At 40.1% G+C, this 54,180-nt stretch overlaps 2 protein-coding genes across 8 annotated transcripts; one reads left to right on the top strand and one right to left on the bottom strand.

Annotated features, from left to right (window-relative positions):
- The first annotated feature begins 8,854 nt into the window (after positions 1-8,854).
- On the top strand, positions 8,855-27,417 carry USP44 (ubiquitin specific peptidase 44). 7 transcript variants are annotated; one of them, XM_021527967.3, is made up of 7 exons: positions 8,878-9,003; positions 14,411-15,352; positions 15,659-15,916; positions 23,837-24,035; positions 24,507-24,615; positions 25,415-25,620; positions 26,008-27,417. In XM_021527967.3, exons 1-7 carry the CDS (start codon positions 8,935-8,937, stop codon positions 26,205-26,207), a joined length of 1,983 nt encoding a protein of 660 aa, XP_021383642.2. In that variant the 5' UTR covers positions 8,878-8,934; the 3' UTR covers positions 26,208-27,417. The 7 variants fall into 7 exon arrangements, with proteins under 7 accessions (XP_021383640.2, XP_021383642.2, XP_085425202.1 ...); XM_085569076.1 differs by lacking the exon at positions 8,878-9,003 and adding exons at positions 9,213-9,241; positions 10,692-10,822 and having other exon boundaries at positions 14,411-15,916; XM_021527965.3 differs by having other exon boundaries at positions 8,855-9,003; positions 14,411-15,916.
- Positions 27,418-31,759: 4,342 nt separating this feature from the next.
- Positions 31,760-49,128, bottom strand: METAP2 (methionyl aminopeptidase 2). The gene is made up of 11 exons (XM_021527968.3): positions 48,892-49,128; positions 47,980-48,081; positions 44,643-44,708; positions 44,187-44,289; positions 38,811-38,972; positions 37,000-37,181; positions 36,825-36,919; positions 36,643-36,739; positions 36,023-36,126; positions 33,703-33,818; positions 31,760-32,556 (listed from the first exon to the last, which is right to left on the bottom strand). The coding sequence occupies exons 1-11, from the start codon at positions 49,046-49,048 to the stop codon at positions 32,304-32,306; spliced, it is 1,437 nt and encodes a 478-aa protein (XP_021383643.1). The 5' UTR covers positions 49,049-49,128; the 3' UTR covers positions 31,760-32,303.
- Positions 49,129-54,180: the final 5,052 nt, after the last annotated feature.

Raw genomic sequence — 54,180 nt, 5'->3', positions numbered from 1 at the left:
GCACGCACTGATCTTCCATCCAAACCTGTGAAGGTTTCCAAATACACAAATACCATGGGAAAATAAATATATGAAGCATAAATCATCCTTCAAGACCAGGTTTGTAGTTCTTGCAGATCCTCAAGCTCCCACTGGAGTCAAGGGAAATTTTGTAAGCACAAAGAGTGCATACTGCATTCTTTGCTGTGTGATGGGCAGCTGCTGGCTCTCCACCCCCAATGTTAGGCAGTAACAGAAGGGAAATGAAACAAAATTCAGTCTAAGCCCCGAGAAATGCACGAGTAGATATAAAGACCTGGGGTGGAAGAAGCAATTCTTTTTCTGTGCCTCTGTAATGTTTTATGATCTTTATTTCTCCCACAGATGGGTTTCTAGGTAAGAGTTATCTCAACCATGACACATTTGAATTATTTGAAAGTCTAGTGACATTTGTATACAAAACTGTTTAATTGTTGCGACTAGGAAGCTGAAACTTTCCTGGGCTACTTTTTTTCTTCCTTCTTTTTTTTTTTTCCTTCTTTTTCCTTTTTTTTTTCTCTCTTTTTCTTTTTTTCTTTCTTTCTTCTACTGCAACTGCTTTTTCCTGCCCCAAAGTCCTCGTTTAAACATGCATAAGGAACAATGTCTGGCAGAGAATTGACTGATCACACTGCAAACACGTCACCGGGCTTCCATTGGTTTATTTGGGGGGACTGTAGCTGCGTCAATGGCAGATTTCTTGCTGTCTCATACGGGCAGGGATTTTGTATGATGCTACTGTGGGCAGGGGACCAGGGGAACCAGAGGGCCTCCATTTACACTCTAATCTACCCCGACGACAAATTTGTTATTTCCCAGTCTCTCATCATCTCCAACGTCCTCTTCATATGCTTGTCTCAGCATCTCTGAATTGTGGATAAGTAAAAGCAACCACTTAAACTGTTCTGTCAGGAAAATGACAGGCAGGAAACAGGCAGGGAAATGACAACAAATTTTGGGTTTACAGGTAGTTATCAAAAAGCAACTGCTTTTACAGCAAAACTGCCCTTATTTTATGTGCGACTTTCACATTCTGGTTTTGCTTCCTCTCTGTAATTTGGTCAGCAGGGGAGAGACATATAAATTTCCTGTGCATGCTGCCAGAAGTTTTTGCCCTCGAAAGTTCAGGTCAGCAGGTAGCAAGCTGGAGGCTACTCGGGATCCACACGAGAGCAGCAAAATCAGCGCTGGGATCTGTAGGAAGCAATGAAATAGTATTAACTTGACAGAGGTGTAATTTAGGAAATCTCTCGTTGTCACATACCTGAGAAGATAACAGCCATAAGACTGACAATAAAAAACGTGATAACAGTAATAGTGTTATCTTTACATTTCAAGTTTTAAAAAAATTTAAAAGCCCAAAACAATCTTTCATTGTTTCGCAGGACTGGTCTCTCGCAAGTTGAAATAAAGTACTGGAGCAATATACTGTTCTCTAGGGGTTAATGTTACATTAATCAGAACTGACAAGCATGAAAATCATTCTTTGTTGTCTTTAAATTGCTAATTTAAGATTGAAATCTAAAACGCTTGAGCACTGATCGTTAACACTGACGCTCAAACAAAACCCAAGTAAAATCTTCTCTCCTATGGGCCACTAAACAATTGTTTTACATTTGGTTGAGAAAGCAAATGCAAAGTCTGTAACTAAATCCTAATGTATCGTTTAAGTGTTTCAATTCACAGGCTTTCTTTGGCTAAACTTCAACGAATTGTACTACAGTTTAATTGAAAAGCAGCATTTGCACAGGCATTTACATCTGAAGGCAGAAATAGTGGCATTGTACCATGTGGTGCAGTGGCAGCAAGAATCCCCCCAAATCCAAAATTTTTACAGGTATTTTTTTTCCACTTGCAGAGGTATTGCAAAGAGCTGTTTCTCAATTGAGATACTGATCAAAGTCTGAGACATTTAGTAACAAGAAGCTTATTTAATAAGCTCATTAAAGTTTTAAAAATGTATCAAAGGGTGCAGTCCGACCTCTGTGCAATGCAGGAGGACACCAGATAAAATCAAGGGGAATAACACGCCATCAATTCAGCAGCTACAAAACTAACCAAAAAAAGAATCTAGCAGCAAAACAAATAGACAGGAATGTCATTCTTCTGTTTCTTTAATGGAATGGCTGTGTTTGGCCCTTAACAGGCTGTGTGAGGGGCCAAATCAAGTCCAGTTTCTTTTGCCAGTTTGAATATTTGTAGGTTCAGATCTATTTACAGCCACAGCTCCCACCAAAGTCCTTGGACATACACATTTGCTGCTGAAATAAGCTGAAGCTGAATCTGCAGGTTGGTTGAAGCAAATTCTCTGGCTGAAACCATTTAAGTCCAAACTCATCACGGCATCCATTTTGACCTGTTCCCTTGTGATGAGGAGGGCGGAATAAAGACATCTGTGATAGAGTCACCCTCTGTGTGACTACGGATGCTCCAGTGGGAGGATGAGAGTAGAAGAAGGGCTGGGAGGAAAAGCAAGCTATGCCCTCAGTCTCTCTGAGGAGCAGTGTGCTACAGTAGCTGTGATAGCCAGCATCCAGAGTGAAGAATGCCACATTTATCACATCTGAGCACTTCGCCTTTCTTTGCAATTACAGTAAAGCAGGCTTGAGCTATGCAGACATACTTCCCACATCCATTGACCTCGATGGGAGATCCATAGCAAATCTTAGGGCAGAACCTGCTACACAAAAGACGTGTTAAAGACAGAAGCACTGTCATGCAGAACAAGCTCTTAGAGTAGAAGAAAAGGACTCAGCATTTGGCCAAGGAGAGGGGTCATGCACTGAGGGTGCTTTGTATTCTGGGAAGGACGTGGGACGATGACTCTCCAGGCTCATGGGGAGCAAAGGCAGAGGAATATAGGATTTAGGGAAAGTGAAAATGCAGGAGATTCTGAGCACTGTCTCATCTGGCAGCCAAACCCACAATATGAAGATTTCTGCAGAGGAGAACACTTATCTTTCCTTCTGATTGATAGGAATGTAACATTGTCCTAGAACTAAGAATTAATTGGAGCAGCATTTATTTGTTTGTTAACCTCATCATCACTAAGAAATCTCCTTCTGCTGTCTAGATTCAGAGTCTATAACTAAATGAGCTATCCATCATGTGGTATGCTACTAGAGCACTGAGCAGGTGAAGAATATATTGACAAAGTTGTGTTCACCAGTATATTTTGGATTTGTAGTCATAAGGGATAACTTCTAAGTCTGAAAATTAAAAATATTTTACCCTGTACACTTGTTTTTACAAGAAGTAGTGGGAAGACTTGATTAATATAATTCTGTCTCATTAAATTCTACCTCTTGACACTTCCAGGGCCTTTTAAACTGTTTTCTATAAAAGACTGGCAGAAACAGGACCTGTTTGATTACTTTTAGTAACAATATTTGTGTTAGAGTTGGAACGCAGAAGTTCACCAGCAGCACAAGGAGAACAAGCCAAATTGTTAATAATGAAAAGGAACCTTAGAGACTCAGACCTTTAAATTAAAATCAACAGCACATGCCTAAACAACTGTTTGTTAAATGCTCATTTCTATTTCAAGCTCTTTAAAAATGAAAAATACTAGGGGAAAAAAAACAAAAAAACCACACGCACACACACAAAAAAAACCCACCAAAAAACCCAAACAAACAAACAAACAAAAACTACCCTAAAACGTAATTAAGTATCTTCTTGTACTTAATATTGTTAACAGGTCTTCAAAGCCCTGGGATACTTTTATACTGTTTAACCATTTCACCCATGGTGATAGGTTTAACTGCATTTGTCTGGCAAAACCAATCTGAAGAAGTAAAGGGAACTCAAATGGGAGAAAGAAGGATGAAATAAGCATGACATTAACCTTGATAATTACAATTTTCACTCAAATGAGTATTAAAGTTAGTATTTTCTGTTTTCTTTATACTTTTGAAGGAAAGTATGAAAAGTCTTGGAAAAATTTCTAGTGATTTGTAATGTCATATGTACACTTTACAACTTTTGTTTCACTTTTATATCTGAAGATTATTTGAAAACTCAGGAATCATCACAAATTTTCACCCCATTTTTGAAAAATGCATATTTGAAAAATACATCTGTGCTTGGACCCAATTGAAGTTTGATGAAATGAGTAGAGGTGGGATCCAGTACATAGGCAGACACCCAAACACAGGTGTCCCTACACAGACTAAGTGCAGGGCTCAATTGCCTAAGGATAATAAGGCACCCGTCACCCCTGAGGCATCTGGGTTGGGGAGGTGCCCAGGTCCACAGGCAGCTCCAGGAAGATTTGGTTCTTCTCAGACTCTCCCTTATGCCAGTCAGCCTCCAAGAATGCCTCTGATGCTCAGAGGCATCTATAGAGCCCATATTTAAGCAACTAAGCATGTCTAAATTCCTGCTACAGGCAGTGGAGATCCAAGGCTTTATTCAGTTGCCTACATGATAGTATCTAAAGCAGTGTGAGAACCCCTAAGGTTCTGAGACACCTGCCCAGAGCCAGCAGATATGGCACAGGACATATGGGAACTGATGCATTTCCAGAATAATACCCACACACCAGGAAGGACATTCCACAGCCTCTGAAGTGGCACTTGATTTAACAGAATTAAATGAGCTCTTTGTGACTGGATTCAAAGGAGATTGCATTCTAGAGATTCATGGAATCAGCTCTCTGCTTAGGGTCTGCCTAAGCAGAGCTGCAGTGCTCAGTTCAGCAGCAGTACCATTTGAGAAGTCACAAGTTAGTCCCTCTTGTCTCCAGCAGCTGCTCCAGAAGGGCATTGCAGTCCTGCAGGTTACGTGCTAGGTGGGCCAGCCCTGGCTGAACATCTCACTCTGCAGAAGTACCTCAGGTGTATCTTACACAAGTTCCCTCACTCCTCACCCCTAGCCCTACTGGGAATTAAAACATTTAGTCCATATGTAGACACCAACATGTACAAGACTTCATCTTGAACTGAACTGCAGCACAAAAGCTTCACAGGTGCTGGAGAAAATTCTGTTATTTTCAGGGTTACATGCAGAATTTCTCTTTGAGCCCTGAATCTGTTTATAGATAAACTGAAGGGGTTTTTTTGTATCAATCAACATGGCAACACACTAAACTCCCACTGCAGGTGTTGCATGAAGGTAAGCATGCAAATGTTCCCCAAAGAGGCAAATACTGGTGCATATTTTTAGATATACTTTCCAAGATTCACCTTCTTTTGCACTGTTTTAAAATGTTCCCACTGTTTTGGAAAAAAAAAAAAAAAGTTTTCTATTTATCATCTAGGGCTGAACTAGAAAGCATTAAGCTGCTATTATTAACATATGTAAACTTGTGATTTATTGTCGTTTTCCTATAGTCATCTATTTTCTGTGCCTCAGATGCACAATTAACTCCACGTAGTGAAGCCCATCTGCCAACATCTACACAGGACATGACTGTACTGTTGTAAAAGCAACAGAACAAATTTCCTGATCACCAAGATTGCCTTGAGCTTCAGGGAAGCCGGCTGAGAGGCGTACAAGAGGAGAAATTTCATATAGAAGCAGCTTGACCTCAAGACAGCTCCTGATGCAAGCAGTGAGGGTGCAGGCAGAGTGAAACCAGAGCAGTGACCTCACATCCGAGCACTGTGGCTGCCAGGAGGACATTATACCCTGCAAGCATGGGGACATCTTGTTTTCCTTTCTTTGGCTTAAGTAAGATTTTATCTCTTTCCCTTTTCACCAGTTTTGAGCAATCAAGCCCTAAAAACAGACCCAAACCTAGTGGAGAAAAAGACACCTGGTATCACATCAACTCTCTTTTCAAATAGACCCAGAAGACTTGGTGAGCCTACCACTTAGCTGTTCTTGAGTACCAAAAGCTATTACTATTTTATAATTACTTTTGTATTTGCCAGAAATTCAAAATTTTATACATTAGCAAAAGTTTAGATGCCTCACTTGGAATAATAGCTTGTTATGCTTCTTTCTGTCAAATGCACTAAGTAAATTTTTTTCAAATGTATTAATGTACTTGTATATAATTCTAGCAACCATTTAAAAACACATTAAAACTATTTGCCTTATTGGAACATTTTAACATTCAGTTCAGAGGTGGAGTTTCAGTTAGAGGTGGTTTTCCCCTCAAGGGAATGTTTTCACACATCATAGGAGGTTACTTACTCCTTATAGGAATTTATTACATTTGCTTGCTTCTTGACAATATATTCTGTATCTGTCATCCATTTTTATAAATGCCCAATGAATTTTAAATTAAACTACATTTGGGAAATCTATTTCAGTCTGTCTCAATAAATCACAACATTCTAGTTGTAATGTATGGATGGTGGAAATTACTTGAGTGTTATTATGTGTCCCTAAGGCTCAAGAATTCTCTGATCAGTCTTGAATGTTTTTAAGGTGGATGTTACTTAGAAGAATAAATACATGACTCAGAGAAAAGGTTAAAGGAAGGTGAAGAATTTTAAGCGGGATGTCACTAAAGGCACACAGGAAGCAGAGCAGATACGGTAAGAGCAGCATATAGTAATTCAGTGATTTATTTGTTATGCCAAAGCCAAATCCCAGCTCCAAATCAGTGTTTTGCAACAGATTAGCCAACAGGGCAGGAAGACTGAAGTCTGCCTTAACCCAGTAAGGATATGAAACGTGCTAGGTGAAGGTCAGCAGAAATGTTGTCCATTAACACAGAGAAGCCACACACGAACATGAAAAAAAAAAATACTAACTTTATTCTGTGTTAAATCAGATACTTGCAGAGACAGCATAGACATGGGAAATCTCTGTTATTACTGGAACAGGCTTTGGATTTTATTTAAATTGCCATAAATAAAAATGATTTATTGAGGATCATAATCACTTTGGGAATAGCTGCTTAAAGTGGCCATCTAGGATATAAAGGGAGTTGGTGACAAGGCCTCAGGCTGTGTCTGAGTGAGCCAGGGCTGGGAGTGGGGGTAAGTATGTGCATGGCTGAGGGCCACTATTTCTCATTTGCATTGCCGGCCTCAGCCTTCCTGTGAGCATCGCAGATCAAAGTCTCCTCAGGAAGCCTAGGAAAAACAGGATTTCGGATTCTTTCTCAGACATGCCCTGGATGGTAATACCCTGAGCCTCACCTATACTTCATCACCCGAAAAACGTGGACAAGGCCTCCAAGGTGTGCGGGAGCATCAGGAACTTGGACTCCCCCTCTAGAGGCTCCCGGAGCTGCGGAGCCTGGGTGAGAGCAGCCTGCAAAGGCAGCTGAAGAGGTCGCAGTAGGGATGGAGAGCCAGTCTGGTCCTGAGAGCAGATCCAGCATCCACTTAACCAACGCACAGGCATGCACACAAAACTGGGCTGAGATCCTGACAGTGAGAAGAGTGTAATCGGATTCCAGCAAGAAAAAGCATGGAAGTGTTAGTCTGCCAACCATGACTCAAGAAGAAACTGCTGGTGTTAAAGATGAAGATAGGAACTTGATAAAACAATTATTTGAAAATTGTTAAAATTATCTTAAAACACCTAATAGGGATATGCAGATGCATGGAATTACTAAGCATGAACAATTCCAATAAATATTTTTATTAGAAAGCAGTATTTCTTACTTTAAAGTTAGAAGTTTGAGATAGACTTGAAACCTGGTGGCTTTATCTGTATACATTTTTTATGAATTTCTGAAAGCACCACGATAAAGTGACCCTGCAGACAAATGGAATTATACCTCTTCCGCTAATACCATCTCAGCAGCCTCATCAGAAACAGAAAGAATGGGAATGCACTACTGGAGCAGAGCTGAGGCAACCAGGGCCTATAGATTTAAACATTTAAACTGAAACACATTTTCTCTGATGACACAACTAGAAACACAGAAACAGATGTGCGAGATTTTGATGCTGTCATGAAAACAACCTAATGCATGAAAGATCCAAAACAAGAAGGGGGGTGGGTCTGAAATGATCACACCACTCACAAGCAGCATCAAACCACTGCTTGTTTATTGAGACTAAGCAACAACTCACACATCACAGCTACGTTTTACAATGGCCAGCACAGCACAACACAGTGATTTTCTGAGCAGGTTTGCATAAATCACAATCCTGCTTCAGCATGGATGCAGAAAGTGATGCTGCCCAGTCGGGGGGTGGAGGGGGGTTTCACCAGATTCTTGTCCCAAACACAGCCTGCCTGTACACAGGGCAGAGCAGAAGGCACGCAAAAGTGTAAATTAATTCAGAGCTGGCAGAACTGCAAAACAGCTAAAAACAGTTGGCTACACTTCAGAAACTTTAGTTCTAAAAGTATCAGTGTAAAGAAGTATCAGATTTAAAAACCAGGACATCTGCAGGACGTGAGCTTACCAATCTTTTGCGTATTTAAGTTCCTGTAATGAAACCTGAGACTGAAAAATTACTCAATGCATGGGCAGCAAGGACCTGATAAGAGACTGGGGTTTTTTATCACGTGAGCTGTCTTGCAGAAGTTTCCACAAACAACATGCACAAAGATATGATATGAAGGAGTTTCATGGGCTGAGGTCTCTGGTACGGTGTGTGACTGTCGCGTCCAGGCCAGAGATGGCTCCTGGTGGCACCTGCCAGCCGGGGAGCCACCGGGCGAGGCCTGGGGCGCAGGGCAGCGCTCAGCCCACGGAGCTCTCGTTGTGCTCGGGCAAGGACGACGCCACCCAAGACAAATCACGGGTGAAAACGTAGGAAGTACATCTGGACACCCACTCCGGGGGAGCCTAAGGCCCCGCTTCTCCCGGCTGGTACAGACCCACCTCGGGGCAAACAGGTGCCCCGCGGGCACGGCCCGCGGCAGCGGCAGCGGCAGCTCCTCGGCGCCTCGGGAACCGGCCCCCCGGCGCTTCCCACCGGGCTTCCCGCATCCGGCCCCGAGGGACCGGCCCGCGGGACCGGCGGGTGGGGGAGGCCGGGGGAGGTGGGAGGAGACATGGGAAGGACTTCGGTTGCCACTACAAATCTGGTGACAGACGCGCCGCCGGCACATGGCGATGGGCAGGTGGGTGCGGGGCGGCGGCGGGGCCCGGGGCGGCGGCGGGGGTGCGGCCGCTGGGCGAGTGCGGGACGGTGGCGGCGCCGCCCCGCCGCCGCCGCGCGCTCTCCGCGGGCCGCCCGCCGCGCCGCCGCCCGCGCGGCGTGTGGGGCGGGCGGGGCGGCCCCGCGCGGCACTGACGTCGCGGAGGGGCCGCTCCGAGGCGGCGGCGGCTCGGGGCGCCCAAGATGGCGGCGGGCGAAGGGTGCGTGCGGGACCGGCGGGCGGGAGCGGCGGCGGCGCGGCGGCGCTGCCAGCCCGCCCGGGGCCGGCCTGCGCGGAGCAGGTGCCCGGCGGAGGGGAACGTGAGGCGGGAGGCACCGGCGCCTTTTCCTCGGGGAGGGACGGTAGCGGTGGCGCGGTGTTTGCGGAGGGCCACCTGAGGAGGAGGTGCTCGCTGTCGCGGGGGCGAGACGGGCAGGGTACGGCGTGGGGCCGGGGGAGCGGGAGCCCGGGACCGGGCAGCCCCGCCGGGCAGCGGAGGTTCTGCCGCCTCCCCGCCGCGCTCGGTGTGTGGCGGGGAGCCCTGCATGGGGCCCGCTGCCTTACGCGTCCCCGCGGGCCGGGAGGACGTCGAGGTGAGGGGAGCGGGGCAGGAGCGGAGGGCGGCGGTGAGCGGGGCCCGCTGCCCGCGGCTCCCCTGCTGCGGCCAGAGGCGGAGGCGCGCCGTGTCGCGGGGCGCCGGGGCCGCCGGACCTTCTGCGGAGCGGCCCCGAGCCCCGGGCCGGCCTTGCGGGCTGTCTGTGCTAGCAGGGGCGGTCAGAGCACGAGCTGTCAGAGCAGTCGGAAATGCTCGATTTTCTGAACGAGATGAACTGTCAAGTGTCACTTCAGATCGATAAGAAGCGCTGTGTTTTTCGTGCCGTGTGAAAGTGCTTCAATCCGTGTTGTTTGTTTATCGTCAAGTCCCCGCTGCAGGAAACGCGCGGTTATTTGCAGTAGTAGACATCGAATGTAAAGCTGTACCGCTGTCTGTGGTGTCCTGGGGTAAATGGCCACTTCTAGGCAGCACGCTGGATGTACATTCTTTAGCTGGTAAAAAAAGAAAATAGAGCAAAAAAGTTAAATGGCACGGCTCCAAAGAAGGGAGACTGGGGGGTTTATTGTCAAAGGCTGCTCTGTTAGAAATCAGAAACAATTCACAAAATTTCTTTTTGAAGTGCTGCTTTAATTTCAAGTCTAAATTGTTACGCCTGCAGGACTGTACTGCAGCTGGAAGTTATGTGCATAAGTGTTTCGCTGAGTTGTTTTCTTAAAGAAAACTCGTTTAAACAAGCGGTAAAGCAGTACATCTGCCATCTAGTTACTGTATTTGTTATCTAAAACTTTGAGTTTTTTAAGTATCCATGATTCCTATGTTTTCAGATATTCAGCAGGTACTCTGAACCTGATGAGAATCAATTGGTAAACAGTCATCTGATTTAAAAGCCAGAATAGACACACGTGTGTATATAATTGTAAAATAATGTATTGCATTTCTAGTCTAGTGTTGGAGATTTCTCATTTATGTGTCAGGCAATTAATTACAGAATTAGTGACTAAGGGTGAAATACAGTCTTTTGTTTATATTTATAGTTATGTTTTATAAATTTAGCTGTAAAAATCACCCTTAAATTGTTAAAATCTTGATGTTTTTTTTTTTTTGTATGGAACAGAAATGGAAGAAAACCATCAATTTTCATGACTTCTAAGTTGGTTTTGGCATCAAGTGCTTTTCCAGCTCATTAATTACCCAAAAATGTACATTTTGACAGCCTTTCTTGAGTGGAACAAAAGGAATGAACATGTCAGTAAGATTGAAATATGGTACAATAAATAAATCCATTTCTATATATCTTGGTTTCTAGCTTATGAAACTTTGGTGCAAGAAAAAACTTTTGTGTATCTCTCTGTTTCCAGACAACTTAATGCTTCAATAGTACTATATGCTAGTAGTTGTTATTTTGCTTACTGCTTCAGCTCAGGTCTGTAGTAAGGACACAGAGGGGGGCTTGATCTCTGAAGTGCTGGTCAACTAATTCAAAGTTTCTTTGTGTGTGTGCACAGAACTGAACCTCAGGAGAGAGGAATGCAGAAACTAGGGCTGAATAACTTCCTTTAGGGAATTTCAACATTGGAACATTAGATTGTACTATTTTATTCCAGCTGCAGTTTTCAGGTGTGGGAATGAGTATGCAGTATTTTTCCTGTTTCTTCCATCATTGTTACTTCCCTCTTGTTTTTTATCCTGAGATCTTTTGCCAAGTTTTGGTTCTAAGGTACAGCTTTTAAATGTTGTGGGCTGATGCAGTCTCAGTACTTCAAATATTCATTATGTCAATGTGCTGCTTGACGTTCATCTGAAGTTTTCTTGGTCTCATTTTTGTAGTCTGAGCTTTTTTACAGTGTTTTCAGATATTGCTGTCTTTTTGACCAAACTGCATTTTGATTTCTTCACTATTTTTTCAAAGAAAGACTTTTCCCATGCTAAGATGTTTCCTCCCCCCTCCCCCCCTCCACTGTTTCTTTTCTCCACACATCGATGTAGGTGGGAAAATGTCATGCTGGCTTGGTTGCTGGTGGGGGAGCTGGGGCTTTAGCTTTTTCCCTTCGAGGTGATAATCTTGTGCTTTCGTAGAATTGTGCTGCTTTTGCATGAAGAGCTTGAATGTGCAGTCCTGATTCACACAGTGGCTGTCCAGAAATCAGTGGACTGTTTTTGTCCTCAGTCTGATATCTGCTTACACTGAGGCATGTAAGCAGTTTTAGTCTTGAGAATGTTTTTAAACGTGTGGAAAAAAAGAATCTGCTCATATAGTATTAAAAAGAAGGAAAAATAAGGCACAGGGTTTGTGCAGTGACTTTAATGAATCCAGAAAGAGTTGACCCATCAGATTGCTCTGACTGACAGCATTGCTGTGTGTGATAGCCCTGTGGAAAGGTAGGGTTTAGTGTTCTTTTCTGGTCTGCTGGAAAGGACTGTTACTAATATGTGATGCGATAGAATCTATATATTTTAGCCCAAACCCACAAAGATAAGTCTTGTCCCTTAAAATTCTCTATTCCACATTTAATTATTGCAGCAGGCTTTACATACATATTATTATCCTGAATTTTATCAGTGTTACAAAAGTTCCAAAAGTTTTGCTGTGGAAAAGAGGTTGTCAGACTAGGAGAGATGAGATAATGCTGATGATCTTATTTATAAAGACAATATAAAAAGCAGACTTACTGTTTGTAAAAGAATCTAATTAGCAGCCTGCAGGTAAGATTGCCTTTTAGAAGAAATTAATGTTATGGGTGCAAGCAAGATGAAAGAGTTAAGCAAGTGTTACTTTTGTGATCTGCTGACCATAGCACACAAGAGATCTTGACCTCCCTTAATACACTGTGGCTGGTACTTGGTCTGGGAGCTGCTGGATGGTTCCCCAGAGGTCGTGGTGCCTGAAATTCTTTGGTGCAGTCAGTATGGACTGGAAACAACTCTTAGCCAGAATGAATGAGAGATGAATAGGGGCATGTAAAACTGTGTACAGATTTTACTTTCTCTACAGCTGGTTCAAGCTTTTTTTCATTACAGAATAAATTCTATACAACACATGCAATTCTGAGTGCTGATTATGTGCTCAGAGGCTTATTACAGCTCTTATGTTGGTATCTGTATTGTAACATTTTAAAAGGCACTAGCCATGGGCCAGTTAACCAAACTAAGCCATTTTTGGTTGAATATTTTAATGATAGTTTTTATCAAAGTACCAAATGAAAATTAGAGCTTCTTTTCTGGCCACCAGCAACCTTTTACCTGTTTTCCTTCCTTAGTGGTATCATAGCATTGTACATTAGGATTCCCTCTAGCTAATGTTTATTTTACACTAAACATCTACTCTATATTCAGTAACCTATTCAGTGATTCGCAACTGTAGAAATTGATAAATATTAGCATATAGGCTAATAGCTGGAATACAGTTTTTGTGTTCTATCCAGAGGTGTGTAAATCACTCAGTACTGTTGTAGTATGGCTTATTTACCTGTAGAGCATAGAATCCAGGGCCTTTATACTGTACAGCCTAAGCCAGGTGCAGAGCATGTATTTGAAATGGCAAACTTGGCTCACTTGGTATGGACTGAACATTTGACAAAGCCTTGAACTCCTCAGGTGAATTAATTGATTCATCTGGCAAGCACTGTGCATAATGGTACTGGTGCTGTGTGCTCTTTGGCCCTCCTGGTCAATGATGTGGTAGGCACAAATGCCCCAGATCAAATGTAATCACTTCCTGATGCATCATAGCACTGTTATCATTTATCTCTAGGTGTTGTATCTTAACAAGATAGTCAAAATGGTAAAAACAAGAATGAATCACTGTCTCTTTAATTTTTTGCTAAACCGAGGCTGTCTCTTTTGGGTAAATGCACCTTATAGGAAGAAGCAAAAACAGCAGCTTTGGACAAATAAATGTAACCATACAAACTTAGTAAAGGATGTAAGACAGTGGTAGTCAGATTTTTAAATTAACTTTTGAAGACCTGGATTAGAAAGTTTTAATAAAGTGTGTGGTAACTGATGTAGCTCCTGCTATTTCTGTCTTAAGAAATCATGTTCTGTTTTGCTAAGTTACTCTTTCAGAGGTGTTAGGATGACATGTTAAAATGTAGATATTTAAGATACATTATTGTAGAAATAGTATAATGGGGTTGACTGAGCACAGAGAGGCAGTGATTTAATTGAAGGTATGGATTAATTAAGGGTTTGAGTTGTATAAAGCCTCATTTGTCTGAACTGTTGGCTCTGTGTAAACATAATAAATTTAAGTGAACTTTGCACTTCTGCACCTGTATGCTTAGGGGTAGAATTAATAGGGGAATTTTGGAATCTCAGAATGGTTTGAGTTGCGAGAGACCATAAAGATCCTGTAGTTCAGTCCCCTGCTGTGTGGAGGGACACCACCAATTAGCTCCAGTTGTTTAAAGTCCAATCCCACCTGGCCCTGAACAGTTCTAGGGATGGGGGCATCCACAGTTTCTCTGAACAGCCTTTCCCACTCTAAGTTGCTTTTGTATCCAATCTCTGTAACAGCATCTTTTAACAAAATCATTGCCCCTTAATTAAAAAACCAAACCAGGCCTAAAGTGTAGCTAGTATGCTTCAGTCCAGAGCCACAAAGCACTGGGAATATAAACAGTGGTATGCAGGCAATTTGGTGTGAACATGGAACTGCTGTTGAAGGTGTTGAGTGTGTGTGTGGCTCCACATGACTGATTTCTTTCATATGTTTGGTGGGACTCAGCTGGATGATGATAGTGATCTTCATCTTAATATGAATTTGGTACACTGACTCCTGTAAAAGGGATACGGTTGGGTATTTATTAACTATAACTTCCTTTTATTTTTTAGTTGCTGGTTGAATTATGGACAGAAGATAGTTTGGATGATGTGTTTTGCCAGCATATCTCTGCAATTTCAGTTTTAACAATGGATAAGTGTAAGCACGTAGGACGTCTGCGACTGGCCCAAGATCACTCCATTCTCAATCCTCAGAAATGGCATTGCATGGACTGCAATACTACGGAATCTGTGTGGGCGTGCCTCAGCTGCTCACATGTGGCGTGTGGAAGATACATCGAAGAGCATGCACTAAAGCACTTTCAGGAGAGCAGCCACCCAGTGGCGTTGGAAGTTAATGAGCTGTATGTTTTCTGCTATCTCTGCGATGATTATGTTCTCAATGACAACGCAACTGGTGACTTAAAACTCTTGCGGAGTACATTAAGTGCAATCAAGAGTCAAAACTATGACTGCACTACTCGAAGTGGGAGGACTTTGCGTTCTATGGGTACCAGTGATGATTCCTACCTTGCACACGGTGGTGCCCAAGCCATGCTTCGGAATGAAGACAGGATGTTCACAGCTCTCTGGCACCGACGGCGTGCAGTCCTTGGCAAAGTATTCAGATCGTGGCTTGAGTTGACACCTGCTGGGAAAAGGATTTTGGAAGAAGAAAGACGTCAAGAAGAAGCAGAGCTAAAAAAGGACAAAGCTAGGAAGAGAAGACAAGAAAGAAAACGTGAGTTGAAAGCAGAGATGGAAAAGATGCCTCCAAGAAAGAGCAGTCGTTTACAAAATCAGGTTAGAATGTCCTCAAAACTAGAACCCTGCCCTCAAAAAACCTCACAGAACATGGAATTTTTGGCAGAGTTGAAAGAAACATATACCTCAGAAGAACTGAGATTGAAAAAAATAAGTGACTCTCCAATTAAACGAAGGCCTACAGTGACTCCTGGAGTAACAGGACTGAGAAACCTGGGGAACACATGCTATATGAATTCTGTCCTGCAGGTATTAAGTCACTTACTTATTTTTCGAGAATGCTTTTTAAAGCTTGATCTCAACCAAACTCAGGAACTGCTGGCAACAGCAACCAATGGTAAAACAAGATCTTCATCTAAACACCTGTCGATAGCTGCCTCAACATTACACATGAATGAGAGCCAAGAGAAAGTAAAGGGATCATATTCTGTAAGGCGGCCTAGTTTGTCCTCTGGATTAAGTGGAGGAGCATCAAAAAGTATGGAACTTATTCAGCCCAGGGAGCCCAGTTCAAAGCATATTTCTCTCTGTCATGAATTGCATACTCTATTCCAGGTTATGTGGTCTGGCAAATGGGCACTGGTGTCTCCTTTTGCTATGCTTCATTCTGTGTGGAGACTAATTCCAGCCTTCAGAGGGTATGCCCAACAAGATGCTCAGGAATTTCTCTGTGAACTTTTGGATAAAGTACAGCAGGAACTGGAGACTACAGGGACCAGATACCCAGCTCTCATCCCTGCTTCTCAAAGAAAACTTATAAAGCAGGTTTTGAATGTGGTTAACAACATTTTTCATGGACAGCTATTAAGTCAGGTATGTTTTATGATTTTTTTTTTTTAAGGTGTTTAATGATTTATAGTTCTGGATTTACTCTAGTCAGTCAGGGATGGATATACTTCAAAGGTTTATACGTTTATAACTGTTATGGGGGAATGGTGAGGATTTATTACACCATTTCAGAAGAAATACTACTCAGTTTCAATAGAAGCCACCCTGTAGCCCTCCCACTACCAAAAACTAGGCCATTCAAACCCAGTACACCTGTTAATCATTTGGTATCGTAAAACACACCTTTCCACATGCTGAGAAATACTTGTATTTGCTGTTAAGCACCAACTCATTTGAAGGAATGAAGAATCTACAATTTCAAGTATCTGGCTTATCACTGTAGTGCTGCTAGATAAAAGGTGTTAAGGAAGGTTAATCTAGTGTAAGTAGAAACCGATTAGGTAATGGATGTCAAACAGGATATTATTTCACTAAATAGCTTGAATTTGAGATTGTTTACCAGTGAGTAATTGCATGTCATGATTTTATGTACAAAATTGCTAATACGTCTTTTCTATTGCAACACAAAGATACAGAAAGCTCTGTCAACACAGGAACCAAATTTGTGGGGTGGAGGCAATGGTGGTTTTCCTTCTTTCTGCATGACTCCTTTTTTTTTCCCTACTTCTCAGCTCCTTGTTAAGTATTTCAGTGTGTTTACTGTTATTATACATATCCCAACAGTGTGTATAAATGTCTCAATACTGACTGAACAAACAAATGCTTGTATCTGTTGATTTAATCTAAAAGCTAACCACATTGCAGCAGGAACAGAAGTTGGGAAGTTCCTGGCTCCTGGAATGGATCTGTAGTATACATGAATATGTTTACTGAGGGAGTGTGGAAGCATTTGATGAATATTGTGTGTAAAGAAAAAGCTTAACACAAAAATGTCAGTTCTTGGTATTCTGACTATTTGAATGATGGTTTAATGTTTTGATATGTAAAATTGGAAATCCAAGTGGTTTTTGACCAAGGTAGGATTGCTTACTGCTATGATCCCTGTAAACTTTATAGGAAGGTAACAAGGCTGTTTGCAGCATATGTCAGCCCTCATTCATTTTAGATTTTGTGAAACTACTGGAAACCATTAGATCTATACACAAATCTGGAACACCAGCTACCTTCTGTCTGGGACAGACTGCAAGCACTTCTGTGGCATACTTCCTTTCCTTGGGTACTATATATCTTGTATCAGTGTTGCACAACTGAAAATGTTTAGTATACTATGTCAATAAAGAGTTTTTTGTTTGAAAATTCCATTCCTCTCCAAAATAGCAATTTTGCCAGCAAAATAAGGTTATTTTTTTAGGAATAATGACAAGGTTTTCTTGTGTTGCAAACCTCCTTATAGGATTCATTCCTTTAGTAAGAATTTTCAAGGCTCTAAAGACATAGCATAATTTCATCAGTAACTACTCTCATATATTGTTAGCTTTATATGGAAAGGTTTTTGACTAGAAACCCTCCCACCTTCCTGAGACCAGGAGAGGAGTAATGAGAATTCACTAGTGAGTAAGCTAAAACAAACAAAACAAAACCAAAACGAAAAGTCCTCACTTCCAGACTATTGAGTAAATCAGAAAGGGAATTAAGCAGTTTTGAAGTAATCTGTGACTTCTGTTACTACATACAGCTTTTACTGCAGCTGCTCCATGTCTGTGTGCAGAATACAGCCTTGATCAACTCAAGAATGCCTGAAGTGAGAGGAGCAAGAAAAAGAGTATTGAAGCTGTTATCTAGTAATTTTTCCCTGGTTCATTAGGCAGTTCCCATGGACTGTTCAACACTTTACCTGTCCCAGTGTTCCCTTTGTCTTCTGCCACTCCTTTTTTTTGTTTTAGTTTTCACTTCTGGTTTTGAACATGATAAATATTATAAAGAAAAGGTAAGCCCGGAAGATTTAAATTCCTTTCTTGTAAAATATATTCATGTCATCTTAATGATTTAGTCCCTGGTGTTTGCACATGGAAAGATGAACTTTAAAGACTCTTTTAGGCAATTATTTTTCTTTCCTCAGTAAGATTCCTACACCATGATTTCACTAGGCATTTGTCAGAACTGCTTTAATGAAGTTAACAAAAAAGATGAGAAAACACCCATGCAGGGCTGGGAAAAGCCCCAAACTTCATGCTATGTCATTGCCTCTTGGGCAACGTTAGCTCTTAAAAGCAATGAGTGTGCGTTTAGTCCTTGCAGGCTTAACTTTATCTACCTACAAGTAGAAAGTAATACTGTGATAAACATAGTAATAAAATAAATATGCACTCCTGTAACAGTATTATAGTTTCTCTCTAGAAGATAACTGGAGCGTTCCCCGCTGCCCTTATTAAAAATAAGACAGGATTTTATTCTAGCATGTTAAGTTACATCTTACTTCATTGAAAAAGGGGAACTGGGAAGTGTGTTTCTGTGTGCAGTTGCCCTCCGTTTTAGACCCCCTGAAACATTACCATACTTACTGGCCTTTTGTACAGAAAATATATGTTGAAGATACATGATTCTGTGAGAGACTCAAGTGCCCTGAAGCAATCTTCCTGACCTTCAAACCTCAGAAATACTATGAACTACTCTTGATAAAGTACACAGAGGATCCCTTACAGTGCTGTGTGTTTACTTAGGTATCACATTACTTTCACATGTGCAGCTCAACTTTTTCCCCCTTTGTCTAGTTCTAATTTAATTTGAAGGGAAGTCATAATCCTGAGTTGCCATCCATTTGTTGTTATTGAAGTGCTGCCTGGTTCAGCACTAACTGAATTTAGGATCTAAGATTAAGAAAGCAAAAAATTGAGTGTTTGCAAATCTTATGCAGATTACTCTTTGATAACTAGAAGAAGTTTTGGATGATGTCAAAACAATTGAACATTTTATATGAGGTAGTTGTTTTTCTTTTGCCATTTTCTCAGCTGATTTAAAGTAAGTTTTCTTCATCTACTGCTTGAAATATTTTACTATTTTATGGAGTACTAGACTAGACTAGGTAATGGGACAGCATGAGCAAATTGCCTCTGTTTTTTTATTTTATGTTTATTCTAATACCTGTTTTAGGATTTCAGCTTTTTACTTTACAGGACTGTGAAACTGTAGTATCTGGTACATCTAAGAGAAGTAAAGATCTGCATTGTAGGTGCAAAACCCTTCCCCTCTGCTCTGTCTTCACTGCTAGTCTTCCTGCAGTGATTGGAGAAAGTGGCTCATATCTCTCAAACCTACTGGGCCTCTGAGGAGATCTCAGTATGTGTATTAAAATCCTAGTTGTTTTCAATCCCTCAGTGCTGGTACTCTTGTGGAAGGTACTTACTGTCTCCTGTCCTCAGTCCTTCAATGGGAAAGGAGAAACTACTGTGCTGTGAACTAATGTGGCAATGGTAAACTGACCCACACTAGCTCACAGATCTCTAAAGTACACTTCAAGAGATCAAGTATGTTAGCTGTTGTCTCAAGATTTTTTTGGCTTGTGTTTTTTTAAATGGCACCAACCAAATACCACAGTATGCAACAATTTTTAAAGTATCTTTATTTAAACTTTTTCCATATTAAGCAAGCAACTTTTTCCATATTAAACAGGTGTGTTTCTAAAAATCCAGAAATTGAAATAACAAATTTATTGTGTGCTACATGTACTCAGAAATTCTTGTACAAGGATAAAATCCACCTTGAGCTTCCTTCTCTGGGCTAAACAGTCCCAGCTCTCTCAGTGTTTCTTCATATGTCAGATATGTCCAAGGCCTTTCATCATCTTCCTGGTCCTTTAGTGGACTCAGTCCAGCATATCCATGTCTCCCTTTTTTCTGAGCACTTGACCCAGCACTTCAGCTGTGTGGGAGCTGAGAAGAGGGATCACCTGCCTGGACCTGCTGGTGGTGCTCTGCTGAATGCAGCTCCAGAGGTTGTTGGCCGTCTTTGCCTTATATAAGGGCACATTACTGGCTCCTGGACAGCTTGTCCCCTAGGTCCTTCTCTTCCCACTCAACCTGTACTGGTGCCTGGGTGATTCCTGCACAGGAGCAGAAAATTGTGTTTCCTTTTTTAGAGCTGCATAATGGCCCTGTCCCATTCCCACTGGGTGGGAGTGCCCCCAGCCAGCCACTCCTCCTGCTTTGTGTCTTCTGCAGACTTCTCAGAGTTCAGAAAAATTGGCTCAAATATTTTTTATAGCAATGCCTGATAGGAACTAGCTTCTGATACCTATAGGCATGCTTAAAACTTCCTAAGCAGTTTGATTGCTTCCTGATCATTTTTAAGGTGGAATCTAAGTAAGATGCTTCCCCCTGCTTCTGCTCAGCGCAGCAGAATAAAAGCATGCAGTGATCAGAGAAACAGATATGCCAGGTCTCAAGGAGTGAAGTAGGTTCTAACCAGTGTAGTATGTAAACTATTCTTAAAGCATATTTCAGGACAGATTGTCTGAGAAAAGGGGAAATGTGATTTTTTGAGTTGTTTGAAAGCCTTCAGTTTGGGGTAGTATGCTGTGAGTTAAGAGTTTGGGGGAGAATGCTGAGGGTGATCCGTGTAGTGCTGAGTGTTAAGTCTCCCACGGAATGGACAATGTTAGAAAGACGGAACTTCAGGCAGGTAACGGGATGATTTGCACCTAAACCAGTTGATGTCATGTATACTGATTTCTATATTTTGGTGTTAGTCTTTGTGCTTTTATGTTTAGCCTGACCTACAAAATGCTTGTCAAGTTGTTTTCCAACCAGATGAAAGTAACATTTTAAATTAATCTATAAGAGGCCATTGATTCACAGACTGCAATTACCTGTGGTTACACTTTATGTTATTCTGCTAAACAGATAATTTTGAGTATACTGTATGCTTATCACTACAAAGTTCAGTTGGTTTTTTTTATGCTGACAGTCATATGAATTCTGCATTTTAGCTGTATTCCAGAGATCCCCTTCAATTACTTTCCTGTACGAAAATTGAGTTACTAGTCATTATATATAGGTCTCATCTAGTGAAAGCACAAAAATGGGACTGGCTATTTTACTCTTCTTAAAAGCGACAAAGGAAAAAAAAGAGTTGGGGCAGAGGTGGTTAAGAGTTTTCTTTCTTCCATGCAAGTGCATGGCACATAGGCAAAACAGTTGACGATGAAGTTGGCTTTTTCTGCAGCAATATGTTAACTATTTTCTTTGGCTGCATTTACACTGAATGCCATCCAGGGCAGTAGCTGTCCATCATGTTATTGAGGCCACAATGATGCTTGTCTGCGTAGTCTCCTGCTTAGCTTGAATCAAGCAATTTGATCCAGCTCTTTTCAGTCTGGCCTTTGGCCCATGATTGAATACTAAGCTTTAACCAAACAATTGTATTTAGTACCCGTGTTTCAAGGCATGAGAGGGTGGTCAGAGCAGAACATAAGGTAGAGATTTCAGACTAGTTAAAATCTGTAATTTACTTTGCTCTAATGTGAACTTTTCATTTGCTTTGCTATAAATGACAGTATTAAAGCTTCTTATAATAGCAATTCTGAATTATAATGGGAAGGTGGACTAAAACACTGAATTTATGAAGTATAATCACAGAGATAGACATCTCAGATTGTTAGAGTACACTCACTTCCCTATTACTGTTGTGCATACTTATACTATACAAAGTTGCACTGGATAAAGTTTTTGCCATTTGAGTTCAAGTTTGGGGCTCATTTTGTGTTTTATAAAATCTCATCTCAACCAACTTTTGAACAGTTTTTACAATTTCTGCCCCTCTCATGGAGAAAATAAATCTGGATTGCACTGTGTGAATGATAATGGAGTCTGAGATAAAGGAGTCACATTTAGGACAGAAAGAAGAGTGATGGGAATGTTATGAAGCCAATGCCAGTGGACAGGCCAGTGCAGATGAATTCCACAGAAGACTGGGAATCCTCCTGCTTTTTGAGTAAGCCAGTTGGTAATCACAGGCCTGGCTCAGAAAAACACTTCCACCCCGTTGCAGCCGTGCTTGGCTGTCCTTTACCACCACGTCCATGAGCAGCAAGTGCACAGGGGCTGATGGGGTTGCCCGGGTGTGTCAGGTTACCATGCTGTTGGCAGCTACAGAAATCCCTGAGTTTTACTCTGCTGCAGTGAGGACTGGCTTGGATTTGAGGAAATAAGTGCAGCTGTGTATGAGTATAGGGATTTGTCCCCACAAATCAGCTTTGCTCACAGTTGCATGACGAGATGAGAAGCAGATTTATTTTATCTGTTTGTGTTCTTCAGGTTTTTTGACTAGCAAAAATTGCAAGCTGGGTCTATTATTCATGTCTTTTTCTCTGGGATAGTACTCATTAGCTAGTTGGGAAAGAAGAACTTGACCTAAATTTAAAACCTCAGAATGTGTTAAAATTATCTGTATTAAAGTCACATGTGTTCTATGTCCTGAGCTCCTTAATCTTAAGTGTGCATTTATGCACAACAAATTCTTACATAATTCATCAATTAAATAAACTTTTGGAGAAACAAAATTACCGATATGTAAAGCAGAAATTTATTAGTCATTCTGGATTTAAGCTGGAGTGTGATTGAACTGTGGCCAAACATACTATTTTGTCTCCCATGTCTAGATTTCAGCTCTGAATTGTTAATAATTTGTGGCTTTGAAACATTGCCAGATGTTAGCACTTGCAAAAGATGCTCCTGACAGTGTAAATTAAAATAGAAGAATCTTTGCTTTTCTGCCATGTAAGTTTGAAGTTTTGTTTTCTAAAACAAGGCAGTGGTATTTTCATCCTAGAACTTAAAGCAGTTACAGCTTTCCTAACTGCACTGTGTTCATGCTGGGACACAAATCCACATGTGCACTAGGTGGCTAGTGCAGAGATGGAGTATAAGCTGTTGCAGCTACTGAGTGCAGCTACAAGAACACCTAGGGGGAAGATACCATGAGGTGACAGATAGGTCCTTATATAAATGATCGTGAAATACCGAAGCAGGGTGAATAGTTACCTAACAGCAAACCTTCAGAGGAAAACAAAGGCACATCTGAACAAAACTGAGTGTGCTTTCACACTTGTGTTGGCTTACTGAAGGGAATAACAAACTGAAGGGAATAACACTGAATTTATGTAGAACAGCAGCAGTATAAAGGGGTCTCTGTGAAGTAACAATCTTTGGATGTCAAATGAATTTTCATTCCTTTATTACTGTGTCTTTGCATTAGTTGTTCTGAACAAAGAAGCATGCTACACCTGATGTGTTGTCTTTCCAGCTTAGACAAGCTACTGCTTTTAACTTATTTTCCTATGTATTGAATGTTAAAATAAATTAATTGTCTCCTGCTGTAGTATCTGCATTTTCCAGGTTGACTCACTTCACTTCTTTACATTTTATTCATGTTGTTTTACTGCTTGTCCTTTCCCTAGTGTGACGATGGATCCACTTACTGAAAGAAGAAATAAATTCTTTTTACCTGTTAATTTTTCTTTGAAGAAGTGTGCTCCCTAATCCAGGCTTCCCTGGAAGACTTACAAAGTAAGAAGGATATGACTTTAAAATCCCCAGCTGTTCGGGTTTTTTTTGCTTTTGTGTGTATGTGTGTGGTTTTGATTTATTTTTATTTATTTTTTAATTAACCTATATTATAATTTCTCATGTAAATTTTCCTTTTGGAGAAAAGACTGCTGAGACTTCACCAGCTGCTTTCTTTTGGACAGTCCCAGACCATTTTGACATTGTTTTTGTTTCTCAGTAAAACATAAGAACACTTACTTGTTGTTGATAACAGTTTTGAACATGCTGCTTCAGTGAAAAGAAATTAGGTATATCATCTCTGTTGTTAAATTACTTTGTCTTGTCTTTGGTTACATTTGGTTATCTCTAGGAAAAAGAATCTCTTTTTAGAGCTGTGTTACGGTACATGTTTAGCAAAGTACATTTTTGAGTATATGCAGCTAGTGAAATATCTTTTTTACAGGTTACATGTCTCGCCTGTGACAATAAATCAAATACCATAGAACCTTTCTGGGACCTGTCCCTGGAGTTTCCCGAGAGGTATCACTGCAATGGCAAGGAGATGTCGTCTCAGTATCCATGTCTGCTGACAGAAATGCTGGCCAAGTTTACAGAAACTGAAGCTTTGGAAGGAAAGATATATGCATGTGATCAGTGCAACAGTGAGTAAAGGCAGTATGTACTCATGCATATGTTCTCTGTGTAAAATATAAACTGACAGTGCAAGTATAGAAGTCTTAAAAGTATACTGCAAACAAAGATCTTTTCTTATGTTCTGGTGTGGTCATTTGACAGCTGTTACTTGCTCCTAGAAGATTAAATTGGTCAAAAGATGTTTTGAAGTGTGATGTTTCATTTAGATACAATCTCATGACACACTAATGGGGTTTCTGGTACTCCCAGCTGAAGAAACCATCACCTTTTTAAATTAAGGTGATTAATGTAAGTGACCACAAGTATTTTTTACTTGCACTGTAGGGTAATCATTGCAAAATGGATCTCAGAGCATATCCTTTTTAAGGAGGCACGTACCACAAATATTTAGGTCCATACAAATTCTCTGGATAAATCTTAGACTGAAATACAAGGCTGTTACCAAGATTTGTTTTGTGTAACTGTGTGTTTGACTTCAGCAAAACGAAGGAAGTTTTCTTCTAAACCAGTTATACTCACAGAAGCTCAGAAGCAGCTTATGGTGTGTCGACTACCTCAGGTTCTCAGATTACACCTTAAACGGTTTAGGTAAGTAGTACCACAACAAAAAGCGTTGCAAACTGACAGATTCAGTCTTGCTCTACCATTGCTTTAGGATAAATGATTTTCAGCATCAGTTTCATTTCCCTTTACTAGTATGGTGAGAAATAGTTACTAGAAACTTATTTGTCTTGTTCACTTGAAACATCAGTAAGATATGTTACAATTTTAAGCTTTAACTTTTAACTTTTTGGATTTCAGATACTTGCTACTTCAGTACCAAAATTATTTTATCCTTGTTTTCAGTCAAAACCTACTAACCTTGCTCTGAACTCTATTGGTAAAAATTAATCTTGTGGTACAGTAGGATGCTCATAATCACTAATGCACAAAGCTAGACTGTATTCAGAGGAAGTCTCAGATAACCTTCCTATATCCAAATACATAAATACATTTGGCCTCAGAGAAGGGAAGTGGACACTGCATCTCTGAACTCGTAGCCCAACATCAGTACTGTCTGTCCCTCATACAAAGGAAACTGAAAATGAGATAGAATAAATGAGAAATACCAAAGCGGTATAACAGGTGGGAAATATTTCCTACTCACCACTGCACAGATCTTAAGGTAGATGTTTCAGAAGAGGAGAACAGTAGGGTACCATAGACACATTTAAAAGGCCTTGAAATAAAGAAGTAAAAGAGGAAGTTTAGAAAAAAAAAAACAAACCCTAGCATTTATTTGTGCACAGAATAATAGTGAAAATATTATGTTAGTTCAAACATAATTCAGAATGCTGTGCTCTTTCCTTGAAAAAAACGCAAGTTTTCATTTAATTTAATTTTCCAGGTGGTCAGGACGCAATCACCGTGAGAAGATTGGTGTACATGTTAGTTTTGATCAAATGCTAAACATGGAGCCTTATTGCTGCAGGGAATCCCTCAAGTCTCTCCTGCCTGACTGCTTCATCTACGACTTGTCCGCTGTGGTAATGCATCACGGGAAAGGATTTGGCTCAGGGCACTACACTGCCTACTGCTACAATTCTGAAGGAGGTAGGAACCAGCTGGGAAATGAGCGGTGAGGGAGAAAGGAGAAAGGGGTGTTCCTAATTCTCAACTGATACAAAGAGCGTCTTTTCTCAAAAGCAAAAGGGAATCAATTGTAGCTGATCTGCCTGAAGTGAGAAGTGCAGCTCTGTAGACCAACAGTTCAGTTTTTGCATTGCCTTGTTAAATGTGTTCTAGCTATAAACTCTCTTGTAAATCTGAGGAAGCTAAGCTAGGCTTTTAAAACATTGAGGTAATAAACCAGATCAACTGAAACAGTTTACTGTTTCTACAGAACTCATTAAATGGGACCAAACACGAATTAATTATTAAATATGATGCAAAATCAGTGTCCTGATGACTTTTTTGTTCTGGTGTATTTCCTTATTGTAGGATTTTGGGTACACTGCAATGATTCGAAACTCAACATGTGCACTATGGAAGAAGTATGCAAGGCTCAAGCCTACATTTTGTTTTACAGCCAACGACTTACTCAGGCAAATGGACATGGTAGAGTCCCTTGTCCTAGCACAGCTGAAAGTCAGCAGCAGACAGAATTAGCTGGCTGTTCCATGGACAACAGTAGCAGCTAATCCAAAGCCAGTTATCTGTGTGTATGGTAAAGGTTTAAATTGTCGTAACTATGTATTTTTAAAAGAAAGTACAGTATTTTAAAAGAAAGTACAGTACTTTCTCAATGTTTATATAGTTTTGTATTAGTTGAAGTACTCTTTACAATGGTTAGCAAAAGTTTTTATTGACAATAAGTAACTTTCAAAGTACCTAGAATTTCAATACAGCTATTTTTTTAAGGAAGAAATTGCTATGTGCATTTAACTTTTACCTCAGGCTATTTTTTAAGCTGGTTTTGTATTTTGATAATATTTTTGAATTGGTTTAGAAAATTTACTTCAATGGGCAACTGATAATTGTCTGGTTAATTTTCTGTATATGCTTGTGTACATTTTATAGTATAGTTCTAATGATACCGTGATTCTTACTGTCTTGCAGGAATTGCTACTAGGTCTTAGAATATTGACATTCACCAGCCAGGAATGTTAAAACATGTCAGATAGTAAATGAATTGTTTGTAGGCAACTTTCTGTGAAATTATTTTGCAAGCTTGAATGGCTATACTGAAGATACATTGATAGAATTTCTAAAAATCTGAACTTGAGGAAATAGAGCATGAAGTTATTTTCATATAAGTATATAAGAGGAGTGTTTAATGTTACAAGAATGTATCTTTATCAAGACTTGCATGTTTTAGCCTTAACAAACATGACAATTTAAAGCTCAAGTGCCAAATTCAAAGTAATTTAACAACCAGGGGCTTTTTTATTCCAAAAAACTTAAAAGTTTTCTTAAACAAACAAGTTAAAAACTCCGTATCGCCCCAACAATAAAACCACACTCACTCACCCACTGTCATTGCTACAAGAACATTAGCCTCCCTTTTCTTGAATTGGACCAGCTTACTTTAAGCTGCAGCAAACATTGTCTGTCTCAGTCATCCCTGAACAGCTGATGAAAAGCAGCTGCAATGTTTGCATGAAAGCATTCTCAGTCTGGTTTCATTACCCACAACTGCTGTACCTTATACTACATGGTCCTACCACTAGCATTAACAGAACTGTGCAGTGAGGAGAATTTAACAAGCAGGAATTATCAATCCTCCACATACAGTAGTTAATGCCAATTAAATTTTAGTAGTGAAGTTATTTTGTGTAAGTCCTATGCAAATTGTTACCTCATCTTCTGTGAAGTTATACCTCAATAAAATGCCTTGATATGGACAGAAAAGCGTGTGTGTACTGGAATAAATTCCTACATTATCATTACATTTTCAAAAAATTTTAGATTTTGTCTAACAGGACTTAAGGTATTAACTATACTACTGCTTTGGCCATCTGTCAGTGATTTAACAGCTGGTTTTGCTATCATTTCTGTTTCTGAAAGATGCCATATTATAACAAGCACATAGCAGCCTCAGATCTCAAACTTCTTGGTCTCCTGCTCATCCTAATTAAGTGTGCAAAACAGTTCATGTATCGGTTTGGGGAAATTTTTGGTTGATTGGGTTTTTTGTGATTTTGTTATTGGGTTTTATTCCTGTTTTCTTTTTTAGCCAAAAGCCACGTGCTGAAGTGAGTGATCTGACAAATGTACTTGTTACGGCTGTTCAGTCTTTCAAATACTTTCCTCTGCTGTCCTGGCTGGTGAGGAAATGCATGTAATTTAAACACCGTTTTCTACTTACAGGTAGTTCAGAAAATTTGCCTTTTAGGCTTCTGATACTTTTTCTTCCTCCAAGCGTATCTCTTAGGAGATCCATAGGGGTCTTCAGAGACTCAATCGTTGACACAAGAGTCTGTCTTAGGACATGTAGAGAGCAACTTGGGTGTGAGAGTTAATTAGTCTCAATCGTCACTATTAAGCACATACTCAAGTCCCTTAGAAGGAGTCTTACCCTGCCATCTTTACTAGAAAGATTGCCTAAGCTGTGCTTCCAGCTATTCCCCTGCATTGCAGCTAAGATTGCTATGTCTCAAGTCTTTCTCTGAAAGACATCTTCAGCTCTGCAAAAGCAAATCCAGCTTTCTTCCATTGCTCCTCTTGGGTAGAACAAGAGAAGAGGAGGAGAAAGAGTCCTAGTCCTCCTAGTCACAGCAGTGGGGAGGGTAGCAATGATTAGTGCAGTCCACCACAAAGATGAGCTAATTCAGGTGCTCTTCACGGCTTCTACTTCAGTTATTAATACTTAACTAGTTCAGGTAGTAGCTCTCTGCACCCTTTAACCAGATTAAGGCTCTTGGCCTCCCTTGCCATAAGGGCACATTACTTGCTCCTCAGGGCAGCTGCTTCCCACCCAGCCTGTGATTCCTGCCCAGGAGCAGGAGTGGTGATTCCCTTCGTAGAGCTGCATGAGGTTCTTGTCTCATTTCCTGGGCCTGTCCTGCTCCCCTTGCGTGGCAGTGCCCCCAGCTGGCCTTCCAGCTACCCCTCTGGCTTTGTACCATCTGCAAACTTGCTGAGATCACAGGGATGCAGCACACAGGCCAAAGCAGCCTCACTTTAAACTGAAAAATAGTACTGTTTCCAGTCCCAGGTGGTAATTGATTTATGCATCCTGACAGCACATGCCTTCACTTTTCTCCTCGAGTAGTAGAGAAGGCTTCTACAGAGCCCTGTCTTATTTAAGGGATTCAGAGATTTTTGCCTTACTGAAACAAAAACAAATGTAGTTACAAAAACTGGGGATATAGGCACTTCCAAAACAACTAGGTAAAAAATTTATTGTTCATCTGAACTGCTGACTAGCCTACACAGATTTTGGGTTTTTACCTAGAGCCCTGTACCTTTGTAAAAGAAGGGAGATGTAAGCATCAGTAGAAATGCAAAGCAAAGCTAAAATGAGTATGACTTTAAGTTATAAGAGTTGGGTGCCTGTTATGGCAAAAACAAGTCAAAAATGATAAAATAATCACTCTTTTCCTTTAAAAAACACTGAAACATTCAAAATTATGAAAACAGAAAATCCTCTTGAATCCTTGTAGAAAAAATAACTATGCATAAGTCCTAGAAAATATAACCTGCTTAAAGCATACCATGCTTTTCTCAAGCTACATAAGATGGTCTTTATCTCTAAACACACCTTTGTGAAAGCGTTTGGACTGAGGAAAATATACTGCCCACCTCCCATTCTGGACAGCTGACTGATGTTTCACAGGAGGCTGAGTACCAACAGTGCATAACCCTGGGAAATGACTAACAATGAAAATTCTTTTTTGGGAAGAAAGAAGGATTTGGCAAAATTCCTCTATCTCCACAAAACACCAGCTGTAAAAATCAAATTAACAAATTCCAGTTATGTTTGCACATCTCATCATTAAGTTTGCATACCACCTGTGTTTTTGTACTGTTCTGAAATACAAATAGTATTTTGATACACTGAAAGGAACATGGCAAAACCACACAGAAAGACACAGCAGCAGTTTCCTTGCTAGAACAGGAATTCCACTTGCCTCCCCACATACCCTAGTTAAGCCTCCTCTTTGAAATGTTGTGGTTATACTCACCTGGCTGTGTTTGCTATACCCTCTAGCCCTGTCATACCCACATCTAAGAGAAGCATGGTAGTTGAGTCTAAAATTAGGAAAATCTTAGGCCATGCCTTCGTCAAAAGGACACATCACTCAAGATCAACTGTACATACGCTAATGTATGTACAAGAAACAAGATGACCCCATCTTCTGGGTATTTGAAAACAGACTTCATCATCTTGCTCAGAAGTCTTTTGGTAAACTTGATTTTGTCAAGTGACGAGAGCATGGTTCACTTACTAGTCAGCGTGGCCAGGACTTTTAACAGTTACAGCAGCAGGAAATGGCAGCCCGAAGAGCATGAGAGCAGTAGGAAAACTGTTTATTTTAAGAAGGTAGAAATAGGTTTTGCCTTTTATACTGCCAGGCAGGAAGATGCAGGAGGGCCAGCAGCACAGGACGCTTGTATGCAGATACACCCAGTTAAATTCATGGGCACTAATCTTCACGCTCTGCCAGTATTTTTCTGAGTCATTTCTACTTCAGCTTGTTACACGTGATTGTCAGCCTCTACATGTCAGCTAACAAACAGCCAACAAATTAATATTTAAAAGAGGCCATAGTCCAAACTAGCTCTGCTAGTCTGGGTCTGCTATATCCAGGTAAAAAACCCAAAACACAAAGGGAAGTAAACACACCATTGATCTGTAAAACCAAGTGTTTTTGAAGCTACTATCAGTGAAGTTAAGAAAGCATTAAGCTGTAGAAACAATACCAAGTCCCACTGAGCTACTACTGAACAGGCACCTTCTAGAGTGAAGTCTGGAAATTGCCAGTAAGCAGGCAAGAACTAAAACACATTTGTCTTGTTTCTAGCAGACTTTGTACAAAAATAGGTGAGCTGGAAGCCAGACAGGCTATAAGAACCTGCTTGTGTCACATCGAGAAGTGCAGAATAGTCTTGTTGGCATAAATAAAAATAGCAAGAGTAATGTACCCAGCAACTCCACTCACCAGATTCTTTCAAGTGCCAGCTTTCACTCTGCAATGCACAAGCACCCGCACTAGCTACTGTTTCTTAGGAAGCTGAGACACACATAACCACACAGCTGCATAAATTGAAATTCATTGCTGCGTTGCCAAGATTTGCCAACAGCCACAGCAGAAATACACACTTCAGTATCCCATTTCATCTATTTCTGCAAGTTTAAACAGTATTGAGTTTGAACAATACTTGTAATTGGGGTAAAAACCCCACCAGTGTCTATTATTTGTAAAGTGTAGGCAGTACATGACACTGCTCCCCTCTAAATTGAGGAGAAAATAACTGATATTTTTAAGTTAATATGAACTCTTCTAGAGACAGGCTGTGACTCTTACTATAGAAGAGCAGGTGAAGTGTCTGTTTTCTAAACACTTATGTTTAAGGCACTGTTACTGACCTATTAACAGACCTGTCATTTTTATCACCAGTAACTACTGAAAATTTTAATATGCAAGTAATGAGGTAAAGATACAGCATTGGAAGACATATTGCATACAGGCTGCAGAGCCATGGGATTTAGTTTACCTTTACAGAGATTCAACAGTCAGATTTCACTGCAGCAAGAAGTCTGATAATGACTTTTTACATCAAGAAAACATCAAATACTTCAGATATTTTGCCTTCATGAAGTAACTTTTAACACTCAAAAAGAGTTTTCCTTGTCCCCACCACTTGTGCACTCAAATGTGGACTTTAAAAAGACATGAAATCACATGAAATTTGACTCTGTGCAAGATGGTATGCCAATGGCAAAGATTAGGTAGGCACATACACTAAAACCGAGTTCAGCCCAAAGCTGCATGTTGCTGCAAACAGCAGCAGAGACCACCAGCTGCATCTGACATGCTCTAATACAGCTGAAGTCTACACCAAAGACCAGCACACTCAAAACCTTTACCACACACCTTTACTGTAGTTGTCACATTTTGTTCTGTGAAGTGTTGATGACTTCTTGCCTCGTATCCCAGCACTGACAAGATTCTTTAAACAAGCATGAAAGGGCAAGTTTCATATGAAGGGTGAGAAAAGGTCCGGTTTCAAGACAAGAAATGGCAAATCAAGTTTGCAAAATATTTAATAGAGCAGTTTCCCAGTGGACTCCTGACCAGAATCATAACCAGACTTCTAAAAAGTATATATATATTCAGATTTGAAAATTTATCTTTATTTTTTACAAAATGGATTCCAGGAAGTTTAAAAGGCAATATCATAGAGGACTGGGGCGCAGAAATCAGGTGTAGTCATTCAAAGCATTCAAGTAGGAATATGGTCATATAAATATTTGAAAAGCATCTTTTATCATAAATGTTCAGAACAAAATGTATAACTCATTCCAAACTAAAAATTGAGCTTTATAGCACATATTTCCCTGAACAGAAAAAATAAGTAACTTTTGAAATATTTCTAAAGGCCTGAAAGCTTTTTCCATGGTTAGTTACAATTAGAAGACTTGCCTTAGATTAAATTCCTCCCTTTCCAAATATGGAAAGTATTAACATCAGTCCACTGTTAAAACAGACAACGTGTTGCGAATTATTTCTGGTATAGTATGTTCCAAGAAAGCCCGGAGTATAAAGGTGCTGAGGTGGCTCTGAGTTGAGTTAGTAGTCGTCTCCCCTGCTGACGACCTCCTTGCAGGTGGGGCGCAGCAGGATGGTGTGCTCGAACTGCGCCGTGTAGGAGCCCTTGATGTCGCACAGGGGCGGGTACGGATCCACGATGCCCAGGTCGCACAGGTTCTTCAGCGCCATCAGGTATTTGCTCTCCCCCAGGCGATCCAGCCACCGGCGGCAGAAGGCAAGAGTACCAAAATTTTCATTGATAACATTTAGCAAGTGTTTCGCTCTTGGAAGCCTTGGAGGGAAAAAAAACGAACAAGAATGTTGGAGAAGAAAGAAGGATCACCAGCATGTATTCACTACAGAAATAAACCACACCAACTAAGAATAAGGTTATATAGCACAGTCTTTTCAGACTGCCTAGACTTGGGATGTCTTCCTACATAAATCACATGTTCTCTTTAGAAAATAAAGTGCACTTTCCTTCTGCAAATAGATATCCTTCAAAATGGATTGTGAACCTATCTGCAAGCTAAACTAAACATAAGGACACATATTTCTCATAAAAAATAAAGGCTATTTCATTTTATAAAGAAAAACAGAATTCTTTCTGATCCAGAGTTGTCAGTAATCTGAACTAATTTTGGCAGAAGCTCGGTGGTTTAAAATGCTAAGTTTTCACTTCTGAAGTCAAATACTCAGTAAGCTTTTTATTCCTAATTTTTACAATATACAGGCATAAAAATATATATTTATAGATCTTCTAAGAATTCAGCTTAGTTGCAGTCAAGCAGTTCCTTTGTGATCTTTAGTCTAATTCATCCCATCCTCTCTCACATTCCTAATATGTGCTGTGGAAAAGCATGTCTGCCTGCTATGTTTCTGACCAGAGTAGTCTTTGTTTCAGAAAATATGTTGTACTCCTAGAAATGCCAAAATGCAAACTCAGTGAACCTAAAAATGAGGATTTTTTCGTTTTACAGCAATGCATGAAAACAAAACCTCAAAACTCTCAAAACATCCATAAAATGAAACAGACGGCACAAATAGCTTAATAGATTCTGAGAATAGCAGTAAGACAAAGATTGTGACACACAACCACAGTACAGGTATTGACTAAAAAACCCACTATACATTTAATACAAAGGTGGATACACAACTATAATCTATGTATTAGTAATAATGAAAAAAATAATGGTAGGAAGATCGTTAAAAAATCAATACACAATTCTGAAAACGTATTTTCTACATTTTCAGTTTCTTGGGAATAATTCTGTGTTGTTCCACATTACCAACCAGAGTGTATTTTTGTAACAATATTGCTAGTACTGCCCTTTGAGTCCTCTGGACAGCCTTATTATTTAGTGAAGAACAAGCATAGTATCATATTTGAATCTCAAGAGGGTGGTAGCTTTATCAAAATACACCAACAAAATCCAACCTTATTGGCACGTGCCCGACATCAAAGTTCTTCATATAATGAGAACACTCCATATCATCATGAACAACACCTTTTCCTGTGCTACCAAAGGTTTCTATAGCATACACTTCACCTTCCTAAGGAGAGAAAAAAGGAACATGTTGCAATATGTGACACTGTGTCATTATGATACAACATCTCAGTATTACACTTCTGAATACAAGTAATTAAATGTGAACACATTCAATTGTCAAATTAATGTAGAAAAAAAATCAACATGGAGATTTTACACATTTGAGGTATCTCCAAATCATCAACTATTTACCTTAGTAGGATTTTATTTCAAGCCAGAAGCTTGAAATATGTTTCTAGTTACAATTTCTCAAAGTCCTTGCAATTAAAACATTGTCAAGGCATACATCTAACATAGCTAAGAAACTACATTTGCTAACTGGAAGTACTTCTTTCTGTCCTAGTCAGATATAAGTCCTAGGAAATGTATAGTTTAGACATAGCAAATAGATGTTGATTACAGACACTTACTGCACTGATGAACTTTCTGCCCAATTTCTGCAAGAATTTTCTGGTAACAGGTGCTAGTATATACCCTTAACCTGCTCATTTCCATTCCATAAGATGAATTTCTTCAAGAAATGAAGGTGATAGATCTGCAAGGGTATTATTAAAATTCTAGCCAAGAACATACTGAAATGCCATTATACAAACTCATTTCTGCTAAGTCCATTCACACATCCTTAATAGCAGGACTGTGACAGGGACTTAACAAGCCTGGGCATCAAATACTAATGGACACTATGAGCTGCATTGTTTGTTTTATTAAGCTCCTTTTAAAGTCACCAGCCCAAAATAAGAAGCTATATGAAAAGCAGTAACACAGGTTTCAAATTCAAGACAAACCCTTGAAGATGTCCCTGAATATTCAACTGACTCATTAAAAAAACTACTAACCCTCAAAAAGCCCCATACAATGCTGCCACAAGATTCACTTAAAACCCACTTTTTCTGAATAAGGATAATCAGAGGCTCTGTTAGTCACAAAAAACTCCCTGGATTGCAGTTTGATACTATAATTAGCACAGTACAGCAAGACCTTGGCTATGCTCCACATTCTTCACTGTCGAACTCACTGTATTTAATAATGTAGGATTGTGTCCTAAGTAACTTACAGAGGCTGAAGAAATTAAAAAAGGTGTTCTCCTCAAAACCAAGCCACTAAGTCAAACACACAAGTTTTTCTATCCTTTTCCAATACTCATAATCCCTTTGCACAGTCTTTTAGATAACATAGTTAAAACTTTTGTCTTTTTTGTGAACATCATAGGTCAACATCTATGATACAAGTTTTGGGCAATGAGAATGAGCCTACCTCAAAAAACAATCCTGTCCAGACCACACCTATGTCTATTCAGCTCTTACAAGTCTTATCTATGCTGGTAGACTTAATGGTGATCATTAGTGATGAGGCTTAGAATAAAATTAAAAGCTTCTTGTCTCATCACTCATCTTTTAAATCTTATCTCATTAGAACAAGAGCTTCAGTGAAAATGATGGCTAAATCTCAGGTTCCATGTTTGAATACTGCTTTCCCAACTGGTACTTGGTCACAATCATGTACAGCCATTGATTGCCCTTCCCCTGCTCCAGAACACTATCCAAACAACATCTTTTAACTAGCCTCTCACATTAACTACAAATACACTTAATTACTTTGTATCTGCAGAGAAAAACTACATTGCAAGCTTTTCAAGAAAAATACTGTATCTAACAAAAAGTTATCCAAAACTACACTACAGAGGTATTTGTCAAGAAATTACCTGGGTGAGAGAAGATTTCATTACAGAACAAACAAACAAGGACTACGAATGAGCTGCAAGTCATTCAGGAAAACCCTGATTTCCTGAATTCCAGTTCACCCCTAAATATGAATTTCTGTCCTTTTCCATGTTCCTCAATGCAACATTCCAACACTCCGTTTAATAACATATACACACTGAGAAATAAATATGCAGGAGTTTCAAAAAGTATTATTATGGCATTCAGATTTCAACAGTGGTGGGTATCTTTTGCTTTGTTTGGTGGTTTGTTCTTTAAATAGTAGCATTCCAAGGCTTCAATTTCAGCAAGTGTTAGATACCTGAACACTCCAGGGCAAAAATGAAGAAGCCACTAGGACAGAACTATTCCTGTACAGGAGCATTACACAGTACAGCAGTTATTCCACTGCAATTATTCACCAGAATCACACAAATCAAAAGGGCACAGAAATACTATTCTTGCAATGATACTGGGGAAATTTAACAGAATACAGAACTCAACTAACCTCCATTCTTGTGGCTTCTCCTCCTTTCACAATGGGTACTGTTTTTCCTGCATGTATCCTATATGGCCCAATGGAGTGTCCATTCAAATTGCGGATTGGCTTCACTTTGGAAGAGAACATTAATATTACAGGCAATTTCCTAACAAATGGTAAACCCTTTAAAGCAATTTGGCTTGTTATCCCATATTAAAAGTGTAATAGTGAGTCATCACACTGCAGAGCAACCAAACACAAAACTACCCACGTATCTTGTACAAACACCAGCTAAGACACAAGTTAGCTTTGTATGCTTTAGCAAGGCTTCATTATTAAAGAGCATCAACTCCAACAGTAATAAAAGCTTATTAATAAAGCCAAACAGCAAGTATCAAATAATCTGTACAGTTCAAAACTGTTGTTTAGCCTTATCTGTTAGAGATACAATACTTGGGAAGTATAAGCCAAGAACATTTCTCCAAAGGAAAGGCAAGCCAGCTGTAAACAAATATTTATGGAAGACTCATACTATACTTCTAGCAGATGTCTTTTCAATATCCTATGCTGAAATCAACATTTATACAAATCTATATACAGGTACACACTTCTAAAACAACTATCCCTATATGAAGAAAATAACTTACCTTGGTATGTTTTGCCATCTATTTCAACTTCGTAAGACTCCATAACTTCTTGTATGGCCTCTCCCACGTCACAGAGACGTACATCTATTCCAGCACACTGAAAATAAATGCAAATATAAATGGAAAATAATCACAACATTTACTGAAAAATACTATGGAAATTATTTGCATAAGGATCATACCTTTATTCCAGTATTTGTGGCATCCTTTACAGCTTGTAATAGTCTGTCATATTTTGGATTGAATGTGACTGTAAAAGCACAGTCAATAATACGACCTGAAATCAGCAGAAGTTAGTTAGCTTCATACTATTTGCACTGAACATTCTCAAAGTTTTAATTAATAAATGAAACTAACCACTAATATGTGTTCCAAAATCTATTTTGCAAATATCATTGTATTGCAGGACAGTTGGATCTCCAGCATTGGGAGTGTAGTGGGCAGCACAATTATTCAAAGAACACCCCGTAGGAAATGCAAGACCTGCATTTAAACCATTTTCCTTTATCAGCTTACGTGAGCAGTCTTCTAGTTTTTCACTGAAAAGCAGAGGGGAGGGAGAAGAAAAAAAAAGAAGATGACAGTTAACATTAGTATTTCTTATGACTTCAAATAAATCAGTGCAAGAACAAAACCTCAGAAAAATATTAAAGCAAATGCTTTTATGTAAAATCAAACTATCTGTATCCTAAGTAGACAGACAACCCTAGGCTGAAAAACATAGGCACAACACAACAATCTTCAGTTCTTTATGTTGTTTCCTCTACCCTTTCTTGGACAAAAATGACTCCTTCTCTATTGTTTTTCATTGAAGTTTAAAATATTTATCCCTACAAGCTATATAACCCATCCTTCCTGAACAGCAGAGGTTAGACAACCAAAGTTTCGGCAAATTAAATGCATTCTTTAAAATTACTGTGATTTAAAAGGAGGTGGGAAAAAGGAGGTAAAGCCTCTTATTTATTAACACTTTGATTGTAAAAGGACCTTTTTAAAAAAAATTGACAAAATAAAACCTTGTGAGACTAGCATTTGTTTTTTTTGTTTTGTCTCATCTCAAGATGCTAGCTACTGCAAATGCACAAATACACATCCAACAGCGCATTCTCCTTCAGTGTCAGTGAATGAGGTAAACTGCAGCGCACTGCAGTGCACCAAATTCTGATTTTAAGAAAGCCAGAGAAATATGAAAAAGGAGAGCACATTTTAGTCAGCAAAGTCCCATAGTCTGAGGTACTTCAGGAAGAGTAGTCATGTTTTGAGAAAATGACTGCTTAGAATAGCCAAACTGCATAATTCACTAAGACAGATTTGTTTAATCCAGACTAGTGAGCTGCCTTTTTCCTACTTTCCCTCATGGTATATTATGTCCTAATGTTATCCTTGCACAGTTACCTTGGGGTTCAGCTCTCATTAGCTTTACTATCCTACTCTTGTCAGCACAGGCCTCAGTCACACCAGGTTGAAAGCACCTGATTTTGGAAGCTAAACTGTTCTGGATCAGTGCAGTACTTGGACAGTAGACATTCAATCTAGATAAACTGAAGGACAGAAAAAGTAATAGTTGGAAGAGCCACAATAATCAGTCCAGGCTAATTCTTTCTTTAAACTTAATCTGAATACATTTGCTCAGTTATTTCTTACTAACTGAGAATTATAAAAAACCCCATTGTGTTTCCACCAGAAACATCAGTCAGCTAATGAAGACCAGACACAGACAAAACCTTCCTGCCCTGGACTGAATACACAGCCATGCTGGTTTTATGCCTCTTTGCCCAGTTCCTGGCACAGACTGCACCTCACAGTCTACATGACATTTCATGATTCTGGCAAGCAGTAGCAGCACTGCTACTGCTGCTTCTCCCAGCATCACTGCAGAGTAGCAAAGGCACTGAAATCTAAATGAAGCATATAATCAAACTACGTGAACATCATGGAAACCTTAGTTTAAAATTCAGTATAATCCAGGCCCTGTAAAAGCTGCATAAGCTAAAAATGAAAGAGGAAACTTAAAGGAAATAATTGGCAACACTGGTTGTGTACCTCAAATCTCCCCAACACTCATTACACAGTGAATAAAGCACAAAGAACTGAGACTAAATCTCTCCCACTCTGGAAAATGAAGAAACATCTTCAGCACAGGTCTTCCAGAAGATGTGTGTCCTCACCAGATTTCTATCATTGTCATTCCAGGTTTTATCCAGCTCATAACGTATTTCCTCACTTGTCTGTGTGCCTCTGCAGCCTCCCGAAAATCATTCCAGATTTCCTCACTGGCTTGGTCTAGTGCTTTCTTTTCTTCACTAGTTGTTCTCCAAGCAGCAGTTCGCCTTGAAAATAAACAAAATGTTTCAAACAAGTTCCTATAATCACAGCAATAATTGCAACTTCTGTCTAAAGCCTGCAAGGTGTTTATTAACCAATCAGATCTACATCCCCCTGTAAGAAAAGACCTTGATTTATACAATAAAGGAAGACTATTTAAAAAAAAAAAAATCTCTATCAGTACCACAGACTAGCAACTGAGAACAGCAGTAACATCCTACCAAAGGCCCAGACAAGCAGTGTGCTTGAAGGATGCCCAAGTTTTCAAAGACACAGAACAGGCATATAAAATTCATATTAATGCCTGCAGTTCCACCTTAAATTTAGCAGGTCAAAAAACTGCAACAGGCTCTACTCATGCAAAAAGTTTTATTTTTTTCACAATCTTATTTATTCAGACAAGATTGTTCCTGTACAGAGATGAACCTCAGCACTGCAGTGTAGCTGCTTGGCCCAGAAACTGTTGCTGACACAGACAATAAGCATCTTCAAAATTTAAGAGCTTGCATTTCCAGTATTATTTTCATTCACACTCAGAATATTTAGGTAATAACACCTAACACAGTGCATGGTAAGTATGACACATGACAGAACGTTACTTTCTAAATGGGCTGGATGGTGAATTAACATTTGTTATGGGAGAGCACTACTCATTCTGGCTCTTTGGTAGGTTCATAGAAGAAATACAAATATTTTTTAATACAGGACTAAGTATAAGATTAGCTTTGAATATATTCTGTATTATGCAAAAATCCAATGCAACTAAGGTTCCATGAAAGCAAACAAAAACATAATTTAAGTATTCCAACAACTGTCAAAACTTAGCTAGAAGACTACTCTGACTATAAAGTAGAGATAATACTTCAAATGGTGAAGCTGCAGCCACATAATAGTGCAAAAAACCCTAGTGATGACTCAAAGAACTCTGTACACGCTGTGCAATACAAAAACTACCAAGAACAATTCACAGCTGCACATGCTGGCATTTCTTCAAAGAAAATGGGTGGTGGACAAGATGGACCATAGATGCTGAAATACACCAATTTTCAAATTTAGAAATTAATGCAAATGAGCTGATTCTAAGCAAACAACTGGGTACACAGAGTGTAAAGGACTAGTTTTTGAAATCCAAAGAAATAGCTTTTTACATGTTTCATAGACACGTAATTTAGCTCCACTTCCAAGTTTTCCTTACAGCCAAAAAACAGGTACAGGTCAACCAAGAGACTATGCCCTTGAGTTTTGCTGCATTTTGAACTAAGAATATATACTTATATGTAAATTTATAAGTATATATATTTATACTGAGTATTTCAAAAGAGTTGAAAAGATAAAGGAAGATAACAGGCTACTCCATAAATCTTTCTCAGGATGATCAGAGGATACAAAATATTTTGAGACCCTTTTGCTTGTTTCCATTGAACTTTCTGCTTCTTTTCAGATAAAAGTGCAAAGCAGAAATCCCACATTTACCTTTCTGAGCAGTTTTCTTGCTCCAGTAGCAAGCATCACACATACTACTCTTACAATTTGCCTCAATTGGGCAAATTCTACCAAAAAAAGAAAACAATGTACTGTATAACCTGGGCCCCCGCTCCACCACGAGAAAACTGGACTTCTGCCAGCACAGTAGTCATTGAAGATGGAAAAGGTGCACTGCAGAAAAACACTGGGGACAAAGACTCAATGATCCTTTCAGACTGTTCTGGATTCCAGCAGCGAACACCCCTTAGTAGCAAGAACTGCTGACAGAGTCTGGGCAGCTGCTCTGCCATCTGTCACAGACCTGAGTGCAAACTCCAGCAAACTGGCAGGAAGCCACCCTCATTCTGTCTTACTGTACTTCAGCATTTAGTCACTTCACACAAGTCAACTGGTGAACAGAACTGCCTCTACCTGTAAAAACACTGTATCAGACCCAAAGCATTGTGCTGAAAAGCTGCACTATGACCACCTGGGAGCTCAGGAATGGAGGCAACAAGAATTTCTGCTAGGGCCTAAGCACTTCAGGACACATGAAAAATCAGTTGGTCAGATGAAGGCCTCACGCCAAACATCAAATCCTCCAATGGTACATGAGCTAACAAGCTTTTAGCAGTTTACTAATGTGCTGCCTGTTACATGTCAGCCAAAGAAATTCAACTGTTGCTCCAAGCCAATTGGTCCAGCTTTTCACTTCAGTTCACAACCTGCAGTTTTCACCAGTACAAATCTTTACAGGATCACCCTGTAATTTAGATTATAGTGATCAAAGAAATCCAGAAAATAATTTCCCCATATTATCTTGCCCCAAATAATCCAGTCATGCTGTAGGGAAGGGTTGCCATTCGAAGGGACCATTATAGGCTTGAGAGGTGGGCCTCTGTGATCCTCACAAAGCTCAACAAGGCCAAGTGCAAGGTTCTGCACCCTGGAACAGGACAATCCCATCACAAATACAGGCTTGGTGAAGCATGAATTGAGAGCAACTCTGAGGAGAAGGATTTGGGGGTCTTGGTGGACAAGAAGCTCCACATGACCTAGCAATGTGCACTCACAGCCCAGAAAGCCAAATCATAAACTGGGCTGCATCAAAAGCAGTGTGGCCAACAGGTAAAGGAAGGTGATTCTACCCCTCTACTCCATTCTTGTGAGACCTCACCTGGAGCACCACATTCAGCTCTGGGACGCCCCGAGATAAGAAAGATATGGAGCTGTTTCAGTGAGTGCACAGGAGGGCTATGAAGATGATCAAGGCTGTAAGCACTGCTTCTGTGAAGACAGGCTAAGAATAAGTGGGGGCCTGCAGCCTGGAGAAGAGAAGGCTCTGGGGAGACCTCACAAAACCGTCAGAACCTGAAAGGGACAGCTTTTTTCCATGGTCATGTAGTGACATGACATGGGGTAATGATTATAAACTGAAAGATGGTATGTTTAGATTAGAATCTAGGGAGAAATCCTTTACTCTGAGGGTGTTAAGGCACTGGAACAGGCTGTCCAGAGAAGTTGGGGAAGGTGTCCCTGCCTAGTAAGGTTACAAGTAGCTCATCTTCAAGGTACCTTCTGAAGCAAACAAGTGGCTCTGTAACAGCAAAGACGTAGAAACAAGTAGACAGAGTCAAGGATTCCTTAATTCTACTTTAACAAAATTGGTGTATCATGAAATACTGCTTATTTATTTTCTGCCCTCCCAGCTGTATAATTTCAAATTCCCACATCTGCAAGAAAAAATACAAGCTTCAAAAACAAACAAACAACTGGAGATATAAAAATGTTAAACCTGTTAGTCTGTTGTCTATGGAAGTATTGATTATCTGCTATTATCTGCTATTTTTTTAGGCTGAAATTTGAACACCCACTTCTAGCTGAACTTCTCACACAAAATACACAATTGTGGGTTAACGAGAGGTAACTTTAGAAAGCACATGACATTAACAGTTAAGAATAGAAGTGCAACTCTTAAAAAATCAAAGGCAAAACCCTACTGACCTCAGCATGAGTAAGACATGGCAAAAAAATGTTCCACCAATATATAAAATGAAGGAATTACTCAGAATATGAAATATCCTGGCATTAATGTCAGCTACTAATTTAAGTAGTAGCATATATTAAGAAATACTAAAGTAGTATTTAGTCTACTAAGTTTAGTAAGATTTGAATATTTAAATTAGGAAGAAAACTAAGCACATATTTGCTTAAGCACATTACACGAGGAAACTATTTCAGGTTCCTTAGAAGCATATATTCTTCCTCCATAGCAGAACATCAGGTACAGAAAATACACCTCACTTAAATCCTGTTATGAAAGGAGGTTTGTTTTTATGGCTTTTGTCCTTTTTCTTTTCAATAAATAGTAGCTAAACCAGAGAAAATATCTTAATCTTCAATAGCTGAATATGTATGAGAGGTATAAAAATAGTGTGTTATTTGTCAATAAACTATGTACATGCTTGTTTATTACCTAATTTCCTGGTTTATTTAAATTATGAGCATTGTACAGGTTAAATACTTAACTCTTAAACATTAAAGAGTCACTCCTGGATCAGCCTGTCAGAACTATCCTGTGCAAGCACTTCATTAGCATGCTGATCTTGTGCACGCAAAGAAGGCAGTAATTTATAAATAAACAGGAGTACACCTTGTGTTCAAAGTCAAGCAATGAAAAAGAAAAACCCTCCTTGAAAGCAAATTTTCATCCCATAAAAATGAAACCATATTATCTGAATACAATTCATAGGGGGTACTGGACTCTTACTTATTTTACTTACATTCTATAAGAAACAGGCATTGACTTTAAATAACCAAATAAAAAAACATTTCAGAGTAATTTCATTCTCAAGTAAAAGACATTGAAAACTAGACAATGGTTTCAGACACAAATATTTACCTACTTTCTCCCTTGGTTCAAACTATCTTTTCAGGGCTTTGATTCATTATTTCCTGGTAAGTTTCAGAGTTTTCAGTAATACCTGGTGTTTTTACTCAAGTTTGCATACTGTTCAAGCTAATTCTATGCCATGCATCCTCTGTCTCTCCCAGGTAAAATATGACCTTCCACAACACTTCACATAGGAAAAAAAAATTCAGGAAAACGCATTCAAGTTGGTATGTCCTAACAATGCACAAAGAAACAATAGTCTCCGGTAAAAACATAAGGTTGCAGATCTCCGTTCCAGTGAGCCACTGGAAGCTGTTGTTTCTTTAGTGCAATTCTCACATCACTGAGAGTTACAAAAACAGGTGAGGTTACAATAACTACATACTCATTCCAAGAAAGAGAAACAAAGTACAGAATACATCATGTAGGCTTTTAAATTACATGGAGAGACTTACACATCTCTACCAAAAAATAAGTAACAAAGAGTTGGCATCTCAACAGCCATAAAACTGCTGCATAATAGTGTCTCATCTCCCTGAATTTTAAACCTGCACTCACTTCTAATTCAAAGTTTTTCTTACAAGCTGCCTACTGAAAGTCTCTTAGCACCCTGGGTCTCAAGGGCCCCCTGACTCATGACAATTCTGCTTATACTGGCTATACCTTAATTAAAAGGGTAGAAAAGGACAAGCATTTCTGGCCTGAAGACCTGTATTCATTGAGTTCCTTGGTAATCCGTTTAAAGGAAAAAAGGGGCAAAACCCAATGTACAATATTAATTTTGACTATTTAGTTGTAGATTAATATTTTTTTTCAGCACATCAAAATGAAAGCATTTATTTCTTAAGCTTAAAACACTCACCCATCTTGTGTTGGTGGATATTCACATTCTTCTCCCTTTGGGAATACATTGCTGGGAAATAGATCACATATTGGAATAGAAGGTGGATCTGTCTGGACCTTAGCTGTTGTGTATAATTTAAGAAAGTGTTACACATGGGACTCTGGAAACACGAACCATCTTATTTCAAGCATAGAAGTTAAACAACAGAAGTTATTTAAGATCCCCTTAACTAGAATCTGGGCTTCTACCAAGACAACATTTATCACAATGCCCTCCTATGACTTGATTTATCCAATGCTCAAGGCCAATTAATGGCCTCAATGGCATTCAGGGATACCAGAAAAGACAACTTGGCTAGACTTAGCCTACAAACACAAACTGCACCCCTAAATTTATTTCAGCTGCAAGAACAGCACTTGCACACACTTAATACCAAATATTCACATAGTCTGCGTTTTTGTGCTTGATACCTACGTCCTTTCTTCTTTTTCTTCTTCTTTTTCTTTTTCCCAGTTGCTCCATCTCCTTCACCGTCTCCATCTATAGGAAAGAAAGTGCTCAGCTGACTATAAAATAATCTTAAAAGAACCAAAGTTTGAATAAAACACAAAAATATCTGGACTATATGGAAACACTTCTCCCACAGCAAAATTTAATGGATTAAGAGACAACATCCAGAACCTGCCACCAAACCATCAGGATTTTCAGTCCCTACACCAAACACAGACCTAAGAAAATAGTTTTGAAAGTTGACAACACACCTAACATCAAAGGAAAAAAGAGAGCTCAGGCAAAGTGTTTTCAGAAAGTCCTATCTCATATTCCTCTGCACCTGGAAAGATAAAGGCCCCAAAGAAGTAAACATGACAGCTCTCTATCTATGCCAGGGTAAGTTTGATCTTGAGATAACAGGGAAGGTCACAAACAACACTCTCAGCAAAAGCACTGAATGTGTGAGATACAAGGGTGGTCAAACACTGGAACAGGTTTCCCAGAGAGGTGGAAGATGCCCCATCTCTGGAAATAGTCAGGGATCAGGCTGAATGGAGCTTTGAGCAACATGATCTAGCTGAAGATGTCCCAGCATATTGCAGGGCTTGGACCAGATGACCTTTAAAGGTCCCTTCCAACCCAAAACATTCTATGAATCTACACCAGTAGGAGGTTTCCAGGGAGCACAGCAGGTAAGCACCAAGAATCAGCTACACCATTTACAGTCGCATTTGGGAGGTAACAACAACCCTGCAGACTTCACATTTGGCTACATCTAATCCCTACTTACTTCACGCTCAATATCTCAGGTGCTATCAGCTACCTAAACGTTTTGGTCCTAAACACAAATTCTTTTCAAAGTAGAGAAGTACTACTCATCTACATGTAGAACATTTTCAACTACAGCAAGAAGTAAAATTAAAACAACTTTTAGAATCAAGTCAAAGCATTCCATTTTGAGTGTATTTATACACAAGCTTGCATTTAAAAATCAAATCAAACCACTGACCAGCTGCTCCAGTCACTAGATTTCATGATAGTCAATATCATGGCATAAAATTGCTGATGCTGAGTGCTGTAATTCTGCAGTTGGGGCAAATTTCTGTAATGTCACTCTTGTCCCTCCCCAGCTCATTTTGGCATTAAGTACCTTAATTTAAGTTTTGGTAAAAAAAATGCAATTTTTTTGTATCTATAACATAATCCCAACATACCAGATTTTTCATCAATCTGTATTTTATAGGCAACCAAAAATCCTTACCAGTGCATATGAATTTCTTTAAAATGTGGTACCTTTGTCACATTTGTCTTGACCTTGAGCACCACACAAACCATTCATAAAGAAATTAATTAGACATACTCCAGTTCATTCACCAAGTGATTTCTGGATTATTCTTTCAAAGGCTAGGCCTAAACTAAAGAGAAAAAACCCCCAGCATTTCTTAAATATTGTTGCTGTTGCTATCTGCATATTGTAGGTTCTTCATACATCACTGCACGTGAAACTGCCAACTGCAAGCCAAACTAACCCTGTCTATGCTTTCATGTCCTTGAAGACTGCTGCAGACTAACTGTGCTGCCAGAAACATAACTACTGCATTTGACCAACACTGTTTGTCTTCCAGTTATTTAGCTGCTAAGGAAAAAAATCTGTCACCAGAAAAGCAATTTCAGATCTTTGCAAAACAGAAGTCTAACCTTGTATAATTTTGGTATAGATATTTAACAACTTAGTGCAGTATCATGCAAAAATGTTACAAATCAGCATTTTAATATGGCAAAGGAAATCCAAAGAGCACTTGCTAATCTCTCCCAGAGTTCAAAAGTTATAGAGTCTCCTTTTTGAGGCCACTCAGTTATAGACTTATTGGGGGTGGGGGGGGTGGGGGGTGGAGTAGTTATTTTATTGATTTTAATCTAATGCTGCATGTCTTAAAAAAACAATTCTGAAACTACACAATTAAGATGGCAAATAGTGAGAGCCAGTACAGGTAAGAACACAGCTGTCTTCAAAACACTTGAGTTAAAATTTTTCTGCAAAAGTATCAGTTTTACTAAAAACACATCCAAGTATGATATGTGGGAAAAAAAAGAGATATTATTAATTCAGTCATAGCATCACTTCATTGTTTTATGCTTTCTAATACTATAGTACAATTACTAATACTGTAAAAAGGATAAGAGAGCACAGCATTTGATCTACAACTATCATTGTTATTTCCCCAGAGAGAGAACTCCTATCTATGAAATCATCCTAATGATTTCAACGATTTCTTTCCATTGTATACAGTTTTCACTACCCTCCTCAATACTTCTTCCTCAAGTTGCAATGATGGTAAAGCACATATTGCATTAATTTTAACTCCATAACCTGAAAGATACCACAAAACAAGCCATAAGAATACATTTCTATGCAAAGTACCTGCATTAAACTTGATGCTACGAATTAGTAATGGTCCAAGATAAATTTGTTTCTTAATATATCTCAGCACTCTCATTTAATTTTTTAAAACTTCCATACCCAATTCATTAAAATGACATTCCAGAAGGACAAATTCCAGCAAGTGAACTAAGAAGATTTCTAAGCAGACTGCTCAAAGTGTTGAGCCAACTTAATATGCTAATTCAGAAAAATAAAACTAAATTAAGAAATGTGTTTTCCTAAACATCCATTTCCCTTGAGAACCATCCATCAAACCAAAGGAAATACATCACCTTTATTCAATCTTCCTACAGAAACGACAGACCCAGTCTGGATTTCACTACAGACACTTTCAAGGCTCTTGCTCAGAAAATCAGTTACACAGCACAAGCAACACACAAAGTGTGTGTCATGCTTATGTATTAATCTCCCCCTAATTCAGTTTTAATGAAAGATAATAATTACAGATGAGCAGGATTCAAGTCACTGGTAAAGACTGTAAGACCTATTAATTAAAATGCTCCCTTAAAATTTTCTCTGCATGTTTTAAGTCAAGAATAAGAGACATATTTTGAAACATAAATGTCTACTGGCCATGGTAATGCAAGTGAGAATGATTTACAGCTTACCTTATCTTAAACTAAACATTCCCCTTCAGCAGGTAGATCCTTGAAAACACAAACCTTTAACAAAGTACTGCTGTTACTTTTATATGTATGCCTGTGTGACAGCAAAATCATTGACAAAAAGTAGAAAGTATAGATAGTTGAATCTTGCCTCTCCAAAAAGAAACCCAACCAAAATCAAACCAAGACATCTGTAAACAGTCTGTTAAAAGGGAGTCTTGGAAGAAGCTGAAACTGGAAATGTTAAGAGAAAATAGTAAGTTATACTTGCCATCATCATCATCATCTTTTTCTTTCTCCTCTAGGGCTTGCTTGTCCAATTGTTTTGCTACATCATCAAGAGCACCTTCCATTTCTTTATCAGTTTCTTGTCCTGTTTGTAAAGTTAAAGTATGACTTACAGTAAAACATTAGTTCCACATTAGTAACCATTAGCCCCTAAAGTTACATATAAAACATTATGCTGTACTCATCCTACAGACACCTGAGCACCTAATAATACTTTTTTCTGTCTTAAAGCAGCCCCAAAGTGCAAGGCTATAGGACAGTACAGTGACAGGTGCTGTTAATGAAACCTGCATATAAAGGTAGATTAGCCCGACACTTCTGATTCCTTTTTTCTGCCAGGGAAACTAATTATTCTTCCCATAGCAGCAGCCTGCTCTTGTGGGATAATATGGGCGTGAAGTAGATAATTATAAACGCACAGCACGATCATGGCTAACTGATGGCCTGCTAAAACAAACCCAAACCATCGCGCCTTTAAACTATTTGCCCAGACTTGCTCCAGCTCTCTCCGAGAACTTGGGAGGGGTGCAGAGCCTTCATCAGACAGGATAACTTTTACAACAGCAGTTTTACACCTTTCTCCCCTCGGGGCATAGGAGAGGGTGAGGAAAGCGGTGGTTTCGCTTGCGCACAGAGGAGCGGGAAGGACACCCCAGCCCCAAGGAACGGCAGCAGCATCCTCCGGGCACCGCCAGCCCCCTCCGAGCCTCCCCTTCAGCCCACACCGCCGTCAGGGCCCGGGACAGCGGCCTCGGCGGCGCCCCGCACCCGCACGCCGGGACCCTGGAGCCACCCACGTCCGCCTCCGCCACGCCCGCTTCCCGGTGTGCCGGCCCGAGGCCCCTCACGCCGCCCGGCCCGTCAGCGCAGGGTCGCGGTGCGGCCCGGCCCCTACCCGCGGGGCCCGCTCTGCCCTTCTTCTTCTTCTTGCGCTTCTTCTTGGCGCCATCCTCGGCGCCGAGCCCGGCTGCGCCGTCCCTGTCCTCGGGCTCGGGGGGCAGCTCGCCGTTGAGGTGCTGCTCCCGCTGCTCCGCCCGCCCCACGCCCGCCATGTCGCCGCGGCCGCGCCGCCTCGCGCGCACGGAGCGAGCCGGGGAGAGCGGCGGGGCCGGCGCCACGCTCCGGGGTGCGCGCGGGGCACGCCGGGACGGCGGAGGACTCGGCCGGGAGGGGGCGGGCCCTCGGCCGCGCACGCGCGCCGCCGCCGGGGTGCGCGCGCGGGCCCGTGAGGGGGCGGCGGGGCGGGGCCGCGCCCGGCTGCGCGGCGCGATAAGAAATGGGGAGGAGAAATGTTGCAAAATATCCCTTTCGCTCAGAAGGAACGGCTGCGGCGTTCCCTTACAGCATGTAAGGTTGTTAGGGTTTTACCATTTGCGGGCACTGAGGAAATGTGACTAACACGAGGGATAACTGGTGTACAAAACGAAAATAACACAAGGGGAAAAAATTACTTGTTACAAGTAACATAGAGCAAAAAAGGGAATATTCTAATACGTTATAAAGGACACTGCTTTTCCCCATTTCTACTATGTAGAAAACCAAGGCAAAATGCCAATATTGCCAGCATCCACTAATGAAGGATTAATTCAGCCCAATCCTTAAAATTCATTTACTGAATGAAACCTTTTCACAGATTTTCTTCTAGTATAACCATACTGGCTGAAAAATATTTTTCCTTTTTGGTATACTTGTAACATAACACGGTATAATATAGTGCCATTGTAATTTATAGCATACAAAGATTCAAAACAGGCCTTGTGTTGCAGGCAGGTCTTTGCTGGGGAAGCTGGTAGTGCCTTGTTCCTCACCAAGGTACAAATTCTGCCCCACTGGCCCCACCGGGGCTGCCTGATCCCGTCTGCCCCTTCCCTGGGTCACACCCATGGGCATCTCCTCACTCCTCACCTGATACAATTCCCGGCAAGAACAGAACTCAAAAAGACTAAACTAATGCTCTGGTACTGATCAAAGTCCATCCTGCTCCAGGCAATGATATCCATCCGCTGCTCTCACGCTGAGAACGGATGGCACAAAGCATGACGCTGAGAATGGATGACACCAAGTGCACTAACGCTGCCTAGAACACTCTGGATTTATTGCTTTCTATTCTAGTTTTCTAATTAGGTAGAAGCAGAATCTACAGAGGTGGTTTGGTTTGGGGTTTTATTGTGGATGGTGGCAGGAGAAAGGGGGAACATCAATGGAGAATTCCCTGAATTCTCCATTTTGAGACATCTTACATCTTCCTGTTGTGCATTTACTGTAGTTGGGCACTGTAATGCTCCCAGGATATCGGACAACAGTGATTTTGTGGTTTGCTTTAATCCATTAGTCTCGTATGTGAGAGTGCTCTACCCCTTGCTCTAACCCGTCTAGTGGCTTTGACAGCTTGAAAAAGTGCTTGTGCTCCCACTCCATTTAATCTGGTGTGTACCAAAAAAGACATGTTGCCAGACCACAGATTTTGTTGACTCTAAAAGTGAAGTGACAGATAAAAGAGTCCATAAAATCTACAGATGCCCAAGGAAGACAGAAGGAGAGATATTGGCCAGAGATATATAAAAAAGAATACATCTCATGTAGAAGCTGCAAACATGAGATCTGGAAATGCATCAGAGGAAAAAAAAACACAAGCAGAATAAATGTTTCTGTGATTAGCTGAACTAACAAAGGCAGTTTTCTCAGAGCATTGTTCCTTTCCTCCCCAGAATGACTCTGGCACCATTCATATTTACTGTGATACCACAACAGAGAGGGAGAGATGGCTTGTGCCACATGGTTCAGCAGTTTGGCCTGTCTCTGTTTAGGTGGGGACATTTGTTTGAACTGCTATTGTCTACTCAGCTGTCCAAGTGTCATTATGTTTGGGTGTTATTCCACCAATTTTGTCTGAAAATGAACCTTCACATAAACCTCCTTCCTTTCACAAAGTTGGCTGAAAATAAATTGTAGAATGGTGTCACACTTAACACAGAATATAGTAAAGCCCAGCAGAGTGAAAGCAAACTGTGAGTGAGCTGGAAGAAGCAGGATTAACCAAGTGTCTCTACAGTTTGAGATGATGTTATTGGACTCAGGCTGTGTTCAGCAGGCTCTCAGGGAAGAGGGCACATTGGACAAAGCAAAGTTAAGCATTTTCCAGGTTATGCTACTTCCAGACCCAGAATTAGCACCAAATATAAGAGAATACGGATAACTGAGAGGGGAATAGCATGATAAACAATATGCAAAAATAGAATGCTCTATTAAAAAAATTGCAAAGTGGGATTAAGAAGCTGGCCTGACTGCACTGACAAAGCAAATATTAACATGAACAGGCTGACAACTGGTTCCATGTTCCCCGTCTGGCTGCTTTTAAGAGGAACCAAGCTCATGGATGCAGAGAGTCAGACACATCTTGTAGAATGCCCTTACCAGCTCAGAGTTTTGTCCTTCTTCTATTATTGCCAGTCAGCTGTTCCTAGCATTTAATACACATTGTATTAATGGATGCTATTTTACCCAATTGCATGCTGTACTAAACAGCATGATAAGGTGAAAGTATTGGCCAGGCTGTAGGCCAGGAGAGACTGTGAGTACCATTTTTAGCTGGGGGGTTTTGTTTTCTCACTATTCATTTTTCTTAACCAGCCTCCTGGACAAAGGCAGGCAGTGGCTGGGGAATTAAGGGGAGGGCTGAATGCAGTCCAAAATATTCAGCAGGATTTGAAACACTTTCCTGAAAGTGACAGAGAGTCACCTCCTCTTAGTTTTTTTCTAAGGAGTCTGCTCCAATTGCACTATTTTCCAAGAAAACAAAGTTATGATCTTCAGAAAAATACCTTTTTTTAGGGCATGTTGTGTTTTATTTTGTGTTTTGTTTTCAAATTGTATGTAAATATCAAGAAATGGCATGGAATGGAGTGGAGGATCTGTATCTGACAGCTGTAGTTTAATCCTGTAAAGAGGGTGTGCAAGGACAACTAGGGATTAAGTGGCCTGTATCAGCCCCCAGAAGAGTTGAACAGTGGGATATTACATTTGTTTCTGTTTGTATTTCTAGGACTGATGCCCTTATTTATGTGTTTATGACACTTTAATACTCTTTTTCCTAGCTGAGGGCCAAAACTCATAATCCTTAGCTGTAAAAATTCACTGAAGGCAATGGGAAAATTTTTATGACTAGAGGTTTAATATTAGGCCTAAATGCTGGAAGCAGAAAAGGAAAATGTTTCCTGCATGAGAGCAAATATGTCTTATGGACTCTAGAAGGAAATATATTCCTTGTAACCCATTGCTGAGCACAAAGAATTCTTATACTTCCTCAGCCATCTCTAAAATTTTCTCATGACTTAGATGAAGTAGTGAGATCTAAGTGGCAAAACCAGACAAAAATTCACATTTAACTCTGTTCACTGTGGTCTTCTTTCCACATTCCTTAGTGATTGTTTGTTTTTTTTCTTTTTGCTGAACACCAGTTAGATTACAGTCTGTCAGCTGTAATCTAAATATACTGCCTTGCCTCACCTGGTGTCCCAATATCTGTGTCCCTTGGAGGACAGGTTTCAAGGGATGTATGAGTGCTTCTGAAAAGAAGCAGATTTCGTCTAAGTGTGAAAGTCACTCTGAGAGGCACAGTCTGCTGTGTGTGTACTCAGACTGGGACAAAGCAAATGCTTCTCAGTTTTCATTAATAAATGCATGCTGTGAAATAGGAAAGTAAGTCAGCTTATGGACTTCTTTAGAGCTTACTTTTCAAATTGCTTTTAAACTACACAATTCATGTGATGAAAACAAGTCAGTGCCTCAGGAAGACTCCCTAAATTTCTGTGACAAGGAGCTATTGCATTAGGCAGGTATGCAGAAACATACATTAGGACACACTGCACTGAGCATCTCCCTGACAGCACATCTTTGTGCCTGTGCCTAGTCTTGGTAAGGGATAAAAGGCTACAGAGAGCTGAGACCCTAGACTGCTGTTTTCAATATTATTTTTGGTATTTATGATAGAGTAATTAAAATTATTTTTGATAATAAAAGCATCTTTCTTGTTGTACTCACTGAGCCATAACTGCAGATGGAAGCAGTCTTCTTTTTCAAATAACAAACTGAGACATTGTATAGCCTCATAAACAATTGTAGGTCATATCTCCTGAAAACCCTAATTTAGAGTGGTATGAACCTAAATTATCAGAAAGTTATATTTTGTAATAAATTTTATGTAATTTAATACACTGATGTATTAATGTATTCCCATTCACACAGTGAAGAAAATTTTCAAGACCTCACACAGAAAGTGATTTCTGAGCTTCACTGTTAGTGAAAAAAGCACTAACAATTTCTTTTCCACAGCCTGCTGATGTAGCAGCTTTCTTCTGGGCTGCTCCACCCCTTCTTCATTCTGGGGAGTAATGGAAGTAACATTCACAGCTGCAGTGCTGGAGACAGTACATGTATATTTCTTTCACCAGATATTTTCCTTTTGTCCAGGATAGTCTTCTATTTCACCTTCACACCTCCTCCAGTCTTAAATTGGAAACAGTCATTCATTTTGCTGTAGATGAAAATTAGAATGAAAAAGAAAGGCAAGAAACCAGAACTGTTCTTGTATTTCACTGTAGATCTTCCCCCTGGCTTTACTGCTAGGTAATGGTGTGACACCATTAGTGGTGGGAGCAAGGAAATTTCTGTCAACTATTTTCAAGGAAAGCACAAAAATTATCCCCAAGGCAGATGTGGCCAGGACAGAGCAGGAGAGGCGGGGGAAGCACAGGACCAGAACTGGCACTCTGCCATGCAGTGTGAGCAGAGAGAGAAGTGGGAAGGTGACAGTGTCCTATATTTAACCCTACCTCCTTGAGCTGTGATACCTAATGTTCATTTCTGCTGTCAGCATTTCATGAGTTTAATATATTTAACCTAAAAACTTTTAATGCCACAGAATATCTTTGTTCTACTGTTTTGGCTTGGTCTGAACAATAGCACATTGCTGGGTGCAGAGCCCTATGGATGTCATGAAATTCATGTCTGCTGACTAATGTACTGGGAGGCAGTGTTCACAGCATTCCTCTGGGGTGTGACTCCCCAGGATAACTGGGTTTTAAGTTCAGATCTCATCATATTTGCTTTAAACTGATATTTTTGTTCCAAAGAGATACCTTGTTTTGCTGAACTTGCTTTGGAATTTCAGAAATTTGCTCCAGAT

This window comes from Lonchura striata, chromosome 1A (genome assembly GCF_050655825.1).
Source record: "Lonchura striata isolate lonStrDom1 chromosome 1A, ASM5065582v1, whole genome shotgun sequence".
Classification (NCBI taxonomy): Eukaryota; Metazoa; Chordata; class Aves; order Passeriformes; family Estrildidae; genus Lonchura; species Lonchura striata.
Note: the sequence above shows the minus strand (reverse complement) of the source record. Positions and strands in the feature narration are given on the sequence as shown.

Excerpts from the sequence above, each read along its gene's own strand:
- USP44 (XM_021527965.3), top strand. The coding sequence starts at position 8,935 with ATGGGAAGGACTTCGGTTGCCACTACAAATCTGGTGACAGACGCGCCG. Across the intron at positions 24,036-24,506 it reads TGCATGTGATCAGTGCAACA|CAAAACGAAGGAAGTTTTCT; the intron begins GTGAGTAAAGGC and ends GTTTGACTTCAG. Across the intron at positions 24,616-25,414 it reads TTACACCTTAAACGGTTTAG|GTGGTCAGGACGCAATCACC; the intron begins GTAAGTAGTACC and ends TTAATTTTCCAG.
- METAP2 (XM_021527968.3), bottom strand. The coding sequence starts at position 49,048 with ATGGCGGGCGTGGGGCGGGCGGAGCAGCGGGAGCAGCACCTCAACGGC. Across the intron at positions 44,709-47,979 it reads AAAAGATGATGATGATGATG|ATGGAGACGGTGAAGGAGAT; the intron begins GCAAGTATAACT and ends TCTTTCCTATAG. Across the intron at positions 38,973-44,186 it reads TATCCACCAACACAAGATGG|GCGAACTGCTGCTTGGAGAA; the intron begins GTGAGTGTTTTA and ends TTTATTTTCAAG.